General features: G+C 39.1%; 4 protein-coding genes across 12 annotated transcripts in view; 2 read left to right on the forward strand and 2 right to left on the reverse strand.

Annotated features, from left to right (window-relative positions):
* LIG4 (DNA ligase 4) overlaps positions 1 to 2,017 on the reverse strand; it is a 7,202-nt gene extending 5,185 nt beyond the window's left edge. Inside the window, exon 1 of the mRNA XM_026679040.2 lies at positions 1,769 to 2,017. The gene's annotated coding sequence lies outside the window, so the exon portion shown is untranslated. The remainder of the gene's footprint in view (positions 1 to 1,768) is intronic.
* Positions 2,018 to 2,068: 51 nt separating this feature from the next.
* On the forward strand, positions 2,069 to 8,845 carry ABHD13 (abhydrolase domain containing 13). Of its 9 annotated transcripts, none has more exons than XM_026679041.2 (3): positions 2,069 to 2,133; positions 2,923 to 3,032; positions 7,592 to 8,845. In XM_026679041.2, exon 3 carries the CDS (start codon positions 7,597 to 7,599, stop codon positions 8,635 to 8,637), a length of 1,041 nt encoding a protein of 346 aa, XP_026534826.1. In that variant the 5' UTR covers positions 2,069 to 2,133; positions 2,923 to 3,032; positions 7,592 to 7,596; the 3' UTR covers positions 8,638 to 8,845. The 9 variants fall into 9 exon arrangements, with proteins under 9 accessions (XP_026534826.1, XP_026534827.1, XP_087805402.1 ...); XM_026679042.2 differs by having other exon boundaries at positions 2,923 to 2,997; XM_087949276.1 differs by having other exon boundaries at positions 2,965 to 3,032.
* Positions 8,846 to 12,759: 3,914 nt separating this feature from the next.
* TNFSF13B (TNF superfamily member 13b) lies at positions 12,760 to 18,801 on the forward strand. The gene is made up of 6 exons (XM_026679039.2): positions 12,760 to 13,693; positions 13,786 to 13,882; positions 14,418 to 14,474; positions 15,369 to 15,481; positions 15,561 to 15,711; positions 18,176 to 18,801. Exons 1-6 carry the CDS (start codon positions 13,286 to 13,288, stop codon positions 18,286 to 18,288), a joined length of 939 nt encoding a protein of 312 aa, XP_026534824.1. The 5' UTR covers positions 12,760 to 13,285; the 3' UTR covers positions 18,289 to 18,801.
* Positions 18,802 to 45,423: 26,622 nt separating this feature from the next.
* IRS2 (insulin receptor substrate 2) lies at positions 45,424 to 59,071 on the reverse strand. Its single transcript, XM_026679038.2, has 2 exons — positions 52,790 to 59,071; positions 45,424 to 47,855 (listed from the first exon to the last, which is right to left on the reverse strand). The coding sequence occupies exons 1-2, from the start codon at positions 56,142 to 56,144 to the stop codon at positions 47,851 to 47,853; spliced, it is 3,360 nt and encodes a 1,119-aa protein (XP_026534823.2). The 5' UTR covers positions 56,145 to 59,071; the 3' UTR covers positions 45,424 to 47,850.
* Positions 59,072 to 65,463: the final 6,392 nt, after the last annotated feature.

Genomic DNA, 65,463 nt, shown 5'->3' on the forward strand with positions numbered 1-65,463 from the left:
GTGTGATAGCCAGAGGCTGCTGTGCATATGTCCTTGCCCAATCCTTGCCTACTGATCTTCAGGGCCATTTGCCTTTTGGTAGGAAAATCTGGACTCACTGAATGAGTTAATCAGCCATGCATCCAACAGTTTGTGCCAACTCTGCCAGATCTGGCAACTGATCTCAGGCAACAGATCTCATTAAGGAGGAATGGCAAGAAAAGCATGTCTGGGCAGTTGCTCTTTAACCACCAATTCTCCTATCCCAGTTCTGTGGGATCAAGAACTGTTGGGAGAAGAGGAGGCATTCTTAACTGCCAGTACTCCCAGGATAATATTGCTCATTTAGCTGTGGTAGGCTTGTTTGTTCAATTTCTATACCTGCCCAACTCAACCAAGTGACTCTGAGCAGCTTAGAATTCTAAAATTATAAAACAATTTAAAGATATTAAAACCATAAAAACATTCACAAAATAAATAAGTATATAAACAGCAGCTGCAATGATTAATCAACTAATAGTAAAGCCAAGTAATGGAGCCCTTTAGCACATTCCAAGTCCCAGGTCTGGGTATATAGCAGGGTTTTTAAAGCTTTGAGAAAAGCCAACAGGGTTGGGGCTAGCAAGATCAAGCACAATATTGCCTAATTAGCAGGGGTGGGTACAGCTTTTGACCCATTTCCAGCAGTCCTCCACAACAGTGATCCCCAACCTTTTTTACGCCACGGCCCGGTATCCCCAACCTTTTTTATGGCGCGGCCCGGTACCGACATCAGCTGGGCGCCGCCATCTTGTTTTGATGAAAAAGTGCTTCCGGTGAGCTTTCTACCGGAAAAGCTCACTGGAAGCACTTTTTCATCAAACAAGATGGCGGCGCCAAACCAGCGACCCGGTAGGACTTGTTCCACGGACCGGTACCGGTCCGTGGACCGGTGGTTGGGGACCCCTGCTCCACAACATACAGGTACTATACAGGTAGCCCTCAAATTATCCCCAAAATTGAAGTTGCAGTTATGGTCATAAGTCATGATGGGCGTCAACTGTGTCATCACAGGACTGCCCCCCATATTATGGCTTTTGCAGCAATTGCTAAGCAAGCATGGAGGTTAATTAAGCAAACCCATTGTTTACTATGGAGCATTCTTTGCCAGAAACCCGAAATAAAACCAGTTTTGGCAAAAATACCACAGTCATGAGACTGCAGGCCACTTCAAACCACCATAAATGAAGGCTGGTTGTCATGTGCCCAATGGGGTGGGGGAGAGGCAGCCTTCAACACTTTGAATCTGAAGGGGTCTCTTGTAACTCCAATCACTCAGCAACCCAGTTGTAAGTCCCTGTACATACCTCACGCATAAGCCTAACATTTAAAGGGTCAAAGTATACACAGAAAAAAATGGGTCCAGCTTATTCGTAGATGAATGTATCCACAAGTATATAAGGTTATATTTTAAAGTAAAATACCGGTGTATATGTTTACGAGTAAGTCAGTCCGCAGATACTGTAAATCAGGGGTTTTCAAACTTGACAGCTCTAAGACTTGTGGACTTCAACGCCCAGAATTCCTCCTCCAGTCATGTTAGCTCAGGAATTCTGGGAGTTGAAGTCCACAAGTCTTAGAGCTGTCACGTTTGGGAAATTTAACCCAAAAATAAACCACGCGCAGAGAAGCCAAATATGAATATTAAGAGAAATTAGTAGGTGGCCCGGTTTTCACGCTACTTTGGTTAAAAATTCTAGTGTTGGCTTATTCACGAGTACATGGGATATGTGCCCAAATGTATCCTCACCGGCAGATTATAAGCTACGGTAACCGGGAAGAACGGCACCTCCTCCTCAATCCACGGCGAACCGCGGCCTAGTAAAAGCGCTGCTTCCGGAATTTCACAGGAACGGTTCGGAAGTCGCCATAGAAACAGGAACGCTAGACTACCCTCGACTCCGAGAAGCCCTTCCCGGCCCCCCTGCTTCTGCTGCACGAACTTGGAGCGCAGCGCTCTTTCACTCAGTTCGAGAAGAAGATCCGTCCTCGTCGCCCGGAAGCACTTGTGACGTGATCGATTCGGTTTCCCGGAAGTGACTGCTGAGCCAGTCGAGCCTGGTCCAAGAGGAGGAAGGATGGGGTGCAGAGTATCCCGTCCTGGGCAGCGATGAGGTTGGTGTGCTGAGACTCCTCTGGTTCGGGCCAGAGGCCTGAGCGCTTAGCTAGGAAGCGGAGGGGCGCCGCCGCTGTCTTCTTTCTTTTAGGTGGGGGAAAGAGCCGTCTCCAGGTGGCCTCGGGCGCCGCCAGGTCTCTCTTTTGAAAAGGAGCGGCGTTTCGAAATAGGGCTCGTCCCTTAAATCAGGGGTCTCCAGCCGTGGCCGCTTTAAGCCTGGCGGACTTCAACTCCCAGAATTCCCCAGCCAGCGAAGCTGGGAGTTGAAGTCCGCCAGGCTTAAAGCGGCCACGGCTGGAGACCCCTGCCTTAAATGACCCTGGATGGCTGGGGAGGCTGGACTTTGTGGGCTGCCCCGGATTGGGAAAGGTTGGCCCTAGGTAAGAGCTAAGGCTGAGATTAGGCTGTTTTACCTTAGCCTCTGCCTATCCGAGTTGCCCCCACGATTGCTTCTTAAGCCAAGCCTACGTTGGAAGAGCAGACTGTCGACCTTTGGTAATAGATCAGGTTGGGAAAGGGATTGTTATTGCCTCTTGTAGTTTCCGCAGTGAGCTGGGTGAAGAAGGGCTGGTTCAGCTTCTAAAAGCGGGGGACGGTGTAGTTCTTACTAGTCGGTCACATATTTTTTTTTAGGGCTTACTAACTAAACAGTAAAAGAAAAGCTTCCTGAAATATTTAACGCCTTTAAGTAGGATTTGTGTGAACAGCAAGGTCATTTCAACACAAATATAGTAGTAGTACAGTAATTGAAATAGTGACTGCTTGAACTTCTTTATTTTCTGTCCTAGCTCCATTTCTAAATCCTGTGGGAATTCTTTGTTATAAAACAGTTCCTGATCTAAAGTTGAAAAGAGATGGCTTATGTAAGAGACATTTTCTTCACGAAGTTGATCGTTAGGTATGAATGCATTGGCTGCCTTTTGTGTTTCTATTAGCATATATTACCGTGTAGTTTCTCCAGTTAGTGCCAAATTTTATACCTGGATTGTTTATGTACATTACATTAGATTGCTAATAAATATCTTCATTCATACCCAGAAATTATTTAGGTCTGGAAAAATACTTGGCTTCTTTCAGAAATACAATAGGCTTCCTTTAGTGTACACAAACAAGCACATCAAAGCCTTTTTGATATTCATTTATATCACAAATGCATTATGAGTGAATTAAAGCAATTTGCACTGTTGAGATACCATTAGTGGATATATAAGGTATAGTTTGGTTTTTTCCATGTTTTTTTTATATGCCAGTTTAAACTATCTTCTCCATGCTATTGTAAAACATAAGTGTATTGTTCTTCTATATTATATAGAGCATATCTGTTGATATTTCTTCCAAGATTTTCACTAATGTTAACTTCAGAATACCACCAATGCTAAAAATTAGAATCATTGATTTAAAAATTTAAGAATACATTTTTAAAGATTTTGTGGTAAAGCAGATTGAAAGGCACGCAAAAAGTATTTCCAAGTCTGCAACAAATTTGATTTGAAACCTTAGACTTATGTGCTATAACTCTAAACCTATGGTAAAAGTGATTTTGTAACATTGTTTTATATAATAAATTTGAAGGTAGTATGATCTAGAAACCATTTTTTGTCCTGTAAAACAAGCTGGTCAGCTTCAAATAAATCAATTTCCAATATGGTTTGTGAATCTGTTGTTTATTTAGCCCAAAGCTGAACATTAACTTAATATTCTAGAAATTGAAAAAATATGAGAAAGTAGGAAGGGTATCTTATTTCCATCTATGTTTTTGAGTCTGCCTATTTTCTTTTGAGTTCAATTTTCAGGGAACAGTTAAATTATTCCCATGATGCTGCAGGTTAAACACATCAAGCTTAACAGCTGAAAAATTAATGAAATCTGCAGAATAGTTTGTTTAAAAATCTAGATTCTTTGTCACTCGTTACTGGTAAATTTTCATCTCTTTGTCATTTATTATTACCATGGAACAAATACAGGATAAGCAACATCTTAAGCATATATTTTGCAGGGCTGGAATAATGACAAGAATCAACTGTATGATTATTTTTTTAAACGAGTGAAGAAAAACCACAACTAAAATACTGTAAAATTAATATTACTGTTGCAGTTGTTCGCTTCCAAGATAAGGGCACAGATGGATGATAAATAAAGTAGTCCCAATGAAATCAGGCATTTAAAATTCTATGACTGCAACCATGGTAGTAGTTTATAATAGTTTGAAATAAGGCTGAAATACTATTACTTTTAATGTGCCAGGTTATAATGTATAAGGTTTTTTTTTCTTGTCAATCCTGATTAACATATTTGTTAGAAATTTGATAAAAAATTAAATCTAAGAAAACCAAATGAGAAGGTAGTACTTCTGAGAGGCAGTTTAATTATCTTTTGCACAAAACCATCATTACGCTTTTAAGTACCAACCTTGTAGGAGTTTCAAATTCATGGGTGCTGATATAATGTTTCTAGATTCCTGAATGATGAGATGTTTGTGATATTTTCCTCAGGTTGTTTTTGGTCTGTCATTAGACTAAAGCATTTGTGTATCTAAAGTATTTTTCTGTATGATATTGGTTAAAGTTTGTGTGATTCAAAATAAAAGCACATCAATGCATTTCCTGGTTCTTTGATCCAACTGCAATCTATTCCAATGCTATTCTTGATGGTCCCTCGACTGTAAGCACCTGGTTTGAGGGATATAAGGATACTGCACTTGGAATGGCCGTCTGATTCTCAAACCATCACATTTCTATATCACCTTAAGTGACTCTGGGTACTTTACAATATAAGCTTTTTTAGGAGAGTAAGAAGCTGCAAGTGGGCTGGACAGGAAACTCTGCTGCATGGCTATAGTTTTGCTTATTCTATTTTGGATCAAACCATTATCTGGTTGTAGATTTTATTGGTAGCCTTGGAAGTTTTTTTCCAGCAGCTTTTGTCAAAATTAGAGTAAATAGATTTGGCCATAAAACTTTATGCATAATGATTATTATGCTAGTATAGATCTTACTGTATGATCATGGTTTTTTAAAATTTCTTTGAATCAGTTCTACAGGTTCAGCACTTATTACGCTTCTACTGAAGAACCTTACTAATCTATTTAAAAATGTTAATGTGCTGCTGTTTAACCTAGAAGGCTGCTAGAATAGCTTATGTGTTAATTGAAGTCAGTAAATACCCTCAGGTCTATAGTTTAAAAAAATGCAACACAAATGGGATGTTAAGAGAAAGGATGTAAAGATGAATAATCGCTTAAGCTTAATAGGACAGCTTGTGTCATCAAAATCTGTCATTTTCTCATCTGTGTTTGGATATGATTCAAAGTTAGAAATTTTACACCTGAAATATAGTAGGTGAGATTGTAACATAACCATTCTATCAAGCATCAGTGAAGATTGTTTTCATTCCTCAAGGAACCATCACTTTTGGAAGAACACATGGCTTTGTGGAAGTTTTAAAAGTAGAAAAGAGTTTCAGTTATCTTACATATTTCTGTCCCCCCCAAGTTTGAAAAAGTGTTTTTTTTCCCCTATAGATTTTTTTTAAAATCAGTGCAAATATTTGCTGGCCTAGAAATCTGCCCTACAAAGCAAGCAGGGTTGACTTCCATGGCTTATCCATTTTTAGATTTATATGCTTAGTAGTCTAAAGCAGGTCTGTCAAACTCCCAGCCCATGGGCTGGATGCGTCACGTGCTGGCTACACCCATTCCCAGTTTAGCGAAGGAGGGAAAAATCCAATATGTCATGTGACATCACCATGACGATGTCATTTTGACACCCCGGTCTAGAATGTGTGTCTTATATTTTATATGCTGTGCCAGTTTCGGCATAAATGGGAGGATCTAAAGGGGATTCGCTTGTATGTCCTTGTCCCAGCCATGATCTCTATTGAGTTTGCAGGAAGAGAGGTGACCACAAGATACAGAAGGCTGAAGAAACACTTAGGTCTTGGATGGCAGAATTATCTAAACCTAAGTTATAAACTAGAATGGTGTTGCATAAAAGTGAGGAGTTAGCTACTACCTAAACATGTCAAGTAGGATTTTGAGTTCCCACAGCTGTTTTCTTGATAAATGGAATGGCTAGTGTAGGTATATATTTTATTAATTGTGTTGACCATAATTTATTAAAGAGCCACAATTTCTAGATTAGCACAGCAACTAAAGAAATTATACTTTCTAAATTATACTTAATGCAGCACTTAGTCATAATGTGGCTTATTTTATTTTGTTTAAAGTATTATATTGACCCAGCCAATGTGGGGTTTTGGTAGAAGACCATAACCAACCTATTACAAAAAGATGTTATTCATCTGCAATTGAATACTTATATGAGCTGTGATGTTATCCCCGGGGGTCCCCAAACATGGCAACTTTAAGACTTGTGGACTTCAACTCCCAGAATTCTCTAGCCAGCTCCACAACTCTTAAAGTTGCCAAGTTTGGAGACATCTGTGTTATCCTGATTCTTCACTTGCATTCCTTTGTCCTACAGCACTTTCTGATCTCAACCATTGTGTATCTTGTATCTCACAAGATCTTGTATCTTACCTTCAAGTAATAAATTATACACACACACAGTGTTTTGGAAAGTTCTTCAGAACATGTAGAAGTACAAACATTGCACCTATCTGTGTCATTAAAGGACTCAAGGCTATTCTCATGTCTTTGGGGAAGCACTTCGAATCAAAAGCATTACACTGCCCTGTTTTCTCTACTTAACATATTTTGTGTTCTAGTTTGCAATTCCTTTGAAAAAATTTTAGACAGCATATTTTCGTATAAGATCATCTCTTTTGTAACCCATCCTTTCAATCTTTAGAACACAGTGTAATGTGCTAAAGGAAGAATAGGAGGGGAGTTGATAAAAATCAGCTGTCCCAATTGTAGAAGTATTTTCAGTTAAGGCATAGCCAAAGAAAGACCATCACATGTTGAGATTGTATGGCAGGCAGTGAAGTTTCCTTTCTAGTTTCATACTAGAGCAAAACCAATATTGAACACAATATTGCCCTTATACATTAAGTAATGGCTCTGAGTTGCCAACTAGGGAATTTTAATTGCTGCTGCAAGCTGGTATGTCTGCACATGGATTTGAATGATGGAATTTTGATTAAATCTAATTAAATTGGGTTTCTCTTTTGGGGTGAATGGAGGAAGAGAACAAATTAAATTTGCCTTGATTTAGAAGACATCAGTGAAGCCTAAGGAGACAAAGCGCTGAAGCTGTCAATCTTCCTTTCCTCTATTTTCTCTGTCTTTTATTTATGAATTTTTAAATTAGTTTAATTTTCTTATTAATTTGTTATATACTTTTCAAGTGCCTTAGATGAGACACTTATTTTGTTTTATTTTTCAAAAACATTGCTCAGTTATTATCAGAGCAATCTGATATATTATGCTTACCATTTGTTTTGCTTTACTTTTTTGGTTCATGTTGTTTTAAGCTTAAGTGTATTTTCTTCTTTCAGGATTCATGTGGACTAGAGATTCATTGGCTACTATAATGGAAAAATCATGGATGCTTTGGACTTCCATTGAAAAATGGCTGCTTGCTTTGGTGTCATGGTCCTGGGGTGTCTGCCGTATTTCTCTCTTACCTTTGATAGTGACTTTTCATTTGTATGGTGGCCTGATTTTACCTCTGTTAATATTTGTATCTATCACAGGTATATTATATAAATTCCAGGATGTGTTGCTTTATTTCCCTGAGCAACCCTCTTCATCACGACTCTATGTTCCCATGCCTACTGGCATCCCACATGAGAATATCTTTATCAAAACCAAAGATGGTGTGTTGCTCAACCTCATTCTTCTCAGATTCACAGGTGATAATTCCTCATATTCTCCTACTATCATTTATTTTCATGGGAATGCAGGCAACATTGGGCATCGACTACCAAATGCTTTATTGATGCTGGTAAACCTGAAAGTAAATTTATTATTGGTTGACTATAGAGGCTATGGGAAGAGTGAAGGAGAAGCAAGTGAGGATGGCATCTATTTAGATTCTGAGGCTGTTCTAGACTATGTGATGACTAGATCAGATCTGGACAAGACAAAAATTTTTCTTTTTGGTCGTTCATTGGGGGGAGCAGTAGCTATTCACTTGGCCTCTGAAAATTCTCATAGGATTTCTGCCATCTTGGTGGAGAATACATTCCTTAGTATCCCACATATGGCCAGCACTCTGTTTTCTTTCTTCCCTATGAGGTACCTTCCTTTATGGTGCTATAAGAACAAGTTCCTATCTTATAGAAAAATATCTCAGTGCAGGATGCCTTCACTGTTCATTTCTGGACTTGCTGACCAATTGATTCCTCCAGTTATGATGAAGCAACTTTATGAACTTTCCCCTGCTCGGACTAAAAGATTGGCAATATTTCCAGATGGAACTCATAATGACACTTGGCAGTGCCAAGGCTACTTTACTGCACTCGAACAGTTTATCAAAGAAGTTATAAGCCATTCCCCTGAAGAAATGGCAAAAATGACATCTAATGTAACAATAATATAATTGTAATTCCACTCTGTCTTTCTGATACAACTGCATTGTACCTGGATTTGTGGGAAGTGATCATTAATTGCCATTTTTAAAACGTGTATTCTGTCTGTATTTATCTTTAAAAAGTGAAATTAAACATGGAGATATCTACTGATTTATGACCCAACATAGTTTTACACTACATTGTAAACAAATAAAACTTCTATTTGTTTTAATAAAATTAGTTTTATTTTATTTTAGGAAAAGAGACTTTAACACATTTATTGCTGAATGTTGTGTTCTGAATTGGAGGGAAGAATAAAGCAGTTCAGTATAGTGTGTACATTAGTTCCATAGATAAACATGGTTTGCAAAATATACTTGGCAGTCTTTTCAGAGAATCATAGACGTCTAGATACTAGACTCATTTGTTACTAAAATTAATCTGTATTTTCAACCCCTGCTCCTGCTTGGTTAAGGCCCCCAGGGAGAGGCATGTGGGTAGATCCTTGCAATGGTAAATGCTTCCTTGAGAGAGGATAGTCCTTCCAACTCTGAAAGAGAGAAGAGTCTCCACCTCAAGAAACCGCTGCTGGATCCCTGTGATTTGGACAATTTTCATCCAATCTCCAGGCTTTTCTTGGGAAAAAAATGGAGAATGTGATCAGACTACAGTTCCGAAGGTGGCAATTAGGTTTCAGAACCTGGTACAGTACTGAAACAACTTGGTCATCCTTGATTTGTGGATGGGGGTAGTGTATCCATCCTGGCCCTTGGTGACGTTACAGCTTTTCATACTATTCAAAGATGTCCTGGTCAAGCTTGGGTATAGAGAGCACTATGTTCCTGTTCTTCCTCTTAAGTCTGAAGGTTTCTGTCAGTTTGAGGGCAGAGTCGTGTCCTAGATCCCTGCTTTGAAGAGTGCCATAGGGCTCTCCCCCCCCGCCGCCCCTTTTAATATCTACATCAAGGCTCAATCACTTGTTGATATGGAAGGACAGACCTCAGCTCAACCTACCAGTACAGTGATTGTGGATTGGGGCCCCATAGGACCTGGGCTGGAGATGTTTCAACTTTGAATGGGGTTGTACTGTCCTGCTTGGATTCAGCATGCAATTTTGTAGTCCTCCTAGACTTGTAGCTCCTGTTCAAAGAGCAGGTGATATCTGTGAGCAGAGGGACTGTTACACAACTCTTGTATACCATTTATACCTTTTCCTGTCTGCTCCCAGTCATTCGTCCTTAGTCATTCCTGAGTGAATTACTGAAACCTGTTCTACCTGGGGCTGCCCTATGAAGACGTTGGAATCATCAATTGATCCAGAATGCAGCTGTGCAAGTAGTTAAAGCATTCCTTATTATACTCATGTATACCACAAGATAACATTGGCTCTACACTAGTTGCAATCCAAAGTGCTAGTTGTCACCTGTAAAAGCACTGTATGGCATTGGAGTGCATTGTTTACAGTATCTGCCTATCTCACATGCTCCAACAGAAACAATGCCATCTTGTGAGACCCCAGAAACATGCCTTCTCAGCAGTGGCCCCTAGCCCTTGGACTTGCCTTTCTCCTCCTGGTACACTGCCGGCACTGCAAGCTTTAGAAAGGTTAAGATCTTGCTTCCCCCCCCAGCCCTTGGACAAGAGGAGCAGATTTCACATTTGGTGGGATACAACAAGCTTTTTGTTTTGATCACCATGTAATTGTTCTGCAGTATTTTAATGGTATGTGTTTCTTTTGTTTTGAGTTGTATGGCTGTAGATCTGTCACAAAGGATATTTTAGACTGTAGAAAAAGTGCAGGAATTCGAACTTGATTTCACTGTAAATAAGCCTTGCAATTTCTGGAATTCTTAAGTAATTGATGGGTGGCTTTTCTATGGTATTTCATTTATCAGAAGTCTTTTTCTTTGTCCTTCACCGCCCATTTATCATTTTCCAGTCCAGCTTGGAAGGGGAAATCTGGCAGCTATTACTTTAATACATATGATTAAATCCCCAAATGTAATTTAATTTTGTGATGCACAATTAACATCTTTTGATATTATTAATATTATAAATAACACTAAGGGAAAAACAATTCATTGCAATGGCTACATAAATATTTTTACTGCCTGTTCTGTGTTTAAATAAGAAAAGGTATAGCTAAAGATTGTAATCATTTTGATGTTACCGTACAGACTCAAAGGCTGGTAAACTTGGTCATGCCCAAGGCTTTAGTTTTTAATTTTTTAATTTTTTTTCTTTGCGTTTCTTATGGGATTGTTTACTTTGGAAACACCTTTCTGCCCGTGCTATTGTGAACATAACAATCAATACAAAAATACACCAAATATTTCAAGAAATGTTCTAGCATTATCATGCTAAATACTATAATATTTCTTACAATATGTGGAATTGAAAATCGATCGTTATATTCAGGATAACACAGGCAGATATTTATACTATGCTAAATGAAAGCCAGTAAAGAAGGCATCAGGCTAGAAACTCTGGCTGTGAATTCTAGTTTTGCCTAAGGCGTGAAGCCAGCTGAGTGACCTGGAGATAGTCATTCCCTCAGTGCTAGAAAGCAGGCAAGGGCAATTAATTTCTGAAATAAGTATTAGATTTTTGTATCCCTCCTTTTTATTAATAACTTTTTATACACTATAAAATGTCAAACATAAAAGTAATACTCTCTCCTCCTGTTATCCTACAACAACCAACGCTATGAGGGGATTGGGCTAAGAGAGGGACTGGCCCAAATCCACCCAGCTAGCTTTTATGTTTGAGTTGGGACTAGGGCTCACTTACTCCTGCTTTCCAGGCTATCTGTCTTCACCATTACACCAGACAGAAATCCTGTCAAGAAAGTTGCAGAGACTTGTTCAGGTGAAGGATCAAGGAACGACCACTGACCTGAAGGCACACAAACACACATATGCAAAAGTATGCTGAACCCAATTGTGCCAACCATGAGGATGATGCTACACTATTATACAGTGGTTCTCCAGGAATAGATATTTTTTTCATAATTACTTAGGAATTGATATAGTAGCATTAGGCTTATTGTGTTGGTTTATTGTACTTTAGATCCTTTTTTTCCCTTGAGTTTTTCTAGATACTTGCTTTGACTTACAGACATTTTTAATAATCTTGAAGCTTATCATATTTTAGAAATACATACTTTTCATATTTTGATAGCAGAGCAACTTTTGTGGGTCAGTAATTTCCTGGACCTGTAAAACTTTGATTAATCTTTCACCAATATTTTTGAGCAAAATCTTTTTAAGTACACCATCTTGGTCTAATGGTTAAAGCACCAGGCTAAAAGCTGGTAGACTGTAGGTTCTAGTCCAGCTTTAGGCATAAAAGCCGGCTGGGTGACTTCGGGTCAATCATTCTCAGTCCAACCCACCTCACAAAGTTGTTATAAGGAAAATAGGGGGAAGGAAGATATATTAGGCATGTTCATTGCCTTGACTTATAAAATAAAAAAGGCAGGATAGAAATCAAATAATCTTTTTCCATATACAAAATTTGTTTTCTATTTATATTATCATACAGTATTGGAGGGAAAGGACGAGAAATGATGTTTCCAAGTAAATATATATTTGAAAAGAAATACAGTATAGTAATCAAGGCAGATAATGTTTTTTTGTTTGTAATTGCTCGGGGGGGTGTGTGTTATAAATTGGAGTAATTAGTTTACATGAATTAATATCTAATATATGCAATGAATTTTCTAATTAATGTACCAATATTAATTGATTTATAAATTGATTCACTAATTAAATTACTTTCTTTTTCTAATTACTTTCTAACTTATGCAATTCATTTTCATTATTGCATTGAGAAATATAGCAGAATTGTGCTGAAAGAACTGTGATTCAGGTAGGTTCATAGCAAATATATAAAGCCCTCTTAATTTTTATTTCTTCCTGAAATAGTCACTTGAAATGTTTATGCAACACTCAGCTCAAATGATTGCACAAGTTTATTAGGCTTAGTTGTAATGACTGATTTTATGCCCAGAATTTGTTTTTATACACATAACTCTTTGAAACTGCAAACCAGTGAATCACAAGTAATTCATGGTACTCTTTGACAGTCAGTCCTAGGGTATTTCTATATTGGAAGATTACATTGACTTTTTTGGTGTTTGGAAGAAACAGGGGCTTCACCTCTCTGTCTCAGATATAAGACTGACACGAACTAAGAGAATTAGGCCGGCTTGGATATCAAGATCCGCCTCCAGGACAATCTAATGATAAGTGGGCTAATGGAAGAAACCATACATGGATGAGAAAAGAACATCTGGAACTGGTGCAATGCTTCTACAACAGCAGACCTAATGAGAAGGGATATATGTAGCATATGAGGGAACTATAAATGGACAAAAGTCCCACTTTTTAAAAAAAATCTTCACCCCATACAAATGCACTCATTTGTCAAGGAGGAAATTAATGCCCAGCTGTAATTTCATTGGTAGAGGTTGTGCAGTCAGGCAAAGTCATGGGGCTGCATAATGAGGATAAAGGGTAACAAATGAGGTAGAAACCAAAATGAGGAAGATTCATTGCCGAAATACAGAAACAGAGCTTTACACAGTGCAGATGCAGAGCAGAAACAACATACGTGGCGTCAGTAGGTTCTCATGACCGGAAGCATGCAGTATGGGATTTTGACTACGTAGCTTGGATGCAACTGGAAAATGTTTGCATTGCACAGAATGAGAAGCAGCTGAAGTTTCTACTTGGTTTTAATAAAGGAGTCATGAAATCTATGAACTTCCCGCGAGAAAAAAGCAATATCTTCACCACTGGTGGATCTTCTCCCTCTTCCTCTCCTTCCATTAATGGCTTTGATTGCAAAGGGCTCCTATTCATCTTTCTTGGACTTGCAGTGTTTATCTCCTCTTGCCTGGCGGCAGCATCTCTTTACTATGTTGTTGCACTAAAAACAGAACTAGCAGTCCTAACTAGCCAGCTGAATGGCAGGATTCAGGCAAGGAATTCACTTCCGCAGTTTGTTGAGCCCTTGGGAGAAACCCAGGCAGCCAGCCCCTTCATTCCCGACTGGAAGATGGCCAATGCAGCTTCCAGCCAGGTGAGTTGAAAACCTTTGGGCACTGGAGGAGTTGAAGAGAGAGCGAGAGCAATTACAGACTTCATGATGCTTATTTGCCCATGTTTTGTCAGGGAATTGTTTTGGGATCACAACGAGGAAACCGAAACATAATGTGGACTGGAGACAGGCATAGGGGGAAAAGATCCCCCACTCAGAGAGGAGAAACAGGTAAGGTAAGATCTGGTTGGATGAAGTAAGATCTGACTGGATATCACAGTGGTCTCTGGAAAAACACCTCAGGGTCCAGGACATTGAGAATTGTGGCTGAGCATGGAGAGTCTTATATGGTCAAAATAACTTTAATCCTTCTCTCTCTTTCCCTGATCAGTTATCTCTTCCACTCAACCCATGTACATCTAACCAAAAGTGAAATAACCCTATCTTGTGTATTGCATTTTATAATTTCTCTTATTAACATGGTTCATTTGTTTTCAAAATAAAATATTAGCAATACTATAATTCTAAACTGTCATTTTTTTCCAGGCATAGTTTGAATGAGCCCCTAGCAACATGCATTCATTACAGAATATGAATGCAAAGTCCCTTAACTAGTTTGAAATAAAAACTCCTTAGTCGTGTAGGAAGAGTTACAATCAAAACTTTCCTGAAATTAATTATTTTTCATTTCCTCTACTTGAATCTCATTGTTAATTTCCTTTTATGTTTTTCCCCCTTCTCTCTAATTTGAAATATCTCTTTCTAGTATTACAGTCATGTCTGCAATTGATGGCTGACAGCAAAAGTGTCATTCAGCAACATGGTAATGTACTCATTTATTAACTTGATTTAGCGCAACCCACCAATTTTCTGTGAGTAGACATATTCTGCCATAATTGCTCAAATGCAACCTTGTTTTTAAATAACGCAGGAAGGGCAAATCCAGTTATACTTATTAGCATTTTACCACTCCACTTGTTTCCCACTTGTAGGGGAAACTCTGGGTCAGCATTAGAGATTCAAGTTTTCAACTCTGATAGTCCACTGTTTCAATGGGTGACACATGGGAATGCACAACCAATTATGGTTTGTCCCAAAGGATTTGTTTGTTTCTATAGCTTATATGCTAAAAATCTATGTGTACACAGGACACCTGACTACAAGCTTTCTCCTATATTCCACTACATTCTTTTAGTTCACCAACCTTCTGAGGTGAGTTCAGATAGAGTCTGAACCCTGGTAGATCCATGAAAATATGGCTTTTGTCAGGAGGCTGTTCTTGAAGATCTTTGGAGTTCACCTTGGTATACAAAAGCTACTTATCTCTTTTTTAAAATCCAAATGTATTGTTAAAGTATTGAAATAGATTACAAAGAATATTGGGAAAAAAGCAAATACTGTATTACAAAAAAAGTTGAAAAAAGCAAGGAAGATGATACAAAAGCACTGCTACATTTTAATTTAAAAAGTCATAGTGAAAAAATAAAAGGTAAATTACCTTTTAATGATTCATCTTTCCCTTCCCTTTGTATCCTCAACCACTAGCCAAGGTTTAGTTACCTGAGCTACTCATCAAACATTAATACTTGTTCTTAGTTTCTGTTTGAGTTATTTATCTGAAAAGCGTAATGATTTTTTTATTTTTTTTAAAAAAACACAGGAAATATATAAGGAAAATAATTAATCCACGTTTAATGAGATACTAATAATTTTTCAGATGACTCAAGTATAGTTCCCTGGCTTCTTAGCTTTAAAAGAGGAACAGCTCTAGAAGAACATGGAAATAAAATACGGGTCAGAGAAACTGGCTACTTCTTCATATATGGTCAGGTAAAATAGAGAAAAAAAATTCCTTTATTAATCTGTCTGAACTATTAATTTCAAGTGGTAATGGAATTTATTTGTTCAGGTTTTATATACAGATGAAATGTTTGTAATGGGACATTTGATTCAGAGGAAAAAAGCCCATGTCGTTGGAGATGATCTCAGTCTGGTTACATTATTTCGTTGCCTGCAAAACATGCCTGAAACCTCTCCTAACAATTCTTGTTATACCGCTGGTAATTATGAAAACCATCTTAAATGTATTGGCCTAGATAAGCATTTTACTGGTAGGAAAGAGAATTAGCTATATAAAAGGATTCATTAGTGGATGGTGTGGTGGGCTATGCTGAACTCCTTACATCATATAGAAGAGTTCCAGTTAATCCTTTCTCTTAATTTCAGTGGCAGCAGCAACCTCTGTTAAGAGAAACAGATGCAAAGATGCATGGCTTTTTGCTTTTGGGCACATCTTTCTATGTTAGGAAAATGGCGTAAAACTGGGGACTACCTGATGGACACAGACATAAAATCTGCTGGAAATGGGAAAAAATGCTCTAGGCCACTCAGGACTTAGAAAATGCATCGCTACTCAGTGGACCCAAGCCCCTGAAGAAATTGATATGCATGATTTATTATTATAGTCGATTGCATAGTCAGCCAGGTGTTTAGACTGGATTTGCCTACCTTTGTCTATCTCTTGAGTCCTTCCTAAGAATTGGGATAGGATGATATTGGGGTTTTTTTGATGATGTTAAAGATATCGTCACACGATATAAGCTGTCCCAACTAAGGCTGCCTTTTGCAATTGACATATATATTTTGACCATTCTCCTAAAAATTTAGACTAGTGTCCATGATTCCACATCCTTTGAGCCTCATGAGAATTCTTCAGGAGAGGCTGGAATCTGAAAGAGTGACTGATCCAAAGCCCCCCAGGCAGCTTCTATAATCTTAAAGTATACTGCATATTTACTACTGTAGTCTACCTTTCCATCCATGTTGGAAGTCAAGATCCCTCTAGAAAAGGACTTACAGGTAGTCTTTGATTTACAACAGACCTGTCCAATTACTGTCGAAAGTTGGGGTCTATATTAAATGAACCACACCATTAACAACCTCCCTACCCCTGCTCGCCCCAATGCATTCATTAAATGAATGTAAGGGTTGTTAAGTAGAGCACAGGATGACTTAGGTGCAGGAGATCATGGGAGGCAGGGACATGCCCACCCATATTGAACCTCCCAAGGCTTCCCCCTACTCTCTGAGATACCCCATTCTCACTTCCTGCCGCTTGGGTTCCCCACATCCCTATAGTCTCCCCCCATCTACCCTGTCACAATCACACACCTACCTTTCACGGATGTCCAGAGCTCAGGAAGTTGGAGTGGAGAAGGCTGCTCCATTGCTGGGCTACATGGCAGAATTAATGGGAAGAAATACTTTTGGTTCTCCTTTCCTTGCTATGTTTTGTCCCCGCAAGACCTGCAGCAGTAGCTTTACACTATAAGCGTTGGTAACGCTGGAGAAGCTGAGAAGAAATCCTGCCGGTTTTGTTTTCCTCACAATCTTTTCCTCCCCCAGTGCCAACAGTGCTAGCTTTATTTTATTTATTTATTTTATTTGGTTTGTCAATTGCTTACAAGATAATAAGTATAAGTAAAAACATAGTTATGAGTACATGGATACACATAAGAAAAACAAAAAATAAAAGAAACAATAGGACAGGGACGGTAGGCACATTGGTGCACTTATGCACGCCCCCTACAGGCCTCTTAGGAAAGGGTCAATAGTAGACAGTCTAAGGTTAAAGTTTTGGGGGTTTGTGGAAGAAACCACAGAGTCAGGTAGACCATTCCAGACATTGACCACTCTGTTGCTGAAGTCGTATTTCCTGCAATCAAGTTTGGTGCGATTAACCTTGAGTTTGTATCTATTGTTTGCTCTTGTGTTGTTATGGTTGAAGCTGAAGTATTCATTGACTGGTAGGACATTGCAATGTATGATTTTATATACTATACTTAGATCGGACCGAAGGCGGTGTAGTTCTAGATTTTCTAGGTCTAGAAATTCGAGTCTGGTGGCATAAGGTATTCTGCAACAATGGCCCTGGGGGAACAAAGCATAGCAACAAAAGCAAAAACAATAGGATTTCTTCTCCTCGATTGTGTCACGTGGCCCAGCCAATAGAGTGGCCTTCTCCACCCTGACTTTCTGAGTGCTGGATATATTTGAAAGATAAGTGGGGGAATAGTGACTGGGGTGTGGGGTGTAGAAGCAGGTAGGGTGGAAAAGCAGGCCCAGTGTCTGTAGGGATCCAGTAAGCAGGATGGGAGAAAATGGGTGGGTGGGGTATGCCGCAGTATCTCTATGGTCCATTATATGGACCTATGACCATGGGGGAGCTTTAGACAATGTAACTTTGAAACAAGTTCATATATAGCTTATTCTGGGAAAGGAGTGTTATAACTTTGAATGTTCATTAAATGGCCTGTGGTACCTTGAGGACCACCTATATTTATTTATATGCATCTTATTTGTAGATGTTTATAATATGTATAATATGCATCTTTTCACCTAAAAATGAAAGAAGGTAGCAGCTTTGTCAATTAGGGACTAGCCAAATCATAGCCAATGTGATTTTTTGCGGGGGGCTGGGTATATTATACTTTTGTACTTAAAACAATTGCAATGTTTTGGCAGGTGTTGCAAAATTAGAAGAAGGAGATGAACTTCAGCTTACCATACCACGGACGAGTGCCAAAATAGTCTTGAATGGGGATGTCACATTTTTTGGTGCAGTCAGACTTCTGTGAATGTCTTTTTGATGTTATTCATTGCCTAGCTTTTTCCAGCGCACCAAGATATTTCAGGAATTATGAAATAATTTGAAATCATTATGGGGGTTTCTTGCATATTACCTCTTTGGTGAGTTGTACGATGGATTTTTAAAAAAAAGATATCAACTTATTCAGAAAGAGGAAATCCTACTCATGCTGGTCCTGCACTACCCTCTCATGTGTGAATTACAAGAACTGAAACTTTTCTGGTGAAAATATAAATAGCGTGTTATTATGTAAGAAGAGTTGAACTTCTGCTGTAACAATTCTGGAGTGCAAAGTCTGTTCCCAAGAGGGCATCCTTCTGAGCCCAGCAAAGTCACAGGCAAGTTGTGTAAATATCTCAACTTTCCCTACATTTTCCTCAAGCAGCTGCAACTGGAGAATCAAGACTCTCATCCTGCAGTCTGCAGAAGAGGAAGCAAGAAATCATGCTGCACCTGAACAGCCTCAAGTGTCCTACAGAGAGCAATCAAAACATGAGCTGTAGCAGGAAGTACATGGTTCCTCTTTAGGACATGCATAAACACGGTTTCAAATATGATCATAAATCAATATAATGTTTATATGATTTTCATGCAAGTAACTATACCAGGATGCTATAATTAAAGGGCTAAGCAGGCAACGCAGTGTATATTCTATTTATCCACACACCCGTCTTATTTACTAATAATCTGTAGATAATTCTTGACTTTATGAGAATAGAGTAGAATTAGAAGAATAGAACAGAACAGAACAGAATAGAATAACATAGTTGGAAGGGACCTTGGAGGTGTTCTAGTCCAACCCCCTATACCAGGGGTGTCAAGCTCACGGCCTTGGACCAGATGCGTCATGGGATGTCCCTGCCCCCAACTGGTTTAGCGAAGGGGACAAAAGTCCCGATATGTCACTTGATGACACCATGATGATGCAAGTTTGACACCTCTGTCCTATACCATTTCAGACAAATGGTTATCCAATCTCTTCTTAAAAACTTCCAGTGTTGGAGCATTAGCAACTTCTGGAGGCAAGTTGTTCCACTGATTAATTGTTCTCACTGTCAGGAAATTTCTTCTTAGTTCTAGATTCTTCCCTCCTTGTTTAGTTTCCATCCATTGCTTCTTGTCCTGCCCTCAGGTACTTTGGAGAATAGCTTGACTCCCTCTTCTTTGTGGCAGCCCCTGAGATATTGGAACATTGCTGTCATGTCACCCCAGTCCTTCTTTTCATCAGACTAGACATACCCAGTTCCAGCAACTGTTCTTTATATGTTTTAGCCTCCAGTCCCCTAATCATCTTTGTTGCTCTTCTCTATATTCTTTCTAGAGTCTCAACATCTTTTTTTCATTGTGGCGACCAAAACTGGATGCTCTGGAATGGTTAAGAAACAAACATTCATTCTCTTCTGATGTGTACTGAATATATATATCAGCACTAACTGTAAATTTTAGTTCATTTGTATTGTCTTTGAAATATAAAAAACACAGCAAAAATGAGAATGGAGTCTGCTCAAAAATGGAAGATGCCACACTTCCAGCTTCTGGGGTAAAGCTCAGAACAAATGTTCATTTCTATTTAGTGTCTCATTTCTTTACAGTGAAAGAAAAATATGGGCCGTGTTATAAGGTTTGGAAGATGACTTGAAATGATTATTGAGCTGGGGCAGGGAAAGGAATGTAGGAATGTCACACCACTTGTTTGGGATGGTATACAGTCTCCTGCCTTGGGCAGGGGGTTGGACTTGAAGATCTCCAAGGTCCTTTCCAGCACTATGATTTTATTTCTATTTCTACCTGTACTCAATTCCTCGAAGCAGTTTTTCCCAAGGATCACATTCCCAGATGTTTGTTGCCAAATATTCCCAGAAAAAGAAGCACGTGGAGCTATGTTTATGCCCCCAGATACCAGTGGTGGGATTCAAAATTTGTTACTACCAGTTCTATGGGTGTGGCTTTGTGGGCCTGGTATGGCTTTGTGGGCGTGGCAGGGGAAGGATACTGCAAAATCCCATTCCCTCCCCACCCCACTAACCTGCTTTCCAGTTCCATTCTCCTGTGCATGGCAACAAAAGAAAACCCAGCCAATCAGCTGGGACTCGGGAGGCAGATAATAGTTGGGGGCAGGGCCAGTCAGAAGTGGTATTTGCTGGTTCTCCGAACTACTCAAAATTCCCACTACCGGTTCTCCAGAACTGGTCAGAACCTGATGAATACCACCTCTGCCAGATACCCTGAAGCAACTTGTTGCCTTTGAATATGAAATTCTGCTTCAGCTTTTGACATGCGAAGGATTTATATAAATGAGAAATTGAATGCGTGGCCTTTAACTATAAGAAATAATAAATACATGAGCTGGTCTATCATGTGGTCAAGACGGCAGTTTCAAGGCTTCTTGATAGGCCATCCTTACTGAGTAGTTTTTCCATAGAAAATGGAATGCAATTGAAAATGATTTAAGGAAAAGATCTGATTTGAGAATTGTTTGGGATACAAATAATAATCTATATCAGAGGTCTCCAAACTTGGCAACTTTAAGTCTTGTGGACTTCAACTCCCAGAATTCTACAGTCAGCATTCTTGGAGTTGAACTTCATAAGTCTTAAAGTTGCCAAGTTTGGGGACCCCTGATCTATATAATAGGCCATTTTATTCAACATAATAGTGAACTTAAAAAGAAGAGTCAAGAGAAAACACAAGCTATTTTGGATTAAATAAAGAAAAAAGACATCTCCAGAGAAGATAAGTAATTTTTCGACAAATTCTACAATGGCAGTTATCTATGTTAACAGTAAGAGAAATGGAAATAAAAAGAATCATAGAATAAAAGGTAAACTTATAAGTGTACTTATAATTGCTGTAAAGTAAATCAAAAGCTACTTTATCTTTCTATTTTTTTCTTTCTTGAACTTTTATGGCTTTGTTTTCAATTTCTTTCCTTTTCCTTACTTTATATTAATATGTGTTTTTTATTTTATTTTTACAAATATTTAATAATAATTGCATAAAAAGAAAAGAAAATGAAATCCACATCCTCAATCCTAGTCACAAATTCTAAAGATACTCCTTCTGTAAAACAAAACAAAACACAGGTTTCTGGACTCTCTCTAGCCCCACCACCCTCCCTACAGCCATAGTCAATTAATATTGGGATGCAGGGATCCTTGGTGTCTACTGCTTTGCAGCAAAGAAACAGCAGATGCTGAAGCTGACATTTACTTACAACATCTGTAAGTAAAGGGTGGTATGAAACAGTGGTGGGATTCAAAAATGTTTACTACCGGTTCTGTGGGCATGGGTATGTGGGTGTGGCAGGGCAAGGTTATTACAAAATCCCATTCCCTCCCCACCCCACTAACCTGCTTTCCAGCTCCGTTCTCCTGTGCAGGGCAACAAAAGAAGACCCAGCCGATCAGCTGGGACTCAGGAGGCAGAGAATAGATGGGGGTGGGGCCAGTCAGAGGTGGTGTTTGCCAGTTCTCCGAACTACTCAAAATTTCCGCTAACGATTCTCCAGAACTGGTCAGAATCTGCTGAATACCGCCTCTGGTATGAAAGATAACATTACTGCAGGATTGCCAGTCTTGACCGCAGCAAGACTTCTGTTCATTGGACAATGAGCTACTGGGTGGCATAGCTGCAACATTTTGATATTGCAGAAAGCAGAGTCATCTTTCTCAGTTCTGGAACAGGAATATTAACAATTATTTACAGAAATTACTAAGCAGAAATTCCTAATCAGTTGTAGTTGTTGGCTCAGAGCAGGGTAGGGAGTTGTAACGGTGGGGAGAAGAATGGGAAACAGTATTTGGACAATCATCTGTCTAATCCTTCATGAACAATAGATCATTTTGAGGGAAGGAGGGATAACCATGTTAGAACTCAGCCAGCACTAGTGTCTCTGTTCTGGTAGGATGGGAAAGAGGACTCCTTGAGCTGATATTTGGCTGATATTTGGTGTTATCTGGGAGACACAGGTGCCTGTGTCTGAGAAGAAAAACATTAACATATGACATTAAAAATTTGCATTCTGAAAGGGGGCTGCAGAAACCCGGCTGACTTTTTTTTTTTAAATTTTATTGGTTTTTAAAAACAAGCATAAACAAACAAAACATAAAAACATCAAGCTATCTTCCATATGTGTGCATACAGCGTGCCGGTTGGTTTACAAATTGTTTTGTGCTTCCATTTCGTTGTCTTCAATTGCAATTACATTGCATATAATCTCATATTTTCAATCAAATATTAAATACCTTAGTATCATTATTAATCAATTATTTGACTATACTTTTATTCATTCATGTTTTACAAGATAATCATAATTTACTTAGTTTATTTTATAACAGTTCATATTATCCCAAATCTATCCTAAAATAATTTTGTAGATATAATAAGAAGTACATCTTTATATATTTATTATTTTCTAAAAGTCTACATATTTCATGACTGTATTTTATTGTCTAACCATTGATAGAAAAGATCCCAAATTTTATAAAATTGTTTATCCTCTTGTTCTCTAATTTCAAATGTCAATCTACTCATTTCAGCACATTCCAATATTTTCTTAATGATTTTCTCCTGTGATGGTATTTTCTCATTTTTCCAGTTTTTAGCAAATACAATCCTAGCCGCTGTTAATACATTTACAATCAGGTTATTTCAAGTCTTTACTATATATTTCAGGTAAAATTCCCAATAAAAATATCTCTGGTTTCAAGTCTATATGTTTTTTTGTCATTTTTTCCAACCACGTGTGGATTTTAGTCCAGTATTTTTTAGCATCCACACAAGTCCACCACATATGGTAATATGAGCCGGGTGTCTGATGACATTTCCAACATTTTTCGGATTTATTCTTGAACATTCTTGCTATTCTTGTCGGGGGGAAATGCCACCTGTAAAACATCTTATACAAATTTTCTTTATATGCTGTTGACATTGTCATTTTATAATTTTGAGACCACAATTTTTGCCATTTCTCTAAATCGATCCCATATCCAAAATTCTTCCCCCAAGCAATCATAGTTTCTTTAACTTGTTCTTCTTCTAATTTAATTTCTAATAAATATCCATACAGTTTTTTAATCACCTTTTCATCAGTACCTGTCAAAATCTTATCTAAATCGGTCAATTTATCATAGAAACCTTCCATTTTAGAATCTTTATCATACCTTGAATGTATTTGCGCATATGAAAACCAATTCATCTTTATACCTTGTTCCTCTAGTTTTTGTATAGATTTGAGTTCAATATTTCACCATATCTAACTGTTTGTTCCTTTTTGTATATTATAGGATTAGAAAATGCTTCAATAGTCGATAACCAGACTGGAATTTTCAAATAACATTGTCTTTTAATCTTCTCCCAGTTTAACCACAGAGACTCCCATATATAATGTCTTCTAAAATACCCCTGTGTTTTAGTTCCTTTATACCATAAAAAAGCATGCCACCCCAACAACAGGTCATGTCCTTCTAATGTCAACAATCTAGTATTTCTTAGTGTTATCCATTCCTTAACCCACATCAGATTTGTAGCTTGATAGTACAACTCCCAATTAGGCAAACCAAATCCTCCTCTAATTCTAGCATCTTGCAAAAGTTTTAACTTTATTCTCGCTATCTTACCTTGCCATATATATTTCAACACAATTTTATTTAAATCTTCAAAATAATCTTTTCCAAGCCTAATTGGAATTGTTTGAAACAAATATAAAATTCTGGGTAATATATTCATCTTGATTGTTGAAATTCTCCCTATTAGTGACAGTTGTAAATTTTCCCATTTCGCCACATCTAGCGCTATCTGCTCTTTAAGTTTGATATAATTATTCTCTTTTAATGTACTACATCTTGCTGTCAAATATATCCCCAAGTACTTGATCTTATTCGTGACCTGAATTTTCAATAGGTCTGCCAGTTCTTCCTTTTGTCTTAATAGCATATTCTTTGTCAAGATCTTTGTCTTATCTTTATTTATTTTCAAACCAGCCACCTTTCCATATGTCTCTATCTTTTTTATCAATTTTGGTGCTGTTTCTAGAGGGTCTTCTAAGATGAAAACCAGATCATCTGCAAATGCTTGCAGCTTAAATTCTTCCTTTTTGATTTTCATTCCTTTTATATTCTTTTCATCTCTAATATTTCTGTTTAGCACTTCCAAAGTTAACACAAACAACAAAGGTGATAGTGGGCACCCTTGTCTTGTTCCTTTTCTTATATTGATAGAGTCTGTCAGTTCTCCCTCTATCATTACCTTTGCCGTTTGCTTATAATATATAGCTTCTATTGCTTGAATAAATTTTCTAGCAAAACCCATCTGTTCCAACAGTAATAACATGAATCGCCAATTCACATTATCAAATGCCTTCTGTGCATCTAAAAATATCAGAGCCATTTGTTTTTCAGGATGTGCCTCGTAGTATTCCAAGGTGTCCAAGATTACTCTCGTATTGTCTTTAATTTGTCTCTTTGGCAGAAATCCATTTTGATCAGGATGAATAAAATTATTTAAATATTTTTAAGTCTTTCTGCCAATATTGAAGCAAAGATTTTATAATCTGCATTTAGTAGAGAAATAGAACTCTATAGTTCTTAATTTGTAATGGATCGGCCTCCTCTTTTGGAATAAGTGTAATATAGGCTTCTGACCATGATTTAGGTATCTTCTTCTTTAACATAACTTCATCCATAACTTCTAGCAATGGAAGATTCAACGATTCTTGTAATGTTTTATAAAATTCTGCCGGAAGTCCATCTGGGCCTGGTGCCTTTCCATTATTTTGCTTCTTGAGTGCTTCAGTTAACTCCATCATCGTTATATTGCTTTCTAACATTGTTTCAGTCCCTTTAGGTATCTGAGGTAAATTAGCATTCTGTAAGTACTGTTTAACTCTTTCCTCATCAATATTCTCTTGCATATATAATTTCCCATAGAAGTCTCAAATGATTTCCTTCTTCTCTTTACTACCATAGCAAACTTGGCCTTGGTCATCTATTAATTACAATATTTTCCTTGATTCTTTCTCCTTTCTCAATTTGTATGCTAACCATTTACCTGGTTTGTTTGCGTCTTCAAAGTAGTTCTGTTAAGCACCTCTAATTTTCTGTGCTAATTCTTCTTTTTCTATTTGACCCATTTTATGTTTAACTATATCAATTTTTAGCTTGATGTCCTTTTTCTGTAGCTCTTTTTTAAGTCTTTTATACTCATCCTCTAAGGCCTTAGAGGCTAATCTTTTCATAGTATTCCTTTTCCTTGTATAGTCTATTATCAAGCCTCTAACATATGCCTTCATTGTATCCCATACATTCTGAATTGATGTATCTTCTTTTTTGTTTTCTCTAAAGAAAAAAGCCAGTTCTTCCTCCATCCACTGTGTGAAATCTTTTTCCTTTAAAATAGTATTATTTAGCGTCCATCAGAAACCTGGCTGACTATTGAAGCAGTTAGTTTAGTCTTAGCTCCCTTCCCTTGTCTGTGTAGGTTTGCAGGATGGCTGGGGATCAATAGCTATGAGGTGTGGTCCAAGGCTTTCTAATGCATGGTGAGAAAAAAAAGCCAAATGCTGCTTTAATGGGAGAAGCAGGAGGATATTAGAGAAGCACATTTTGTGTGTGTCACAACTTTCGTTTCTCGCAAAGGGAACCTGTGGTGGTCTCTCATGAAAAGAAGAAACAATGCAAGGTTGTCTCGGGATGAAAGCCCAGAGCAAACTCTGAAACCCTCTTTTATTAGAAGCAATCTTTGTTAACGTAGCAATTTTTGTTAGCGTCCTATCACAAACGCATTACATCACACAAAATGCACTGATTATTCGTGTAAGCATACAAAGCTGCAAAGTTTAAGTTTGCTACAATTCTGGGTAAGAAATGGCAACAGTTTGTCCTTGTTCCTTGCTTCGTGTTGCAGCCAACCACCAGAAGGCTCCGTTGTCCTGGCACGTACACAAAGAACAAAGAATAATTCCCACATCTCCTCTGTTTTTCCTTTTTAAGAGACAGGGAGTGTTTTAGTCCCAATAACAGTCTTTGTCAGGCGCGTAGGCAAGAGTGTTGTGCATGCTGATGTTATCCACGACGTTCGTGACTTCTTCAACCATCACAAACATCTTGTCCTCGTCTGGGTCGTCACAGGTTGGCTCTCCTATCTCATCTTCGGATGGCAGTGGTTCATATGTGTTAGTTATTTGTTGATTCCAGAGAGCCATTACCTGCGCAGTGGCTTTTTTCTCAGCCAAGAGGGATAAACTGTTAGAAATAGTGCGTACAAAGATGGGTAATACACAAGGCAATACAACACATCCCGCAGCAATCATACCAATGAGCGCTACAATAGCTTGCAAACCAGGAAATTTTGGGAACCAGGATCATATTTTGAGGGCCTCTTACTTGAGCAGAGTCAATAGGTGGGGTGTACCAGTAGTTGTAAACAGTGGTGCCCCCCACGTTAGTCCCGGACACCTTTTGAAAGAGATATTTCTTTTCCTGTAGACAAGACCTCTGCCAGCTGTGTGAGCCGCAGGTAACTCCTGCAGCGTCGTTAGGACCTTGGCCTTTGCTGATGGCAAAGCAAGCATCAAAGCATACTGAGGTGTTGGTACCCCCCCCCCCCGAGTGACATTATGGGTTATGTACTCATTTTTTGTTTGACTGGTTGAGAACATTCCTGCAAGATCAGAACTGGAGCCACCTTTGTATGCATAGACATAGAGGGATGCTGTAACGGGTCCCACTGCCTTAGGCTCGTAGCACTGAATGCCTTTGGCAGTGTAACATCGCGCATATTGAGTGTTGTTATGCAGACAAGGGGAGACCGTCGTGGAGTTGCACTCAGGCTTCAAAGTATGATAGATCAGGGTGGATTGGGTTTTCGTTCCGCTGCGAGTAGTTTTGATGCAGGCGTCGCAGGAGGATGGGGTGGCTGTCGTATCGGCAGGAACGATGTGGAAGCCCAGGAAGCAAATGATGAATGCAGCAGGCAGCTTCATGATGCTGATGTAGGCAAGGCTGGTTTGGGTAGAAAAGGCCTCACTTGTCATCCGGGGACCCAGGTGGTGTTGTTGTTGTAGGAAACAGCAGCGTACCCTCGTCCCCAGGTTATAAGTTCAGCAGGCCCATGCCATGTGGGATCTGGCAATTGTCGAAAGTAGACTGGAGGTCTAGGAGCATCCTTGGATGGAGAGCAAAAGTGTCGAGAGGCGGCAGAAGAAGCAGGTGTGCCAGACTCATTCAGGAAATTCAGTGTAAATAAGCACAAGTTAAGCTTGTTTTGCAGCGTGGGTAGCCCTGGGGTGAGTTTCCCCATCGAGTTTTGAACTTTGTCAAGAGCATTCTTTAGGGTCAGATTGGTTCTTTCTACTATGGCCTGCCCTTGAGAATTGTATGGAATGCCAAATTTGTGCAAAATGCCCCATTGTTTACAGAAGGTAGCAAAGTTGGTACTAGTATAGGCGGGGGCATTACCAGTTTTTAATTCCGAGGGCTTTCCCAGGCACGCAAATGACCGGATGCAGTGGTTAATGACATGTTTTGTGGTCTCTCCTCTTTGCGGGGAGGCCATGATGAACCCTGAGTATGTGTCCACTGAAACATGGATATATTTCCATGGTGCAAAAGGCGCATACTGGGTTACATCCATTTGCCAAATTTGGCATGCTTTTAAGCCTCTGGGATTTACTCCCATTGGCAGGGCAGGGGCTTGTTTGCTGCAAGTAGGGCATTGTTGAATAATTGCAGCAGCCTCTTGGGCGGTGATTTGGAATTCCTTCATAAGAGCCCTTTTATTTTGATGAAAATAGTTATGACTGTCCCAAGGGGTTAGGGGAGAAAGAGAGAAAGCGGATAGAATAGTAGCAGCGGATGTGGCTGAAGGATTTGATTAACATAGTATTGGCACATGGTGGGGCTGTTGAGCATGCCTTGAGGCAATACCTTCCATTGATATCGTTTAGTGGGATGAGAATTGTTAGGTTGGGGAATAGTAAAGGCAAAGAGTTTGCGGTTTTCCGCATGAAGGGGGATGGAAAAGAAACAGTCCTTGAGGTCAAGCGAAGGGGAAGAGGGTGAGTCATTCTAGCTGCAAGATTAGCAGGTACATCTGAATAAAATTGAATTTTTATAATATTTGTATAATCCTGATCAATAATCCCTGGAATCACAAAAAACCTTTCTTAGAAGCTGAGGAACGAGGCAAGGCCAACTCTTCCGAAAAAGAGCAGCACCTCCCCCTGGGGCCCGGCATTGGGCTTTGAAATGCCCAGGCTTCCCACAATTGAAGCAATTCCCAGTAGGTTTAAGACCCTTTTGCAAAGCTACAGCCAAGGTCTCCATGTTATAAAATTGCGAACTTACTACAGCACAAGCTTTAATCAAATCTGCCAAGGTTGCCTCCCCCCGCGCAACCAAAGGCTGCAAAACCCGCTTACAATCTGTATTTGCATTTTCCACTGCCAATTTCATCAAGAGTTCTTTCGTAGCTTCTGAATTAGAAATTTGCTGCTGAATGGCATTTTGGAGCTTCTCAATGAAATCTGCATATAGCTCTGTAGCTGCTTGTTTGATTTGTGAAAAAGATTTAGTAGGCACTCCTGCCTCCTCCACTCGCTTCAGCACTCCCATAACAGCAGTTGTAACAACCGGGAAGCAGTGATCAGGCAAATTTATTGCCTGCTGCTCCACAGTTGCAAACTGCCCTGCCCCATAGATTTGATCAGGTATATACAAACCCCCTAAATTATTTCCTCTGTTAATTGCTTCTCTTTGATATTCTGCATCAAATACCACGTATTGTGTTCCGTTCAGAATCATTCTCATTAAGTCTTTCCAATCTTGTGGAATCATCTTTTGAGCTTGCCCCAGACTGTGAAGCAAACCCTGGACATATGGACTTTGTATGCCAAACTCCCTCACAGATTTCTTTACTTCCCGTAAAAGAGATAAAGGCAGTGGATTCCAGACAGCCTGTAAATTTCCTGTATTATCAACTTGCCTCTGAACGGGAAACAATTGCATGGAGTCAATCTCCTGCCCCTCCAGCTGTCCTGTTTGAAAAGCTGCTTGCATAGCTGCTTGAACTCTCCCAGCATGGGGTGTATTTATTTTAGGATTTCCCACCTTGACATCTCTTGATGGATTTTTAGGAGCTGTCGGGGGAGATTTACTGACCTCATTTGCCTCCGGGGGGGGGGGGCAGTCGGTTTAAGAGACACAGGTGTCACAGCGGGGGCAAGAGTTGTACAGCAGGATTCAAATAGGGAGGGGGTGCAGAAAGGGGGCCAAGTAGGGGTTGCTCTAGAGAGGAGAGAGCCTCAAAAACCACCCTCCAAGCAATTAATATAGACGAAGGGGCCCGAGGACTTGCGTGAAGGTATTTTCCAATCTCCTTCCATACTGTAGTTTTGATACTGCCTTTAGCCGGATAAGAAGGGCAGTGTTGCCAAATGTATTCTAGGAGTTCCTCAATAGAGGTTTTTGTGAGGGGGGCATGAAGGGAGCCCCCCTTTTTAAAGGTAAAAAAATTTCGTTTGGTCAATTCTCTGATTTCCTGAATGTGAGCTGCCTGCTCCTTAGAGAATCTACCACCCATACTCACGAGGGATCCATTGTCGCCAGCGATTCAAGCGGATGGGGTGCACCAAGTCTATTCCAGACGATGAGAATGGGTGTGCCAAACACGTATCGCTTTTAGTGGATCACGTCGGGGTCACCAGTTGTGGTGGTCTCTCATGAAAAGAAGACACAACGCAAGGTTGTCTCGGGATGAAAGCCCAGAGCAAACTCTGAAATCCTCTTTTATTAGAAGCAATCTTTGTTAACGTAGCAATTTTTGTTAGCGTCCTATCACAAATGCATTACATCACACAAAATGCACTGATTATTCGTGTAAGCATACAAAGCTGCAAAGTTTAAGTTTGCTACAATTCTGGGTAAGAAATGGCAACAGTTTGTCCTTGTTCCTTGCTTCGTGTTGCAGCCAACCACCAGAAGGCTCCGTTGTCCTGGCACGTACACAAAGAACAAAGAATAATTCCCACAGGAACCAAGAGAGGTAGTTGCAGCAGCTGCATAACCCTGCATGCATTCCTTCCCATTTCTCTCCTTTAGCATCTCCAGTCATATAGCAGAGATTGAATAGGTGAGGGGTGTCAAACTTGCAGCCTATGGGCCTGATGCATCACGCGCTGGCCCACGCCCACTCCTGGTTTAGCGAAGGGGGAAAAAGTTGTGATACGTCACGTGACGACAATGTGTGGTAAATTTGACACCTCTGGAATAGGTTAGAGTTTCCTCACTTAAACTCTTGAAAGCTGGGATGGGGAGTTGCCAGAAAGTGTGTAGATGTTACATGTTGGTATTGCTACCATACTAAGGTGGGAAGCTTTGCGCAGAGTTTTCAGATTTATTACTTTGACTTTCTGTCTCTCAATCTTTCTGAATCCAGTTTAAAATATGTCCAAGTTTGGCTTCCTGAACTGTTTTCTGATTTATTCATACAACACCACACTACAAGCACATCATGTTTGCAGATCTGTTAGAGGTGATAGTGTGCTGCCAAGTCAACCAATACATGTGCACCAGGCAGCTAACATTGAATCACTACCTCTAAGATCTGCACTAAGCCATTCTGCCTTGCTCCTCTTTACTTAAAATTATAATAAATTACTAGTTTTCCCCTATGTTGGCAAACCTCCACATTGCCTGCTGAATTGCTAACTCCCGTGTTTCAGCAACTCCATTTTAGAGCCCCTTTTATTTAGTTGTGATAGCTGACATGATGGGATGGGTGTCAAGATGGAGTGAAGCCAAAGAAAGCATAGATTCTCCCTTACACACATTGTTGGCAGCATTTCTTGATCCCTGGTATAAAAGCACAGGATAGGTCAGTGTTCCAAAAACAAGCATCCAGTTAATGGAATCTAGAGGGGATTTCTTCCACGCTGCTACTGGAACTCCTTCTTTTAAACTTTTAATTGCCATCTTGAAGCTAAGGAGACTCTTCAGTGCCATCTGCTGGCTGGAGATGTCACAACATTTTCCATTTGCTAATTGCTATTTTTCTTCGCTGGAATTTACAGGTAGTCCTCAACTTACAACAGTTTGCTTAGTGACCGTTCAATGGCACTGAAAAAAAGTGACTTATGACCATTATTCACACTTACTGCCATTGCAGCATCCCCACTGTCATGTGATTTACATTCAGAGGCTTGACAATTAATTCACATTTATCACGGTTGCAGTGTTCTGAGGTCACAGACAGGATCCCCTTTTGCAATCTTCTGACAAGCAAGGTCATTGGGGAAGCCAGATTCACTTAACAACCGTGTGACTAACAACTGCAGGGATTCACTTAACAAATGTGGCAAGAAAAGTCGTAAAATGGGGCAAAACTCACAACAAATTTCTCACTTAGCAACCTAAATTCTGGGCTCAATTTCAGTTGTGCATTGATCTGAACTTTGTTGATGAACACATTTCTATGAATCACACACTCAGTCATTCAGATTCCAACATACATCTAGCTAACTTTCAGAGTAGCTTGAAGTTTGGGACATGGTCCTTTTGTTTATGCCACTTTCTTCTTTTTGTTTCATCTATTTTAATTTTTTTTAAAGGTAAATGAAAAACACCAAAACATTGTTAAAGTGACAAAGAAAAAAACCAAAACAAGCAAGATATTAAAATGTACATAAAAACTGACATATATACTGTACACATATTTCCCTCCAGCTGAATAGTGAGTAATATATTACAACAATATTAGTTTTCCATCCCTTGCAAAACAGGTTCAAAGGATTTTAAACTACTAAACTATTAATTCTATTTGCAAATTATACATCTGAGAACTATATATGTTCTGGCCCAAACCTTGTTCCAAGGAAACAAACACGAAACAGGTAACAGCAAAACATTTTAATGATTCTTTACAAATTCCGTTCCTTCACAGTTAAAAGGCTGTTTCAAACTAATTATCTCTGATAAGAACTAGCCTTGCCAAGGTTGTGCAAAGCTGCCAAGAATACTACATACAGTTACTAAGAAATATTTCAAACACAAAGAGTCTCCAAACACCAACCAAGATACTCCGAATGTCCACAAGGCTTGAGTGCAAAACCTTCTTTGCTTCCTGCAAAGAACTCCGGTTTCTCAGCTGGCTTTTATCTCTTAAGGGAGGGGCCATTACCTTGCAGCCTTACTCCCGAGTCGCCCGTACTGCTGCAGCTACTCTTTCCTTTGAGCAGTCCTGTGTGCACGTGCACTGGGCACAGGCTCCTTGGGGACCTCTTCATCACTGCTGCCAGCCTCCACAATCTCCGAAGGCAGCATTCCACTCCCTGATGGTCCTGGCTCCATCCCTGCATCACACACAGGCCCCTCATCTGAGTCCTCGCTCTCCGAGACCTCAGCCATCCGCACCTGCTGCCGGCGAACCACAACAATATACTATATTAATGACAAAATAATTAGCAAGAACATTAATAATAAGACAAGATTAAAATTTCAAACCCCTCTGTAAACAAACTGTTCTTATTATCAACTCGTAGAAAATTTACCATAGCTTCTTAACTATCCTAAATCATCCCAAGAATTAAGAATGATTCATCCTTGATGAAATATCCATGTTCATTTGTTCTAGCAACGTATTTGCCAATACAATGATACCTTATTCACATTCTAGCCTTCTCTCTGTCCAGGATATCTTCTTGCTATAGTTCTTGTGTAGCTGTCTAGCATTTCATATTTCTCTTTATATTTCAGTTTAATTTTTGGAAATTTAAACAAATCAAACATGCATTTTGAAAAAGGGACTTGTTTATAGAAGCAATGGTTTGAATTGCAGAATTAAGCAATTATTCAGACATAACAAAAATTGAAAAGATATCAACATATATATTCCTCTTTACCAGATATAGTTATGTAAACTTTATCAATTAGATGAAGTATTATTATTTTTCAAACATTATGACATGCATCATGGAAAAATTGTATACTATTCTCATAAACTTGAGTCAAAATAAGCTGTTGGAATGTATAGAGGAAGCCAGCTGTCACAATGAAAGTACTGTAGACATTTTAGAGAACACTGGATCGGATAGGTTTCAAAAAGTTAAGAAAGTTCTTAAGAAATGTGAAGATGTCTTATTGCTCTAATCCTGAACAAGGCTACTTACTTCCCTATAAGCCCCTAAACACTGATTAATTTTTGTTGAGTAAAATAGTAAAGCACAGTAAAAACATGATAATGTGTGGTGTGCACATTTAATCTTGGATTGAGAATTGCTGGGTAGCTTGAGCCAAAGAATTTTAAGCTGGTCTATTTCTTTCTAAAATAGTAAGCAGAACCATACAAACTCCAGAGAGATTATGCCCCTTGAAGTAGTAATCCTGGGGAAGAGTTCATGCGAAAGAAATGAACTCCATCCACTTCGAAGTAAAAATCCATAGATAGTCCCATAGAATGCCGGTTTTCCCCAGTCTGACTCTGATGCCTTCTGGTAGAATAGAATAGAATTATTTATTGGCCAAGTGTGATTGGACACACAAGGAATTTGTCTTGGTGCAAAATGCAAATGCTTTCAGAAGGTGAAGCAGAATCAGCAGCCTTGAGCTCTCAAGCCAGCAAAACCTTTGGCTGTGCTGGGTGGCAATGAATGCTCCAGTGCACCTGGAGGGATGATTGGAAAATGCAGCAAGCAACAATGAATTCAGTGTGATACATAGCCAAGTGGAGATGTGTCAGATTGCATCGCAAAAGATGGTATTGCATGGCAAACAACTCCGGCAGTCTTTTAACAGTAATTTGAAAATGCTATTTATATTTTAGCGCACTTCAAAAATAGCTCACTATAAACAAATGTTACAGGAGTAACTGGATTCTCATACACTTTCTTCAAGAACAGTAATAATTATTAACTTAAAAGTCACAGCTCAATGCACTGATTGAACATATTAAATTGAAGGCCTAATTTAAAATGGCAACAATTTGTACACACACCCCTGTTCCCCTTCTTTGTGCTTGACACTCTATTTGAGCATGATTACATTGTCAGATCAGTAGCCATATCAAGCATCCACTTGTTTTTCTTGCTGTGCTCAGCACTGATTCACAGGAACTGCTGGGGAGGCCTGTCTGCTATCCATCTGTTTGGATCCATTTAGGAACTGAATACAGGAAGGTAGTCATTATGCATTATTAGTTTCCTGAATGTTGGATGTAGCAGAAGCAGCAAACACAGAGTGGGTTTATTAGCACAGAAGGTCAGCTAAGAAAAACAAATGATACCACACAGTTTCCATATGAAATGGAAATAGCCTTGTCTTGACAACTTTATTAATATCCTGAAGCTGCCGCTAAGGACAAATTGCTAATAAGCCAATCTTTAGCAGTTGTTCCAAGATGAATTGTTAAATTCAGGCAAGATGATTATTGCCACAATCAAGGGACACTTCTAGATATCCATGATTCATCCATGGATTAGCAATACAACAATCACTAACCTTATTTACCACAAATGCTGTTAGAAACCGCTGGCCCTGTTTTAATGAAGATGTGAAATATGTAATGCCAAAATTGCTTGAGATTCAGTACTAATTAAGTGGAACACTTTGTTTTCGCGATTTGAATTTTCACTAGGGAAAAATGCTTTATTTGTTTACAGTCCTGAGATCATATGATGCAAAAATGATGTGCATAATAAGTGCCAATTGCTAGCGGTGTAATCTGTCAGTGGCAATTACATCTCACAATAAATTGTGGGAGTCAACTTTGAACCAAAACAAGTCAGCAGTCTTTTGAAAACAGAGTCAATTAGGCTGGTGATACTGACTGGGGTGGAGTTATTGAATGACTATAGTTAATTATAATGCCGCAATCTTCAGCAAGCTAGCTCTAAATTAGAAATAAATGAATAATTCTGGTTCAATAAAGTAAACTTTTAAACACGTTGGACAATTTGTCTTATATGCTTCCGTAGCCCCACCAAGCTGATTTTCATTTTCTTGAAACATTTATGACATCTTTAGAACTCTTGTTTTCTTTACTTTGTAATTTATCTTACCCAGAAATGTGCAGCTGTCCTAGAAGGGCCAGATGCAAATGATGTTGATCAACAATTAGAACTTCTGATAATCAGGCAGGTCAGGTGCTGTTCCAAAACTGTTCTGCCTAAGAATTCTCCACCTTTGGAAAGTCACAATCTGCAAGGATGCCTTTAACTTACATCTCAGGCAGCTGATGAACAAACTCATATTGTGGTGTAATGTAATGAAGAATAATTATTTTATAAGAATTACAAATATAAATATAGACAAACAATGTTTAAATCACAAAGGCAGGATATAAATAAACAGAGCAAGAAAACAAATAAACTCAGAAATTACAAAGAATTCAAAGACATTTTAAAAAGGTCCCAAACAGAAGAGCAAAGTTTTCCATAGCTGATGGGGAAACAACCTTAGACAGATATCATGGAATAGCATAAAAAGAGGACTTCATCCTGTGTTAGGAAGTGTCACTTATCAATCTGGTTGGTTCGGTCTACCTGGATGGACAGCTTCAAGGCAACACTTCTTTTCAAGTGTCACCTAGGCAACACTTGAAAAGAATATCACAGGTCATTCCAATCTGATTAGCCCACCAGCACCAAAGGTTGTGTGCTTAGGCTTAATTTCCTGTTGACAGGTTTAAGAGGACTTGCTAGAGATTGTGGTTGTCAAGTGTTTGTCTTGTTTCCCTATATGGTCTTATATGGGAGGAGTACATAATATGTACATTTGGGTATGCTTACTATGTGGGCCAGTTTAGTGTAGTGGTTAAAGGCACTAGGCTAGAAAACAGAAGGTGAGTTCTATTCCTGCCTCAGGCAGGAAGTCAGCTGGGTGACCTTGGCCCCAGTCAATTTCTCTCAGCCCTAGGAAGGAGGAATAACAAGCCACTACTGAAAATCTTGCCAAGAAAACTGCAGGGCCTAGTCCAAGAAGTTGCCAGGAGTCAAAACTGACTTGGACATACAGACAACTATGTGGAATACAGACACACCATGTTCCAAGAAAAACAACACATCAAAAGAAAGAACACCTAAAAATTTTCTGTTGTTGAGAAGGCTTTTTAAATTCAAGTGTCAACTGGTTTGGTTTAGCAGGAATTCTATGTTCCAAAGTAAATTCTGTTCCAGGAATTCATTCCTGGATTCTGTATACCAATTCCAGAAAAACCCAACACAGCATCAAATGGGAAGAACACCTACAAGAATTTTCTGTTGTTGAGAAGGTCTTCTTAAATTCAAGATGTTTACAAACATGGATTATGGATTATAAGCAGCAGAATTCTATGATTTATTTTTAGTTATATAACAAGGATATTAAACTGCTAAGTAACTGGCTTCAGTTAGCCAACAATCTTAAACTTGACTGAGTAACTAATAGGTAGCCAGTATATAATTGCTTTTGTAATGCATGGTTACCAGTTTGTGAATACCAGAGGACAGGGTGTTCCCGTCTAGGAAAAGAACAAAGATCACTTAAGAAAAAAATGACAGGGAAATTTATAGTAATATCCTGCAAGACTATTCTTTCTGAACGAATTGAATCCACGGAGTCTTTGGTGCTCTCTGAGCTTGATTGTTTGCTTGTAGACATTTCATTACCTGTCTGGGCAATATCTTCAGTGCTAGAAAGGAAGGGAATTTGCTCTCTGTTTATATACAATATTTTGTCCTGTTGGTGCAGATATTGTTTTCTCCTTGGTAGTTTCTTAATTAGGTTGTTATGTATTGCTTGATTGTGTTAATCCTAGTGTTAATCCTGATGTTAATCCCTCTATATCTGGGTGCTGCTAGATGGTGAGAAGATGTTCTGATGTTTTTGTTTGTTTGTTTCCTTTTTAGCCCTTTTGTTGCCTTTTTAAAATGTCCTTTATTTATGTGGGCCTATTAATGGCTAATGTATTTGAGTGCCAAGCTTCTAAGAATTCCCTAGTATTTTTGGATTTAGCTTGGCCTATGATGCTCAGTTTCCCAGTTGGAATTTTGATTCAGTCTGTCTGTGTGTTACAAATTAAGGAGTTTTCACTGTGTCTTCTCACTGCTAAAATTAGAAAGATTTTACAATTTCCTGAAATTGGTATAAAATTCCATCAATTTTAGATCAATTTCCTGCATAGACAAAACAGTAAATTTTGGAAATGCAGTCAAACAGAATAAATATTGTATAACAGGACACACAAGTCCAATGCAGAAAGTTTTGGAATTTAAATTTGAAATTAAACCACACCTTTTGATTAGGTATAATCTCAGCAGTGGTGGGATGCTGCCGGTGTAACAACTGGTTCGCTAATCGCGCGATAAGCATAAGCTATAGAACAAAGGCAAACTAGAGTTTTGGACTTTAAGAGATTTCAACAAATTTAGAAAGTGCTTGAGAAGGATTCCATGGATGAAAATCTTGAAAGGGAAAATAACTCAAAAAGCTTGGGAAACAAAATGAAATTATAAAAGCCCAGTCTAGCACAATACCATTGGAAAAAAAAGAGATCCCAGAGAGAAACTAGCACAATTGCATAAAGAACTCTCTAATAAACTGAACGACAAAAAGGACAAGTATAAACGTGGAAAGAGGGACGCATAACTAAGGCAGAATACCAGCATATAGCTTGAATCTGCAAAGATAAAGTGAGGACAGCTAAGACTAAGCTTAGGGTTGAAACAAATGTCAAAAATAATAATAAAAAAGTTTCTTCCAACATATAAAAGCCTGAAAAAAGTAAAGGAAAATCTGTGTTGTTAGGGTACAATCAAGTTGTAATAAAGGACCTCAGATGAGAATGTCAGAAAGGATTATTAAAAGGCTGATGGTTAAGGACAGACATGAAAGTGGGAGTCACTGTGGTTAGAACATTGAGCTCATTGTTTATTTTTCTTTGGGTTACTTGTTCTGAGTTCAAAAATAAATATATGTTTATTCATTTAATTTCTTGTGCTTTTCAGTCTTAGTGCATTCTAAAGTAAACATTTCCCATCCCCTGTGTTGGTTAAGGTGGTTTCCAATGAAATAAACAAAACAACATGCTTACTGTATAGTTCAGTAGGCAAGGAAAGCAGTACTGGAGGCAGTCAACTGAGGGGTTTAACCAGTATCTTCTAGTGATTCTGTTCTTGTAGGAAGCTCATATTCCCAATGATTCCTTCCTTGTATTTCTGTTCCCAAAACTATGAAGGTTCCTCCATGAACTGGCTACATTTCTGCTTGGAAGCATGACTGGTTGGCAGCATGCCCTCTCTTTCACATACATGTATAAAAGCAGGGGTGAGATTCAATTTTTTTAACAACTGGTTCTGTGGGCGTGGCTATATGGGCATGGCTATATGGGCATGGCCATGTGACTGGGTGACCGTGGCTTCTTTTTTTTTTGCAGCATCCCCCCCCCCATTTTTGGGCCTCCTGGGCTTCAGGGAAGCCTCCTGGGGGGGCATTTTTGCTCCCAGGAAGCTTCCCTGGGGCCCAGAAAGGCAAAGAAACGGAGCGTGCATGCCCCTTTTTGTCTCCTGGGCCTCAGGCAAGTCTCCTGGGTGAAGCAGTAAGACAGCGAGGGGGATCCTGGCACAGCTGATCATCGGAACAGCTGATCGTCAGGAGGGGGGGAAAAGTAATACCTTAAGGAGTGACTGGGCGGGGGAGAATGCAGTCAATGATGTCGAACATGCATAATATCACGCATGTGCAATAAGGACTAACTGGGTGGGGAGGGAAGGGGTGGGCGGAGAGGGGCGGGGCCAGCCAGGGGCACAATTTGCCAGTTCTCCGAACTGCGCAGAATCATAACTGGATCTATAGAACTGGTCCAAACTGGTAGAATCCCACCCCTGTATATAAGACTAATTTAACAGACTTCCAGTACATTTGATCTTTTTTTTCCAGATCAATTTATCTGCAGGACTATATTCCCATTCTAGAAGCTCTTATGGTCTAGAGACTCATAGTGGCTCTTCACTTGAAAGAAGCTGAGGCTTAGAGCTGCCACTTTCTGGTGGTAGTACCAGTCCTTTAGATTTTGGGAACCAACCACTGTATAATTCAGGAGTGGGCAAATGTTTTGCATCTTTTTTTTTAATAAAGTTTTATTTGGGTTTTCACACATACAAAATACAAGTAAAACATCTTTTTTGAAAATGGCATGGTCCCGGGTTGAACTTCTTTATACAGACACAAAACTCAATTTCATGCTCCTTTTTGTATTCTATTCCATATCTTATACTATTTTACATTTTCTATATAGTTTTTCCCCTCTTTTAATTTTCTCAATTTTATTTTGATTATTTCATCTCAATTCAAATCATTATATTTATACTTTTGTCTGTTCTGTTTCAATTTCATATTATCTTTTCTCATTAAACAAATTTTCTCCTGTAGTTACTAATTGGAGTTTGACACCTTTATATCTTTTAATTACATCCATTCAACTCTTATTTAAACTTCAATATATACCTTAAGTTTATGACCTTCAATATAATACATAATACATAACTTCCAATTGAATTCTGCTTGGTACATTCTTATAATACACACTATATTCTTTAAAAAAAAAAAAAAGAAAGATTGTAAATATATGTAATTATAAACCCTCATTCCATTCCAGTTCAGTTTTATCATTAATAATCATTAAAATCTTAACATCTTTAACACTTCTTTTCAATTAAATATCATACTTCCTTAAAGACACATATAATCTCCATAATTAATTTTTCCCTTATTTCTCTTCACATATGTTTTATAAATCATTAACTATACCTTTTGTTACATTTATTTATTGGCAAGCATTCCACTGAATTACGATAGCTATTTTATCAGACATTTTAATCATACATTGTTTCATATTTTCTAAAATTATTTCTGCTTCAAATATAACCATACTATCTTATGTACCTTTGCAGAATCCCTTTTTCCATTAAGTTTTCATCCATTATCTCTAAATAGGCCCTGTTTCTCTATATTTTGCTTCTGTCCTTTATAACTTCTTTTCCTTTCTTTCTTCCCTCTCATCTTCTCCCTCCCCTTTTTACCCTCTTGTCTCTCTAGTTCTAATTCTCTCTTCTGCATTTCCCTCTTCTGTTGCTTTCTGATTTTATACATATTTTTCACTCTTTTTTTTTTTGGAGTTGTTTTTCCCAATCTTAAACTTTCCATTCTCTTCCCCCCCTTTCCTTTCCCCCCCGCCCCATCTAAGATTACTTGTTCACTAAAGATGGCTTCTTCTTTGTCGCAATCTTCTTGTTCTGCAGGCATTTCTTGTTGTTTCTCATAATTCCAAATCTCCATTTCTAAAAACTGAAATACAAAGCCAAAAAAACCTCTCCCTTCTTGTGCATCTTCTTTGTACTTTTTAAGTTCCATTTTCAGTTCTTCTAAAAGTGGAGCCATTTTAAAAAGTTTTAAACAACCACCCGATTGATTTTAGTCATTCAAAACAATAACCAAGAATCCAGAAATCATCAAGTAATCCAGATAGTCCCGAGTTATATCTTCTTATTTCTTTTTCGACTTTCTCTTCCTGGGGTTTTTGTTGCGATATTTCAGTTAGAATGTATCTTTTGGAAGTCTTGTTGAGATTTTGCTGTAAGTTCTTTTTTAATTCCAGGCAGTCTCCTCCCTTCCAGATCCTGCCCTTTTATTCTTCCTCTCTCCTTTCCTGTTTTCAAAAGCTTTTACTTATCCAGAAATCTTTATTATCCCTTTGACTTTTTATTTTCAGCATTAAATGCCTATTGATGTCCAAGTGGATTTTTTTCCAATTTCTTGCTTAAGTCTCTTAGCTGTCAGTATAGGAAAAGGAGAAAACCAAATCTTTTCCCTTTTCTCTCTCCTTCGCAGCTTAAAAATCTTCTTAGGGAACAATGTTATTGTTTTTTAACAGTTTCAATTCCAGGGTACCTTATTTGTTGCTTTTGCTGTTTGACCCGGTCAACCAAAACTTTCTCCTCTTATCTTCCTCCTGCACATTCTTTTCCGGTCGAGTTCTTCTTTGTGGCGGCCATTTCTGACCACCGCTGCAACCGCCTTCGGGAAAGGGAGTAATGGCCAGCTGGGGAGGAGAGATGCGGCTCTCCTCAACCCTGCTGGCAGTCTCCCCCCTCTTCACCACCTCTACGGGGTGGCTTAGCCCCGAAACCAGCCGGCTTGGGGCGTTCTAGCGGCGAGCACGGATCGAAGCCTCGCAGAGACAAGGTTTCGGTCTGTCGCTGAAGAAGCTCAAACCGGAAGAAAATGTTTTGCATCTTAAGTTTGCCTTTTTTATCACTTATTTGGGTAATTATGGACAAGGTGATGCCTATCATTTATGGAGAAGTTCTAGTATTGTTTGTCAATGTACAAGGTTCATAAATTGGAATAGACATCGTACCAGGTCAGGCAATGGGGACTGTTTGGTGACCCAGACTGCTCAGAACCTGGGTGTGGCTTAAGTTCACTGATCTATCTATATATATATGAGTGCCTCTGTAATATAATGCTTCTGTGTTTATATTGCTTCTGTGATTATGAATTCTGGATTCTTCTGGTTTTGACTTCTGCTGCATGGTATTGTATACAGCTGACATTGTTCAACCCATGTTCCTCTTTTCAGGAGAATATCATGAACTATAAATACATTAAAACTATCATAGACTTAGTACGTCACTTTATTTGTTTTCCATTAAAAATGGGTTTGTTCCTGGATTTTCATGGTAAGACCATGGAGGCTAGAGGTTGCAACAAAGAGGAAGGGGGATGGGGATTTCATGTGGCATGGCAGATCTCTTTGTTCCCCCAGTAACAAAGGGAAGAGAAGTGCCACTTTGAAGCAATGGAAGAAGGTGCATATACCTTGTCTCCAATCAAAATGACTATCCCTTACTTAATGAAGGTATGTTTCACAGGGTAGATTTCCTCTGTAGAGCAATCAGCAACCTGGGGAAAAATTTAATCAGGAAAAATTGTTGTAAAGAAAGGGATTAAACATATTTGCAATGGTTCCAATGCTCTGGCGTTTTGTTAACTGGAAAAATATTATCCTATCAATACTAGATTGGCCCTGAACGCGATGATAAAGTTGTGCCTGACTAGTATAATCTAGACCATGAAAGTTGTGCTTTTTCATAAAGTGAGCAGTGGGCTCAATATGGCTCAATATATATACGTCAGACTGGTGTTTGTTTGTGGACAATTGGCCGCTGCTGAATGGGTTGCCTGCTTTCTCTCAACATCGGTTTTTCAAGTTTAGGAACATAACCATGTTTACTGCCACAGGCACATTAACAGTGGGAGTATCCTTTGCATATGATTTAAGGGCCAAGCTGTACCGTATGCAGTGAGGCGGTCACTACATTGTCCTTACACAGGTCTCTTGTGTGTGAAAAATGGAGATGGCTATTAAAATTTCACATTAAAGGAAGTGAGGGAGACAGGATTGGAGTAAAAATGTTCATTGCAACTTACCTCCTTGAACATCTGTTTGCTCAGAGTTCAGGAGGAACTGTTTAGCTTCTCAATAGAAAGGCAGAGAGTTGTGACCAAGGAGCACCTCCCATGGGCTTCCTTTGTGCTCCAACTACATGTCAGAGATGCCCAAGTTGTGCCTCTCTCCTCAGAGTAATTCTTCTTTCTACCCAGTGTTTTGTCCTTTGGCAATCAGGACTCAGAAGAAGACTCGGGAGGCCAACCTGTGGCTGCAAGGAAGCTCCTTATCTGAAAAAATAAATTCTAGTAATAAATAATAAAATAATAAAATAAATACTCAAGTGCTACAGCAACCTGTCTGACATGACCTATGGCAGGAACTTGCTGCTTACCAGCTAAACACTGAATCTGGATGATGGATTCCCAAAAAATAAAATCCCCATGCAAAAGGACTGGAGGATATGGTTGAAATTTAAATGAAAAATGTCTTCTAGGAATTATTCATTACCTCAGGTATCTAAGTGATAGAAGTATGGGGAATGAAGGATTAAGATCAGTAAATAGTTGTGCCAAATTCTCTTAGGCTGTCAGATTTATTTTTCTTTCTTTTTTTCCTTCTTTCCTCTCTCTCTCCCTCTGTCTAGTATTATCAGGTTAGGCATTTGAATTTGTAAAATAAAAAAAACAAATTATACCATTTTAAAGTATTAATTGGATACAAGAAAACATTGTTTAAAAGACAGAAACTTATTGATAGCTTTCTTATTAGGAAAGGGAAGTTAAGGTATAACTTGGGAGTAAACGCTGCTGAACTCAGTGTAGTTCTGTGTGCAGAACTATCTGGCATACAATTTAAATAATGGAAGAAATCTTAATTAAACTTAATTCTATTGTCAACTACAACAGCCTTTAATTTTTTTCAGGCCATGGAATCTGTTAGTTAGGGGGGAAAACCCTGCTTAAGGAGTAAAGCATTCATGATAGATAACTGACAATAAAATGAAAAGTAATTGTTTATTGGAAATGCAAAACTAAAATTTCCATTGCACACAAAGTAGTACTTGAATTTCACAATTTTTGAGAGGTTCATGTTTTTGCCAAACAAATCAATGACTATGATGTGATTGTTTTTCCATGGATAAAAGTTCAGTATTTAGAACTACCGATATTACTTGTAAGCAGATATCATTTTCTGTATTTGGCTTATTTCTGTATTGGTTTTGTTGCTGCACATTACAAGAAGGTTCTTACAAAGGTACCTGGTCACAAATGGCATCAGATATGTCTATGCTTAACTGACAATTTCAGGATATTCCTTCAGAAATTCTATCCAGAAATTCATTACATTCTGCATGTGGAAATTTTTATATTTAAATCTCTCAAACTTGGGTCAGCAACACTGGCATTTGTCTTCCTTTTTCTGTCTTCATATTTTTCTGTACTGTTTACATGTTACTGTTATACCAATTTATCGCCAATTATCCATATCTAGAAAAAAAATCACAATGCATCAATATTTATCAGGCCTTGACAAAAAAAACCCAAAACCAAAATAAAAATAGTATGAGTGATATACCTCTAGTGGCCTGGATTTTTTCCAAGGTGAATGCTTTGCTGAAGCTATTAAGCACTTACTTTGCCCTCATCTGCCAGGATTTGCAAATGATTATGATTCTTGTGTTGTGTTTACTCTAGACGTCTCACACCAAAGGCATTTGAGATACAGCTCAGTGCTTTAGAGCTGAACAATGCAATCTTAATTTCTTTATTAATTCCTACACACAGATTCCTCACAATTTGGACAATTAAGAGGGAAGGAAAAATTATTTTTCTTGTGCTGGTAATCAAGTTACATAGGTTGGGATGACTTTGGGGTAGACATGGAGTTTAATTTTATTGTCTATGGTGAGAGAAAGACAGCCACCTGCCAACTGTCCATAGCCCTTGCCAATGTTGCTGAAGACAAATTGTGAAGATATTATAGCCAATGAGAAGAGAAGAACATATCAAGGGGGGAAAAAAGATAGCTGAGTGAATGTCAGAGACCATGTTTGTGGTCTCCTTTCCTTAATCTTTCACAGAACCTACTCAGCCCAGTTTATGTTTGAAAAAACATTATTATGCAGGTCTCATTCTTAGAGATAATTGTTTTGCAGCATTTTTTTTCCTAAAGTGATCAGAACTTTCTATGGTTGGTAGAATGATGGCAGAAATGAGGGGCCCCTTTGCATACTCTAAAAAGTAAATAGTTTAGACTTAAAGTTTAATAAAACAAGATTTTACAAATGAATATTTTATTAGATCAAGGATTTCTAGTGTCAAACCCCGATATCTGGATGGAATTGATAGTGGAATTGTATCAGAGATGGTTAATGGATTAGTCAAACCCCACAATTCCTCCCATGGTCACTTTGTTTCCCTCCTTTCCATTATGGTTAATTGGATTTTATCTGAATTTTTAACTGCATGGTAATTATTTATTGTTTTAGCATTTTAATGTTTAAATGGTATTAAAATTATTTGACAGTAAGCTGCCTAGGGTTGCCTTGGCAAAATGTGTGGAACAGAAGCCTAATAATAAAAAAGCAATCAAATAAACAAGTAAACTGATAGGTACTAAATACAACTTCTCAAAATACAAGTAAAATGCATGGCTATAAATAATAAAAAGTCATTAAGATGAAAAAAACACAATTTCCAGAGATATTACTTACCCCAAGTGGTATCACTGGCAGAGGTGTTTATTTGGCAAAAAGGTTGTTGACAATAATCAAGAATTTTCCTGAATTAATGTCATGTCTACAGGGACAAAATACCTGTTTAAAAGTACTGTTCTAATAAAAGATGGTTTCCAAATCTGAAAGTATTTTCCCAAGATTAGAGTGCACATTTTCAAACAAAAGACAGAATTGATCATTTTTACTAATGGAGCTTTTGACTAGAGAAGCAGATTAAGCAAGAGGCTCAAAACATAGCAGAAAGCTATATTATACAGAACAATTTTGATTTAAAAAAAAAGAACAGGTCTTCAAGGACTTTAATGCTTCAATAAATAATATTTTATTGCATATGGCTATTAAGGATAGCAGCCAAGATCAGTAAAGACTAAAGACTAAATTTTAGTTCCATGTTTTCTCCTCCCCAGCAGCATCACTGATCATTTCTATATACATAGTGTGCATCGGAAGACACAGCAAGATAAATTAAGTGTTTTGCCTTAGCACAATGCCAAGAAATATATTTACTATATCAATGTCCGGAAACAATTATATTTCTAAAAAGAAAACACTGCTTATAACTGTTAATGTTACATAGCAAAAAATATTTAAAATTTAAGGTAAAATCAGGCAGAATGTACAAAGACCCAATATACATAGCAAAGTGTTAGCAAATTTAACATTTATACATTTTGGTTTCATATTGTAAACTAGATTAAGAATGTAACTATTTGCATATGCCTTTGTGAAATGTAAAGTATTGACAATGTCAGTATATATTCAAGCTCGTTTATTTTAGAAACTAACTAAATTGACTATTATGGTATCAGGAACTGACTTTCCCCCCCGAAGTCTTTCAGATGCAGTGCTCCATTACTTGAGGACACAATATCCAGCTATCTTTATTAATTTAATTTATGACATTCCCTCACAACTTAATGCTTTCAAGATTTCTGGATCACAATTTCCACAACCTAAGCCAGCATGGGCATTAATCAGGAATATTAGAAATTGCAGACAAAAAATTTGAAGAAATGTGGGTTACTTTTTTAAAAAAATTGATATACTCTCAACATATCCATTCTTCAACATATACTCTCCTCCCATTCCCTCAAGAACAAAAACTTTGAGTGAGTAGAGATTACATTCAGATGCATGGTTCTACAGAGCCCTCTGCCAAAATGCTCAGCATGAAAGCAGGAAAATTTTGAACTGTCTTGAGCTCAATAAAGATAGAAAGTACTGCTTCTGGTGATATTGTGTTCATTGTCTAAACACAGACAATGTTCAAGGAAAAACCTATGGTTGCTCTTAGTAATGATAACAATACATTTTTAAAAAGTCTCTTCAATCAAAAATGGATCAGAAGCAATTCACAGAGGACCATCAAAGCTCTGAATATAAGATATGTAAAAATAGCAGCCATGACACCGTTATTTTCAAAATACTGAATATGTAGGTTCTTATGAACTATCTTTAGGAGACTGACTGAAAATTTTGCCCTCTCCCCAAATATTATGCTTTTTTAAAAATGGAAATCATTATTTCTTGTTGAAGAAAAATATTCAGCTTTACTGAATAATATGTAGAATGTTGTACAAAAGTTTGCCATCTTTTTGTCATGTATTACCCTTCATTTCTAAATTTTTGTTGCAAGAAAATGAGCTAATACCAAGAATAGCTGATAAATATAAGCATACAAACAGGATAAAAGATCTCTGAAGTCTGCAGAAATTTAAAAGAAATTCTCAAACAAATGTGTCAGAGGTATAGAGTGACATCCCAATACAGTTTAATGGTACCAAGTTTTGCTGCTTCCATAGCATATCTTATATTTAGCAGAAATATAGTGATAGAAATCTAATCTCTCGTTTCATCTTGGCTTTAAGTTTTTCAGGTCCTATTTTGGGTTGCATGTAAGTAAACGAAGCAGCCAGACAGTAGCAGGGTTCTTGATAAATTCGGTAAGGCTGACAACTGTACTATGCCACTGAGAGAAAGGAAATGTCAGCCATCCCAAACCACAATACAAATCCAGTTTGACTTTTAACTGAGGTAGTGCTGTAGAGGTTTGAAAATATGCTAGTAAACACCAAATTTTACTGCTATAGCATGTGCAAGCAGAACCTCTTAACATGCTGAAGAGTTAAGTACAGTTCATTGGTACTGAAAAGGCAATGATCACAATCCATCAGCCGAGGTCCAAAGTCCTAAAAGATATCACGCTGAGTACAATTTATGCAAACAGCGGCATAGTGTTGCAAAAGATCCTGATAAATGAGAGAGGTTGCTTCTTCTCCAATAATAATTAAGAAATGTTCTGAAAGCTACATGAAGTAGGGAGAAAAATGGACCTTATAGCAGCTTAAATCTAAAATGATGACAGTTCTACCAAGTATAAGGGTGAAACTGGTTTCTTCATTCTGGAAAGGGGAAAAAAACAAATCAGTAAGTTCTAATAAAAAGTAACCAAATGCACAGGCTATCCTTATGTACTAATTTACTGTTTTTTTTTTCTTTTCTTTTTTTTAAAACAAGTTTTATTTATTACAATATTTAAAAACATTGAATGTGATGGACTTCTTTGAGATAAATTTTTGTCCTTACATCTCATATATTAATTTACTGTTTTTTTTCAATTACTGATTAATGTAGGCATGTTTACCCTCCTCATAGCTAATTTCTAAGTTCTAAGGAACCTTCTTAGGAATTCAGAGCTGCCCCAGAAATATTACCTGCACATCTAACATTAACTTAACATTACACTGCTAAATTTCCCTTCAGTATCACTGCCACAATTCTAGAACCAGGAAGAGGAGATTAGAAGAGAATTTATCCACTTCCTCTACTAAGGCTAGAATAAACATAAGTGAGCAATTATTTCAGGGAACACAAAAGACTCTTCTCTGTGTTACTTGATTTCTTTACTACATGCTATTTGGGAAAGAGAAAGTGTAGATTTATGATGCCCTTCACAGTTTTCTTCTTGTTTTACTTAGTACAGTTTTTTATTATAGGTTCAAAGGCCAATTTGACAAAGAAAAGAAATATGATAAATGTCCAAGAGAGGTAATAAAACAACAACCCATGCAAAACTGGGGACTCAAGCTCATATATTTTAGAAACTGAACTATTATGATATTCAGGGACTAGATGTCATCCATTTCCACAGTTTGTAACATAATTATGAGTATTGAGACACCAATATTATGCATAATGGCGCTCAGGAATAATTTAGAAAATATACTTGCAATGTGTAGGAAGAAAGTTGCATTTTTCAGCAACTCTTTAAAACAGCTGTATAATTTCTGAGCAGTCACCAAAGCATCATTCAGCTCTAATGAACAGACTGACTGAGAGCACCACTCATCCCATTGATATCAAGAGCATTCAGGAAGAGCAAGCAGCAAACAGGTGGGGAACACCACCATGAGCAAAAAGCTGGACTGAATGAGGTCATTTTCACAATATTTTATAATGTGTTTTCCTGTATTAAAACTTCATGCTGTGAAGTCTCCAGTGGTTGACTAGAGACATCCTGCTAGCCGGTTTAATTTACTAGCCTCCATTCCTTAAGATGGTATAAAGTACACCAGCACAAATTTAGTCTGTCAAATAACCAGATTGTGATGCACAGTGTTTACAAAAATTGAGAAAGGTGCAGTGATTGGTGGACTGTTTTGCTAATGGGGAAAGATCCACGGTTTCCTCCCCCTAATTTGGGCTGAGGCTGGGATTTGGGAAAGAGGTTGATCTGGAGGAGGAATTCCAGGAAAACAGGAGAGGCTCTCTTCCTTCCTTCCTAGATCTCCTGTTTTGTGTGTGGGGTTCTGGGGAACAGCAGTATTTATTCTCTCCCCCAAGATTCCCCACATGAATTTCTCATACCATATGAGTAGACAGAGGCTGAGCAAAGAGTCCTCCACCATCATATGACCTGTTGTAGGAAGTCAAGGAAATGACTTTGGAGAAAGAATTGAGGTGCTGTTAGAGAAACACCAGGTGCCGAGGAAATGTGCATTAGGTCCAAAGAGGCAGAAGAGTATTATAAAGAAACTCAGACTAGCCCTCCTCTCACTCCTCTGGCTGAAAGGGGGAGAAAAGGGAAGACATGGGCAGACTTGTAAGATACTGTCACTGCAGCCTTTCTCATCAAATATAGTTCTGGTCTTCCAGTGGAGATTGCTTCCTAGTCTGATCTATCTGGAAAAGCTGACACCTGCCTACACACTGTGAGGAGAATCCAGTAGATACCCCATATGTGGTGGCTGATGGTGTGTGGTCATATAGCTATTAAAGCAACATCTGCCATTGATGCAACCCAGTGGTGTGGCTACCAACAAGCAGTATGAGAGAGAGGTCTTCAGTAATTGATAGGCAGCTGAGATAGGAGTCCCCTAGCACCAATGGGTAGTTTGTGAGTTGATTACTGCTATGAGAGGTTGAAACTTCTTTCTGTTACCGTCAGAGCCATCATTATGCACATCTAGCCAGGCTGGTACTGACTGAAGGGGGAAATCCCCACGCTGTGTTGCAGGGCAATGCTGATCTTGTAACCCCTAATTATACTGATAACTATGCTGGCCACTTTGCATGTTGGTGGCTCAGATGATTACTTGCAAAGCTAGGGGACATTTCTGCTGGTTCAACAATTATTGAATCTGCTGACATGCATGCAGTAGAAAGGGGGTGGAAGTGTGCCCACCTGCCAAAGGGTCAGCGGGAGAGGGAGATTCCCCAACACCACCACCCCCGCCGCCATTTCCTCCATATTACTAGCTCAGTTACTGCCATGGCTTTGGTCAAGAGAAGATGAAAAAAACCTCAAATTCTGATTCAGCTACGGTTTTGTCTCTGGTTTGGAAAGGAGAGGAAAGGGTTGTGTAGCATTCTCTTTGATGTACCCAACCTGACATAAAGTCATTTATGAGTACTTTCAAGTTATGGTAATTTAGGAATCTATTTTACCATTGTATGAATTGCTTTAATTTCTGGCACTTTTCAATATTAGTAATCCAGTTACCTATGTAGATATACATGGTCACAATCCATAGACAAACTAGGCATAAATTGCCCATTATATAGTCCTTCCATTTTCAATGTAACATTTTATTTATATTCACAGATTTTAGGTTCTTTAAAAAGGTACACATTTTCTTGCAGCTATGAAACAAGAAATGTTTTTAATTGGGTTTTTTTTTTAAAGTATAATTAAACAAATGGTTGTAAGTTGAGGAATACCTGTGTACACCTATTTTGTATGCTCTTAGATGACAAAAGATTTTTAGATATTAAAATATTCTATATATTATTAAATTTATTTTTTAGATATTCTAGATTTATTTTTTGAGCTGAAATGAAGCAGAAAGTGCAGATCTTAAAAATGACAGTAGATAAAGATCGTTCCTCCATAGTTCTTTGATTCTTTTAAATGACAAGTGCACAGTCCTTAGTCATTTGGAAGTGACTAAAAACAGCACATCGTATAAATTAGGACTGACGAATACTAGGCAGTGGTGGGATTCAATTTTTTTTACAACCGGTTCTGTGGGTGTGGCAGGGAAGGATACTGTAAAATCTCCAGTCAGAGGTGGTATTTGCTGGTTCTCTGAACTACTCAAAATTTCTGCTACCGGTTCTCCAGAACTGGTCAGAACCTGCTGAATACCACCTCTGATACTAGGTGAATGCATTGCCTTAGTGTCTTGCTTATCTTGTAAAATACACTTGACCTTATTTGATTCAGCAAGTTCAAAGAATCAACTTGAATAGGAGCTGTGAATCAAGAGGGCATTTGGAGGAGCAAAGTAACGCCCAGCTGAGGAAAAGACAAACACACCCAAACTTGATATTACTTTATGCACTTTCAAGATCAGGGTTATTTCATCTTTTTAGCTTTTACCAACTTTGTGCTAGACAAAACATAACTGCTAATTTCTGTGAGGTACATCAAACTTACAATTCCTTCTATTGATTACTACAGTTATTCTGTTAAGTGATAGCATTTTCCGTATTATTATTTGGGATGGGTATAATTTTAAAGTTAACATCAATAGATAACACTGAAAGTGCATTTTGTATTCACTACTCCAGGTTTCCATAACAAACAATTCAAATTTATAGACCTGTTATTGTGTGGCTTTGTTAGAAATGTTGCAACGCCAACTGCTCATAAAAATTATGTAACTATTCCATAATAATTAACCACACTGAATTTAGCAAAGTATCAGGAATTACATGAACTTTACCTTTGGGAGGGAACAAAAATAATAATCATATAAGTCTTGGCTAATAAATGTACATTCAATTTACAGCAGTGGATACTTGAGGCCCATTTTTTGTCAACATCTGAATCTATTGGGTTTGTCTTTCTTTTTTTAAAGGGCCAAGGAAGAGGATTTTTAAGCAATCCTTATTAAAGTTGTTTTGATATACATTTTTGGGGTTTGTTTTACATCTCTTGTATTATATATGGCGTACATATTGTCCATTCATAGTAGGGCAAGCTGACATGTTCTTTTTTCTCCTGTGTTTTTTCTTCAGTAAAATAAATAAAAATAGTGCTACCATTCCATAACAGAGTAGAGCAATAAGAATTCCCCAGTGGGAGTAAATATACAAGAGAGAGAATAAAAGCATAACTGGTTCAAGATCTCTATAGCAAAATAAAAAGATACATGGGTAAAAATGTCAATAGCACAATTTTATTTATGTTTACTCTGAACCTAGCCAACTTGTCTCATCTCAAAAACCAAAGCAGAATAAGATCTGGTCCATTAAGACTATGGTACCTAAACTGCAAAAATCTGGACTTCTAATTCAACAGCAAAGCATTCAGCTCCCCTATTTCTGAACTTCCTCAAACACTTGTCCTGGTGCTTGGTTTGATATGGTAGCCCTATATTAGTATTTGGATAAGAGTTCTCCTGAGGATATCGCAGATGCAGTGGATTAGATTGAAAAGTTGAAAAAACATCCGGGAAGAAGGAAGTGGCAAATGAATTCTGTTCTGCTGCCAAGAAAACTTCATGGTCATGTTTATGAAATCAGTAGGAATCCAGCTCCACTGTTAAGGAAAACACCTACTTACTCTGAACGACATCCCTTTTCAGTAGGAATTAATCAACCGGAGCATCAACATGTTACTGGAGTAAGAAATAACAATGCACTAACTGAGTCTCACATATTTAAATTTGGAATACTTTCATATAACCTTAAGCTAGCATCTCCCACAAAAGTTTAGCAACATAATTTAAAATAGGCAAAGCCTTTTGATTTTATACTTTCTTTGGCTCTAATGGCTCTTTCAAAAGCTCAGTTAATTGAAAGGGAAGCAGGAGTAAGTTTGCAAACTCACCTTTCGCTAAAGATGTTTTTTTCAGAGTGTGGGCCAGAACATTTATACTGGCATAAGTACTTCCATTGATATTTCCATTGAAAGGATACCTGTCTTTGTGCTCGACCTGATCTCCAACTGCAAGATCACTGCCATCCAATGCATCAACAGCAATGTAGTTGAGGCCATTCTGGAAGCCAGCTGAGGTTTCCCGGCACATGGGGCTGCTGTTCTGTTCCTCTCCCCCCAAGCCTTCATTTTTCCTGAGGGACACATTTTCCACAGAGGCCGAATTCTGCCGCTTAGGATGGTGTGCAAAGGAAGGAGAAACAGGAGTCACTGTGGTGGTAGATAAGAAAGTTTCTGAGCTGTGCCTTCGACGCCCCTGAGGATCAGCACGAATGACTTTGGCTCCACGATTGGGATCAAAAGGACGACTAGCGAAGACAAAAGCCTCCACCTCAGGAAGGGTAAGCTGCTTCAGGCCAGGGCCGGGGCCAGTGACACAAACACTTTCTGGCTTGTGTGAGATGGGCTGTGGTGGTGCGGTGGCAGTGTTGAAAATCATCTCTGCATAGTCACCAGCTTCAGAAGTTGGGCTGGAAAGGCAAGCCATCTGCACCCCAACCTTTAAATAATGCTTGTTTAACTTCCCGGGGTTAGGGCAAGACCCTGGCAAAAGTATTTCTTCCAAAGGCCCCAGAGAGATGGCATTTGTCTGCGGACCGCCAAAACTGAGGTTCATATAACTGGAAATCCTTGAGCCGTTGTGCCCACCTAAGCCACGTTTAAGCAGAGAAGATAAACCCTCACAGGTTGGCGCCAGGGAGTAGCCAATATCAACATAATCTCCACTGGAACTCTGAGGTTCCTTTAGAAGAGGCTGTTCGTTCATGATGGGTAGCAAAAGCCCCAGAGAAGGGTGACTGGGCTGGGCATTGACTGTCTTTTGGCTGAAAGAGGTCTCCGTTTGATTGCGTTGCATGGATAAATGCACTGCAGCATTGTTGCACGGAGCAAGAAAGAATTTCCCTTTGGGAGTGCAATTCTGTCCGCCTGTCGGGGAGCTCATAAGCACGTACTGGTCACTGTCCTTTCTCTCACCGTGGGAATCTGACGGCTGTTGGCATGCATGCAACAGGCTACCCAAGTAACCAGCCTGGTTTCCAAGCCTCAGGGCACTGAAATGGTCAGTAGAGAGCATAGGTGAGTCTGAAGCAGAAGGTCCATGCAAAGGGGGCAAAGGCAAAGGGGACATACTGATGTAGTCATCGCTGGCCAATCTTTCTTCTGGACTCTCTCCAGGCAGCCTAGTTCTGGTACCCCACATATGCATGTAACCACAATCGTCTGGAGAAGTCTCCCTGTTGATTTTGTAAGAATAAGACTGTGCAATCTGCTGTGGGGCTGACTCACTGGTGGGGTGCATAGACATATAGCCATCAGGATCAGTCTGCAATGACACGACAGATGATACGCTGGGACTCATGGGCATATAGCCATCCTCCTTAGGCACACCGCAACCTAAGTGTGGCCTATCACTGCTGATGCCACCACACCCAATGTCCACATCACAATAATCCTCGGGATAAGGAGTATAGGTTGTCTTTGGTGAATATCCCGCTCTTGAAAAGGTGGCCTGCATGAGAGTGTACTCGTCGAGGGAGGCGGAGGAAATCGGAGGCGGCGGCAAGGAGCCTTGGTGTGCTGGTGTTGTCAAAGAGTAAGTGCGCTTCCTGGGAACCTTGTCCTCTCCACAAAGATATGGCTGGTGGCGAAGGGATTCCCGCTCCCTAGCAATGTAACCATCCAACTGCCAGCCAGGAGGAGTCTCGGGTGTATTGCTAGGGTGGCTTGTTGCTGAGGAAGATGAGAAAGGCGGTAGCTCTCCAGCTGGACTAGAGCCTAATTCCTCAAAAGTCATGAAGCCAGCTAGGTCACTGGGGGAACCAGAGGCAGAAGCGCTGCAACTAGATAAGCGCTGAGAGGCCAAACTTGGCTCGGGGGTCAACTTTGGTCCCAGGGAGGAAGAATGCCCTAAAGCTAGGGAGCCCCCAGAGTGGGTGGCCGCTTGCCCTCCTAGTGGGCTAAGGGCCCCTCTGATTCCAAGGCTATGTGGGATTTGCCCCGTTTCGGGGCTCAGGGGGCTGCCAGACAGCGAGTCAGCCCTAAGGCCATCACTCTCGCTGGCCGTCCGCACCCGGCTGCCGTGGCTGCTGCTACTGCTGCTGCTGCTGCTGCTGCTACTCCCTGCTACGGTCAAGATGTCAGTGCGCGATCGGCGGAGGAGGCCAGTCTGGCTGGGGGGCAGAGGCGCCAGCGGGTGATGGGCGTGATGGCGGCGCCCGGGGACTGAGATGGGCCGGCTGCACATAGACGATAGTCCCCCGCCGCCGACGCCCGCATTCACGGCGACTGTGGTGGCGGCGCCTCCGGACGAGGAGGACGAGGACTGGCTCTTGCTCCGCGGACGGAACTCTACGAGTTCCCGCAGCGCCTTCATGGCCTCCAGGATGGTCTCGTGGATGTTCTGCGCCACCACCGAGTCGTCGGCTTGCATCCAGAGCTCCCCGGGCCCTGTCGAGGCCGAGCGGCCGAGCTCCATGAAGAAAAAGCTGTCCGAGTGCCCGCAGCGGCGGATGTTCATAAGCTGCAGCGTCACGCAAGGCCGATCGCAGTTGAGCCGCACCAGTCCGACCGTGCGCGCCGCCAGGCACAGGCGGTGCACGCCCGTCAGGTTGCGGCTCTGCCCGAGTCCCTTCGGCTTCAGCGTCACCTGCCACACCTCGCGGTAGGCGGCGGGCGCAGGGGGCCTGCAGCCCGGGGGCCCGTAGCTGAAGTCCTCGCAGGAGGCCAAGTGGGACTGGTGCCGAGGAGAGCCCAGTGCCGCGGCCTGGCTCTCGTGGAGCAGCTCCGTGATCGCTTGGTACCAGGCCTCCTGCTCTGGCTCGCTTTCAGCCGCCAAGGCGAAGTACTCGTCGCGCGTGTAGAGGGCGATGAGGTGCTTGTGCTTGGCGTCGGCTCGCTTGTGGATATTGAGGCAGGCGTCGAGGACGATGGTCCGCTTGGGAGCCGTGGACTTACTCCGCCACTTCTTCTCGCTCTCGTAGTACTCCAGGCGGGCGGGCTGCGGCGGCGGCGACGCCTCCTCCCCCGCTGCCGCCCCGCCACCGGGGGCGCGAAGCACGAAGAAGCGCTTGTGGCCATGCTTCTGCTTGCGAAGGTAGCCGCACTTGCGCACGCCCGGCGGTGGCTGCTGCTGCTCCTGTTGTTGTTGCTGCTGCTGTTGCTGCTGGTTGTTGTTGTTGTTGTTGTTGTTGAGATTGGGGCCAGCCGAGGAGCTGCTGGGCGATTCCGGTACGGAGGAGGTCGCCATCCCCCCCAGGACGGGACGGGGGTTCCGCGGAGGGCGAGCCCCCGAGTTTCCGCGGCGCCCGGCACCTGTCCCCGCTCTCTCTTCTTCTGGCTCTGCTCTCTCACCCGTCAGCTCGCTCTCCTTCGCCTCTGTCCGCCCGAGAGGCTACTGCGCAGGCTCCCTCAGTTTCAGCACCACGGACGCAGCGAGTTACTTCTCGCACTTTGCGCGTCCCCGCGAAGAGCAAAACAACACGTGAACTGCCGGTTACCCCAGCAGTTACCCAGACGCTCCCGCACACGGAGGGAGGGGGGCGGGGGAGGTTGCAGGGAGATGCCGCCTCTGGCCTTTCATCTCACCGCGCTCCACATTGGGCGCCACGCCGCGTAAAAGGCAGCTTGCTCTACCAATAGCGTGGAAGACAGAACCTCCCCACCCCCCTCGAGGCCTCTGGGGTATTATTGGATTGGAGGCTGGCGTCTTTTTCCTGCCACGCCTATCAGTCCCTCCTGGTTTCCCCCCCTCCCCCACACACACACCTGTCTCTGCAACAGTATTTCCGTGCGGAGGAGCTCCTGCGCAGTGAGCTGCGTTTTCTGTCCTCGGGCAACTGCCTTGATGGTCCAAAGCCCCAAGGGCGCACCGGAGTCCTAAACGCGAGATTATTTATTTTGCAGTTTTAGACAGAGCTGCACGTGCACGCGCATACCTACTGGCCTCCATCGTGAGTTCACAGCATCGCGTGAAAGCTCTCCTAAGGACTGGAGTACTACGGGCCAAGCAAGCCCTAAATAGGAGGGAAAGAGAAGAGCAATTGGGTGTTTTCTGCTCTGGTGATGAGGAGGTGGATGCAGTAGGTTGAAAAGGACTAAGGTAGGAGAAAATAGAAGCGGAAAAAAGGAAATAGGCATCTTACAACAAATCTACTCTTGCACTGAAACTTGTCACTTAACTTCAACTGTTCCCCCTGGGACTTGTTTCAGAGGCCTGGAACCATCTGGGTGCTGCCTTCTGAACTTAGTCAGGAATCAGTGTCATTCTGAACACATGGCATCAACAACTGGTTGCAAAATTTCAGAATCCTCCCCCCACCTTTTTAAAAAAAAAAGGTGGTTGAATTGCATTGTTGGTTCATGGCTATTAAATTTATTATTACTACCGAGCAAGAATTATTTCATCCTGGGGAAAAAATCATTAACAACAAGAAAAAGAACACACAAAGACATGTGTGTATGTGATGTGTATATACCTTCAATAGACACACACACACACACATATAGCCTGCTGGTCAGTGTTGAGTCCCTTAGTTTTTTTGTTAAGGTTTTTGAAAGTGTTTTGCCATTGTCTCCTTCCTAAGGCTTAGAGAGAGAGAGAGAGTAATATATAAGGCTTATAGTAAACAAGCTTGGCTTTATGCTTAAGGCAGGATTCCTGGTTTCTAGCCTGGTGCCTTAACCACTACACCAAACTGGCTCTTTTAAAATATAACAACAGAAAATTGCCAAGGAGACTATTGGGCTGCTAAATGACAGAACGTTAAAAATATGCTAGGTAGTGCATACATAGTTAATAAAGTATTTGCTTTCAACTTTGTTGGGAAAGATATATAATCTCGGCTTATGCCTGAAATAGTTTTTTTCAGGAAGAGAAACAAAGTAACTGAAAAACATTAGTCATATAATATGAAGTTATATGCCTACTGCCAAATTAAAAATAAGAAAATCCTGAGATCGGAATTTCGGGATCAGATATTTGCCTCAGAGTTCTTAAATAATTCATTTCCAAATGTGAGATGAAAAAAAGGATTGGGAAAGGAATCTTGGGATCATCACAAACCAATGAAAAGTTGAACCTAGTACATGGTTGCTGTAAAGTAAGCTTGGACCATTAGAAAGGGAACTGAAAATAAAACAGGACTGCCTTATAAAAATCTAGAAACACACTTGGCATATTATCTACAGTTCTGGTTATTAAACTGAAAAAGAAAAGACATTGAATAATTTAAACAGTGTAAAAAAAGCACCTTCTCTCAGGATTAAGTGATTTCCTGAGTTGCCCCCTCAGAAAATCATGATTTGAGGTCTATATTATAATGTATGGTGTGAGCAGTGTGGTGGCCTAAAAATGAAGATGCTCACCTCCCATTTGGAAGGTTTAGAGTTTAATCCCAGGTAACAGCAGATGTTTCTCTCTTAGGGCGTAAAGAAAAAATATCTGCTGAGAACTCCACATAGGCGTCAGAAGGGGCATCCAGCTAGTAAATGCTTAGCTGCATTCAGTTGCCCTGACTCTACTCTGGATTAAAGGTCTAAACTCTAAAGGGTCATAAAAAGAAAGAAAAAATATGTTGTAAAAAGTAGGTAAGGTTCTCTTGTCCTAATGTTTGATATAATCCATTGCTATTAATACAAGGCTATTCAGGACTGCAACAGCAAAATCCCTTTTTACATATTTACATACATACATTTTCATTAAAAATTCAGATATATTCTTTCGTCTATGTCCATCATGTTTTCCTAAGCTAAACAAACTGAATACCCTGCCTGCCAGAGCTGAAAGCATAGAATCACTCATTCACTCAATAGAAGAATGCTTAGCAACACGTTTTGAAACAACTATACAAGCAAGCCTAATGTCTCTTGAAAAAAAAAATACAGCACAGATAAGTGATTACCTATCAGCTCAAAATCAGATCCCACAACTACCACAACTACTACCTCAACTACAATTACAACTACAACCAAAAATAACCACCAAACCACAGCCACAAACAATTACTATCCCATCAAATAATTCCACAAATAATATCCCCTTACTCATCAGAGACATCATGGAACGTGATCAGAAACGTCCAAATGCCATCTTATTTGGTCTCGAAGACACCAACGAATCAGACTACATCACCAAAGTTTGCGATATCATAAGCAACTCAAATATAACAAACATGTCCCCTGAAGATATTGAAATAATCAGAGATGGCCCTGAATACAAATACAATGACGGCTCTGTGGCCCCAAGATTTTGTAGAGTTGTTTGCAAAAATGAGTCCAGCAAACGTATATTCATTCATACAATAAACGCCATTGCAAAATCCAATCCCACCCATAAAAAATTTCACTCAAGATCAGACTTATCCATATTGCAAAGAATCCGCTCCCGTGAACTCTGCACAGAACTCAAAAACCATCTAGACAATGGAGAAAAGGACCTGTACATTGACTACCGTGCTGACTGTATCAAAACTAAGTCACACAACCCACAACTTAGCATCCAAACCCACTTCAACCAATCCACCATCACCCAAGACTAGGCATACACGCCCCCAACTACCTCAATTTCAACTACAGCTGGCCTTAAATGCAAGCTACTCAATGCAAGAAGCCTTGTGAATAAAATACCTGAATTTCTCCTCTTATTAAATATGGCTAAACTTGACATCATATTTATCTGTGAAACATGGCTCAATGCATCTCTCCCTAACTCCATTACCACAGTAAGAGACTATCATGTTTACTGATCAGATTGTGAAATCCGTAGAGGAGGTGGTGTTATCTTCTATAAAAAGTCCTTACATCTAAAAAGCATCCAAGTTACCCAGGAGCTTGCTCTTCCTGAGACCATTGTCTGTGAACTGTCCTTAAATATCACATTTTGGCTCTTACTATGTTACAGAGCCCCCGATTATGACATCGAACATGCAAACAAGCTAAATACACTACTAACATGGGCAGCATCCTGCCCACATGCTTTTTATCTTTCTTGGTGACTTCAACCTACCTCATATTAACTGGACCCTTAACGAATGTACAACTGAACCCACACATGCAACCTTCTACAATGCTGTAACAAGTCTGGGACTAGAACAACTAGTAACCAACAATACTAGACTTAATAACTGCCTCGCTCTCATCTTCTTCAATAGTTTGAATTCAATTTACAGAATACAAATTAAAGAACCCTTTTCCAACAGTGACCACAACATGATTGACTTTTGTCTCAACATACGTCCACACAAAAATCATCACGACGGAATCCCCAATTATAACTTCAAAAAAGGCAACTATGATCTTATAAACAACGATCTCTCCCTTGATTGGCAATTTCTATTCTCTGGATGCAATACTGTTGAAGACCATTACAACATATTTTTACTTGAAGTCAAAAGAGTTATCAAACTATATGTACCAATTGTTAAGCCTGGATTCCCCAACGGGTGTTAAGAAAAACAAACTAAACAGAACATGCAGCGAAGTCAGATAGGAAGACAGGTAAATGTGTGAGATAAGTTTTCTAGTTAACACGCAGTAAAAATACAGATACGCTTGTGCTATCAAAAATATTGTTTATTCCATTTAAGAATTATAGCATAGTCAAAATAACGGTCCATTAGTCATATATCAATTTCAGTCAAGTCTTGTCGGGGATATTCTATTTGCAAAGTCCGTGTTGAATAGGCAATGTCAGTTCACTTACAATAAATCAGTCCAATCTTTATCTTCTCTCCGTTGAGAAAAATCAACACTCCTTTTTCTCTCCCCGTTCCAGCAAGAACGCAGTCATCAATCCATCCAGTAATTAGGGATCAGTAAGCCAGAGAGAGAGAGCTGCAATTGCCTCGCTTCTTATATAGTGCTTTTACAACCACACCCTTAATTACATTCTTGCAGTTAAAGTTACACACACTTTAACTAACAAACCATGATACCATATTTATTATTTTTACTCAAACCAGTTAGGGTAAACAATGTTATCCCTAACATTTTCCCCTTTTGGGTAATAATAATAATATTACAATACTATAACCATTTACACCTTTAAATCATAATTGTTACAACTCTCTTTAAATTTTACAACACCTTGAGCTTTTGTAAACTGGTCTGCAATATTTTCTTCCGTCATGCAGTACTCAAGTTTAATTAGACCATTTTTAACAGATCCTCTAACATTTAAGTATCTTAAATCAGTATGCTTTGATCTAGTCTTTACAGCAATATTAGTAGCTAACTGTATAGCTGCCTCGTTGTCCTCGTACACAATAATGGAATCTTTAACAGTTATACCCATGTCTAATAATAACTGTTTGTACAGAATTAAGTCAGTGCATAGTAATGACAGACATGAAAATTCTGCTTCCATCGTTGACAAGCTAATATGCTGTTGTCTGATTGACCTCCACCCTATTAAAGTCTTACCAAATAATATAGCCATTCCAGATGTTGATTTTTTAGTGTTTATGTCAGTTGCAAAACTTGCATCTGCATAGGCACTAAGAATCAAATCACCTTTTGGCTCTAGATACAATGCATGGTGCATTGTTCCTTTAAGATATCTTAAAATTCTCTTTAATGCTTGCCAATGACATTGATGTGGATCATTATTATATCGTGCCAGCTGATTAATACTATAAGCTATATCTGGCCTTGACCAATTGCTTATATATGATAAGCTACCAATTAAAGATTGATATATGGTCTTATCAAATTTGGGACTTTGAGCATCAATTTTGCAAATTTCCTGACTCATTGGAGTCTTTGCAGGCTTACAAAGTTCCATTTTATACAATTTAATTAATTGGCAAATTTTATCCTCTTGAGATATCTTAAATCCTTTTGTGGTTTTGTTAATTGTCAATCCTAGATACTTTTTAATTTCACCTAAATGCTTTAATTTTATCCTTTTGGCTAATAATGAAATAATCTCAGTAGCTTCATTATTGGTCTTAGTAATCAAAGCAATATCATCTGTAAATAATAACAATAATGACACCTTTCCATTATTTTCTCTTTTAAACATACATGGATCTGCTAAACCAGATTTAAACCCTATATTGTTTAATTCTTTCACAATATATTGGTTCCATTCATAGCCAGATTGTTTCAATCCATATAAACTCTTCTTGAGTTTCCAACAATCATTGCTATTTACTTTATTATCATTTATACCAACTGATTTTTTCAAATATATTGTATGCTACAATGGTGCATGCAGATATGCAGTTTCTACGTCTAAATGGTTAACTATATAATTATTCTTAGCTGCCCACACTAAAGCGGCTCTTAAAGTTGTAGCCTTAAGATTTGGTGCAAATACCTCATCATAATCAAATACATTTTGATTAAATCCTTGTGCTACTAATCTAGCTTTATAAGTTACTTTCCCATTATTTCTAGTCTTTACTTTAAATATCCATTTGCACCCAATGGATTTTTCTCCTGGAGGTAATTTGGTTTCTTCATAAACCTTCATTTCCTTTAATGAATTTAACTCTTTTTCCATTGCCTTTTGCCAATTCTCCTGATCCTTAGCAGGATACATCTTAAGTTCATCTATGCTAGTAGGAACTTTATTTACTTGGCAAACAATACTTGCCTGATATCTATCAGGTGGTTTGGTTATACGCGTTGTGCGTCTAGGTATAACAGGACTTACGGGTGGACTTTCCTTTATTTCCTGTTCTTGACTATCTATCTCTTCTTGATCAATTATTTCCTCTTGATTTGATTCTATTTGCTCTTCATGGTCTTCTTCTTTAATTGGACTTTTCTTATAACTAGTCTTTTCCTTCTGCCTCTTATAGGGTTCTATAATAACATCATTATCTGAATCTTGCTCTAATTTATTCCATCCTATATGTTCTAGGAATTGTGCACTAGCACTGCAGTATACTCTAGATGTACCTGGTTCCCAGAATCTATAAGATCTATGGTTTGCTTGATATCCAACAAAAATTAATCTTTTAGCTCTATGTTGTCCTTTGTGCCTGAGTTGTGTAGGGATATGCACCCATGCTGGTGCACCAAATGTGTGAATATAACTCAAATCAGGTTTCCTACCATGCCACAGTGTGAATGGTAATTCACCTGTTGTTGAATTAACAACATTGTTTAATATGTGATTCCCACACATTATAGCTTCTCCCCACAAATTGTCAGGTAATCCAGAATCAGATAACATTGTTCTTCCAATTGATTGCAGTGTTTGGCCTCGTCTCTCTATAAATGCATTATGTTGAGGCCTATATGGTGCAGACTTTTTATGTTGAATACCTGCCATTCTAAGTCTACTCTGGAATTTATTATTTGTAAATTCCGCACCATTATCTGTTATAAGAGTTACTAATTTCTTTTTAGTTTTCCTCTCTGCAAATTTTAACCAATTAAAGAAATTTGTATACGTTTCAGTTTTTCTCTTCATTAGAAAACAGAAACCATACCTAGAATAGTGGTCCATTATGCTTAATATGTATCTAGCACCACCTACACTTGGCTTTTTAGGACCTATTATATCGGCAAATACTACCTCTAAAGGCTCTTTGGTAGTAAATCCATCAACTCTATTTGCTGGTATAACTTTGCTTTTGTTTTGATTACAAGCAGAACATTGCAAATACTTATTACAAGGTTTCAAACTGATTCCTTTAGATAGTTGAACAGTTCTCTTAATCATTTTAAAATTTAAATGACCTAACCTTCGGTGTAACAAGTGAATACATTCATTATGAGGTTTCTTATTATCATAAACCGTGTTAGCCACCTCTAAACCATTATCATTTAACACATATAAGTCACCTCTTAAAGATGCAGTAATTTTCTTACCTTCTTTTTCAATTAAACAAGTATCTCCCTTAAAGGTATCCTATGTATCCTAATCTAACCAACATTCTAACTGAAAGCAAATTAAATTTAAGTTGAGGTACATATAACATTTTTATGTTCTCCTTTATACTAGAACAATGAGCAATACCTTCACCTTTTGCTTTTAATTTCCATCCGTTTGCTAATGAGATATGCTGTGAACTCATGGACATTTTTACAAATTTTTTGTTATTATTTGTAATACAGTGGGACGCACCACTGTCAACCACCCATAAATTATTTTTTACAACTCCATTACTATACATTGCTAACTCATAATTCTTATTTCTTCTTTGATGGCTTACAGCATTCTGGCTTGCTTTCTTACAAAATCTTGCCAAATGTCCTCTCCCTCCACAATTAAAACACTTTTTAAATGCGTATGCAGTAGGAGATTCATTATTTTCCTTTTGAGGTTGCTCCCTCCTTAACTGATCTCTTTCAAGCCTTCTTCTGGCCTCTTCAATCAATCTGCCAGTGATATCAGTTAAAGTTAGACTTTCTTTAGGCAATATTTCAAGGGAAGTTATGTAGTCATCAAAACTTTCATCTAATGAAGATAGAATTATGTAGACTTGGTGTAGTTCAGAGAAAATTAACTCCTTCTCATGAAGTTCTTGAAAAATGCTTTTCATAGTATTCAAATGACTCAGCATATCACCATTCTTTTGGAGATACGTGCGGAAAAGCTTCCGTGTTAGATTTATGTGAGCACCAACGTTGTCTCAAGCCATGGTCATCCCCATCTTCAAAAAGGGAGACCCCAGCCTAGTTGAAAATTACAGACCAATCTCTTTATGCTGCGTCACCCGTAAAGTCATGGAATCAATTATTAACCAATCCATTATCCTCCACTTAGAAACAAACAACCTACTCTCTAATAAACAATTTGGTTTCAGAAAAATACTATCCTGTAATCTGCAACTTTTATACTGCAGAAACATATGGACTACACAACTCGATCAGGGCAAAGCAATAGACGCAATCTACATAGACTTCTGTAAAGCCTTTGATTCAGTGGTACGCAACAAACTATTCCTAAAACTAAAATCTTATGGTATCTCTGGACACCTGCATAACTGGATAGAAGCATTCCTGTCAAACAGACAACAAATGGTCAAAATTGGGAGCGTCCTATCAACTTCTGTACCTGTCAACAGTGATGTCCCCCAGGGCAGTATTCTAAGACCAACTCTCTTCATACTCTACACAAATGATCTCTGTGATCATATTAAGAGTAACTGCATTCTGTTTGCTGATGATGTAAAGCTATTAAACACCACAGGCAATACTGCTACCCTTCAAAAAGACCCCGACTATGTATCAGAATGGTCAAACAAATGGCAACTTCAAATCTCAACAAATAAATGCTCTGTCTTACATATTGGCAAAAAAAATCAGAAAATAAAATACAAGCTGAATAGTCAAGACCTTGTTGATGATCCAAACTCTGTCAAGAACCTTGGAGTTCTCATCTCTAATGATCTAAATGCTAGAGCCCACTGTAACTACATAGCGAAGAAGGCATTAAGAGTTGTTAACCTAATTCTACGTAGGTTTTCTCTGGTAATATCACACTACTAATGAGAGCATACAAAACATTTGCTAGACCAATACTTGAATACAGCTCATCAGTCTGGAACCCACATTACATATCTGATATTAACACAGTTGAGAAAGTCCAGAAATATTTCACAAGAAGAGTT

This window comes from Notechis scutatus, chromosome 1 (genome assembly GCF_049901735.1).
Source record: "Notechis scutatus isolate UNSWTSFEM ecotype Mainland chromosome 1, rNotScu1.2, whole genome shotgun sequence".
Taxonomy (NCBI): Eukaryota; Metazoa; Chordata; class Lepidosauria; order Squamata; family Elapidae; genus Notechis; species Notechis scutatus.

Coding starts and splice junctions, on each gene's coding strand:
- ABHD13 (XM_026679041.2), top strand. CDS start 7,597: ATGTGGACTAGAGATTCATTGGCTACTATAATGGAAAAATCATGGATG.
- TNFSF13B (XM_026679039.2), top strand. CDS start 13,286: ATGCAACTGGAAAATGTTTGCATTGCACAGAATGAGAAGCAGCTGAAG. Junction 13,694..13,785: donor CCAATGCAGCTTCCAGCCAG/GTGAGTTGAAAA, acceptor ATGTTTTGTCAG/GGAATTGTTTTGGGATCACA. Junction 15,712..18,175: donor CAATTCTTGTTATACCGCTG/GTAATTATGAAA, acceptor ATGTTTTGGCAG/GTGTTGCAAAATTAGAAGAA.
- IRS2 (XM_026679038.2), bottom strand. CDS start 56,144: ATGGCGACCTCCTCCGTACCGGAATCGCCCAGCAGCTCCTCGGCTGGC.